Here is a 60948-nt window from a genome sequence, read left to right on the forward strand (position 1 = left end):
GCCCTGCTACCCTCACACCCACACTTCTGATGCAGGCTGTGAAAGGAAATGAATATTTGTTTAATGAGACCTCGGCTATCTGGTGTACTTAGTCAGGAGAGAGAAGAAACCCAATATCACCTCATAGGCTATTCTTCCAAAAAAGCAGCAAATGATCTTTTATAGGCATTTTCCCTATAGACAGGACATTACATATCAAAGCCACTGATATACCAGTCATGGAGTACTGCAGGGACAGGGGGGGGGGGGGGGGAAATCTGCTCCCATATTTTCGAAGCAATCGTAGCCTACGAAATCGTAAAACCGTCTAAGTTATGACGTCACAATGGCATGTGCTGTATAGTGGTGTCACAACCTACCTACACATGTACAATGGTTTTACAATTTCGTCGCACTAAGATAGCTTCGAAAATCCCAAGGCTGGAGTCCATCTAGGATGATCCATCTTATGACGTATCACACCTCAGTCAAACACCACTAGAGCACATGGATTTATCAATCATCGGCTAATGGTTTAACTTTTGACACATAATGTTAGAAAAAACCTGCTCCATTTTTTCATTGGCAGAAAGGGATCTTTTATATGCACTTTCCCCCACAGACAGGACAGCACATACCACAGCCTTTGAAATACCAGTCATGGGGCACTGGATGGGACAGAAAAAAGCCCAATCAGAGAATGGGTCTACTGAAGTGATTTGATGCTTCATAGGTCTACCACATGCTATATGTTATATGCATGGTTGAAATACAATTTTAATTAGTATGTGGTGGCTAGATACACTCATTGCCTAAACCACCAATTCTGAAACTAGCCAAATCATTAAAAATTAAATATAAAATAAAGCTTTACAGAGACAATCCCGAAGGAATTTACAGTTACAGAGGTGATTCGATCCTATGATGCACGCACCTCAGGGAAGTGCCCTACTGACTGAGCTAGACCCGGCATGTAGTAGGCAGGATGCACTTCAACTATTGCTCTTATCTTTTCGCCTGTGGCGATGTTAATTGTTTTAGAGGGCCATGTGCAGCTTGGTTACGTAATACCCCCGCGCGACAGTGGTAGTCGTGCAGTCCCAATATGCACTTAGACCAGGTGTGGAGGCCATGTGGCCAGTAGTTACGTAAAAACTCCGGTAGTGCGGTTTATGACCGGGGGATTTCTGGCGAACTCGCGACAGTAAGTCTGACCATTTAAGAAAATATACCGACTCTGGGAGTTGTGGGAATATCACATGATAGGTGAGGTACCGCGTTGTGCCCCCAGGCGATATTCGCTGTCTCTGAGATTTTGAATAAATAGATAGGATTTTAGAGATATCGGGAGAAACATTGGAAGGCCTCCGGGGAACGTTTGTCCGTTTGGACTGGTTGTATAAACTTGATGTGATTGATGTGACTTTAAATATGTTAATTCTGTATTATACCAATATTATTTAGACAGTGTTTCCGGTAATCTGACGAAGTAAATTGTAGGCTTCACTGTCTAATATTTCATACGAGTATTTGGTAATATAAAGCTTAGCCGGTCATCCTAGAGAACCTAGGTAAACTGTAGGTTATTGTCTTTATTGTGATAGGTATCAGTATTAATTCTGTATTACAAGGTTACTGTATGAGTAGTTAAAGGTTAATTAAAAATTAACCAGTTAGGAATAGAGTTGTAATTCCTTTATTAATTAAGTTCCCCTGGCAGCGTTTCTCAATTATCACACGTGTGTGTGTTGTATCACGGTGAAGTGATTAGAATATTGTGTAAACTAGACACCTAGTGATTAACTAATTAAGTGATTAGCTCTGGGTTATTATTATTTGTTGTTGTTAATTAACTACTGCGGCAAGTACATTTGTCAGCGTAGTGTTAATACAGATTCAAAAGTGTATTGTGTTTTGTTGTGTTTTCTAGTGAACTAAACGTGCTATATATTATATATTTATATAAGATCGTATCTCTGATTACACATAGAGACGAGCCACTCGGGTATTATACTGCCCTATACAGAGAGATCTAATAGATATACAGTTAGAAGAGATATTTGGATAATCGTGTTTTATTCAGTTACGGGTATTATAGGATCCCCGTGACAACCCCTAAGGAATTTACAGTTAGTTAATAAAATTGTGAGAAGCAATCTTTAGATGAGGATTCTGTTAACTGAGAAAGTTGCATATTTCTTTGTTGTAACAATTTTGCTGATTTGAAAAACATTGATCAATTGTCTGATGGTCAACTTGCTATAAAATCAAGTTGCTTGACCAAACATTTGGTTGTTGTGAATAATGTGATGGCTGATGTACAATGTACAAATGGACTATTTAGACTTTAAATGAGATTACTGAGGTACCAAACAAGACTGGGATGGTTTATTCTGGCTGTAGGGTCCGATGGTTCTGGTAAACTACCTGACAGTTTCAACCAGCACTGCGATGAGATTCTCGATGCTGTAAAGCTGGTTCACAGTGGCGGGGCGGCGGTATCCCCAGGAATAGCGGTCAATACTCATACAGTTCTCCCATTTCCGAGGCTGCAGTTTGCCTGAAAAACTAAATTAGGACTTTCTGTTTAGTAAAGCAAACAATGGGTACTTACAAAATTACAATTTTATAATAATAATAATTTGTAATTTAAAAAAAAAAAATTTTTTTAATGTGCCCGATGTAAATTTTGCATCATAAAAATTATTTATACTTCAACTATAGCTTATATCTTTTGGCAGATGCTTTAAATTAACTCTTTTCTGTTTTTTGTTAATAAAAGCAAAATTGTCCCGAAAAAAAGTAAATATTCTTCTGTTCCAAGTCCAACCACTGGCCATGCCAGAGATTAGGCTTGGAACGGAAGTGCCTGAACCTTAATTGGATAAACATGTAGGCACATACATACAGTTTAAACAAGCAAAAGTTAGTTTGTTTAGTTTAACAACACCGCTAGCACACATTGATTTATTAACCATCAGCTAGTGGATGTCAAACATTTGGTAATTCTGACATATAGTTTAGATAGTTTATATGGACTTTCTCACCAACAGCACAGCACATACCATGACCTTTGAAAACCAGTTGTGGTGCACTGGTTGAGGAAAATGGGTTCACTGAGGTGATTCGATCTTATCATGCAAGCACTTAGAACAGGACCATCACTGGCCTTCGTGGTGTGGAGGTCAAGCCATCAGCATCAAGGCTTGCAGGTACTTGGTTCACACACCAGTACTAATTTCCATCCAGAGCAAGTTTAAAGGACTCAGTAAGGTCATTACACACACTGAACACTAACACATAAACCATTAAACACTGTCCTGGACAATCAGTCCATGCTGAAGTGTGTGCCCAGGGGAGTATGCTTGAACTTTATTTCGAAATAAGCATAAAATTAAATTAAAATGAGTGAATAAATGAACAGGAATTTCACTTTAGTAGATATGGAACAATTAATCAATTTATGTCTAAAACAAAATTAATCAAAAGTTAAAGTTTGTTTTGTTTAACGACACCACTAGAGCACATCAATTAATTAATCATCGGCTATTGGATGTCAAACATTTCGTCATTCTGACTCGTAGTCATCAGAAGAAACTCGCTGCATGTTTCTAATTAGTAGCAAGGCATCTTTTATATACACTATCCCACACAAGATAGCACATATCATGGCCTTTGATATACCAGTTGAGGTGTACTGATTGGAACAAGAAATAGCCCAATGGGCCCACCGACAGGAGATTGATCCCACACTGATCGAGCATCAAGCGAACACTTTACCACTGGGATACGTCCTGCCTCTCATATTTTATATTTTGAGAAATATTGCTCCAAATATTTATAGAGACACATCCCTTCAGATAAGCCAAAAGTACTAACTCTTGACAAATGCTTTGAAGGAAGGAAGGAAATGTTTCATTTAACGACGCACTCAACACATTTTATTCTGTTACATGGCATCGGAAATATGGTTATGAACCACACAGATATTGAGAAAGGAAACCCACTATCGCCACTTTATGGCCTACTCTTTTCGATTAGCAGCAAGGTATCTTTAATATGCACCATCCCACAGACAGGATAGTACATACCACGGTCTTTGTTACACCAGTCGTGGTGCACTGGCTGGAGCAAGAACTAGCCTAATGATCCCACCGACGGGAATCGATCCTAAATCGATTGCACATCAGGTGAGCACTACCACTGGGCTACGTCCAGCTCCCCCCCCCCCCCCCCCCCCCCCCCCCACCCCCCCCCCCCCCCCCCCCTCCGCCCGCCTCAAATGCTTTGAATGTCTATGAAAAACCTATACGAGATGTTACTAAGCACTGGTAATCAAAGACCTCGCTGTTTCAGAGAGCTATCACTCTCGCTCTCCATCATTCTCCTGAGACTCCGGCAGGATTAAGCTCATTTTGTTGAGTGTTCGCTCGCAGTGCTTGCGTCGTAAGATCGAACTATCGTTGTGGATCCATTCAACTGATTGGGATGTTTCTCTTTCCAACCAGTGCATCACAACTGGTCAAAGGCCAAGGTATGTGCTTTCCTGTCTGTGGGGAATGTGCATATAAAATATCCCTTGCTGCATTAGAAATTGATTACCATATTATCATGATACTGACTAGCTAGATATTGTTCATCATGATATTGATCATCATGATATTGATCATCATGATATTGATTACCATGATATTGATTACCATGATATTGACTACCATGATTACCATACTGACTACCCAGAAATTGATTACCATATTATCATGATATTGACTACCAAGAAATTGATTACCATGATATTGACTACCATGGTCCACCATTTCAATTTCCATGATCCATGATCTTGTTTATTTCCACTCTTAAAGTTACTAACTGGAAATTATTTAGTTTTAACTTATGTTTGAAATTCAAATATTATCGAGAACAATTACTGGAAAGTGACAGTATAAGCAAAGATCCACCCAATGTTAGCTGAATAAGATCAATTATTTCTCTGTATAGTACTTTAAAAAAACAAGCATTTTCAGGGCCCAACAACTATTCTTATCTCCTACTACATGTATATATATAAGCTCAAAGGCCATAACTCTGAAAAATTAGCAAATCACCATGAAAGTCAAACTTGATCTGTAACAATTCATAATAAAACTATATGTGGAACAGACAGACAAACGGACGGACGACAGATAGACAGACAGACAAAAGGACGGTGAAGAAACCTATAGTCTCCTCTGGTTGGACCGATAAGAGGCTAAAAATAAAGCCTTGAAAGTATATATGTAGGCCTACATGTATTTTGTATATACCTTACCATAACAAAGTCATTCGTCTGAAATTTATTAGCTTGGTCCTCTTCAAACAGTGGGTTGTACCACTCAAACAAAGAATGATACAAACCAAAGTGAATGTTGGTTCGGTTTCGAATTGCAGAAGCCAGTGCACCTGTGGACAAACATGGAAGAAATTCAAGAAATTAAAAAATATATCTTCAGTAAATATAAAAGCCACCTTCTGAATATAAAATAAAATACTTGGTTTGCATCTCCCTCCAATCACCCCCCTCCCACACACATACACACACACCCCAAAAAACATCACAAAAAAACAAACCCAACACCACCCCAAAATATGGATGTTGAAATGCTTTGACTGTGTTTTCCCACATAGCCAAGTGGTAAAGCACTTGCTTGATGCACAGTCAGTCTAGGATCGATCCTTGTCAGTGGGCCCATTGGGCTATTTCTCATTTCAGCCAGTGCACCACCACTGGTATATCAAAGGCTGTGGTAAGTGCTATCCTGTTTGTGGGATGGTACATATAACAGATCCTTTGCTATTAATGGAAAAATGTAGCGGCTTTCCTCTCTAAGACTATATATCAAAAGTACAAAATATTTGACATCCAATAGCTGATGATTAAAAATCAATGTGCTCTAGTGATGTCGTTAAACTAAATCAAACTTGATTTTTTAAAAATCCTTTTAAGATAACTTCCCTACTTGTGTCTTAACATTCATTCTGGTGTTTACATATTCACCAAAATTCTCAATTTTTAATGAATAAAAGGAAAGCTTATTTAATTTATAGCATATTTGACTTACTTTGACATTTTGTCTAAATAATGAGCAATGAAAGCCATGTACAGGAAATAATAAAAATGATGTGTCAGATAAAGAAAATTATTAAAGTTAACAATATATTCGAACTTATTAAATTTAAAATATGCACTTCATACTGCAGTTTTGATCTTTTCTTTTAATTTTACTACTTTTTCATGTTTAGCTACTTTTCTAGCTCAGTCAGTAAAGTGCTTGCCTGAAGTGCTTGGGTCAAAGGATCAAATCCCTTCAGTGGACCCATTCTTTGACTAGGTTTTATTAAAGGTCTTGCTATGTATTGTCTTGTATGGGAGGAAGGGGGGGGGGGGGGGTGCATACCGGTATACAAGATCATTTGCTTCTGAAGGAAAAATGTAGCGGGTTTCTTCAGAAGACTACCAGTCAGAATTACCAAATGTTTGACATGCAATAGTCGATGATTAATTAATCAATCTGCTCTAGTCATCAAACAAAACATACTTTAAATTTGTATATGTATATGTACTTCGTATTAAAACAAAAAGGAAGTGTCATAGTTTAACTATTTTACTTTTTGGCAAATGCAAATGACTGTAAAATATAGATATACTGGACATGTTTGTCTTCCTTTTCTAAACGTAAATTAACACTGCATTTATACCAGGAAACAAATATTGTAAAATACTATAAAATATATGATACTTTACTCCGAACCTACGAGATCCCGTTTAGGGTGTATACTACCAAATCAAATCCCATAGACGACAATAGTAACATATGTGGCTAAAACTCCTACCTGCAACGTATCAACCGACATAAACGCCACGGATATAAATACTACCACCCCTTACACTTAAAGTGAATCAGAAAGAAATCGGGGTCAAGCTGCTTGTTTCTGAGATAACGGGTAACGACTATGACTACCCTAGTTTCGCACAAAATTCGAGTACTTTTTTTTACAGGTACCCCATACATGTTTCAAGCACAAGGCTAATTGACACATTGGTACTAGATGAAATAAAATTGCACCTTTTTTTTACCCAGATGAAACTATTATTTTTTACAACCAACACACTCACATTTATAACCAATCACAGGACTTGTGGTGTTCACTTCTCTATCAAAAGTTGGGTGCACCTCGAACTTTGACCCAGCCGGAAGTTATTTGGTTTAGTACTACCTATACTGATAACATAAATTTTTCAAAACGTGTCCAGCTATGTTTCTTTATGACAACCAGGATCTGGTGTATTCTGACATAAACTGACAACCTCACTGAAACTGTTGTTTCTACAGTGCAACCTAATATAATGTACACCTAAAAAAGCATATATATTGCATATAGTTTTGTACAAATGCAATATGTCACATTAAACAACAAAATGTTTTAAAATAAAACTCCTGAAGATATTTACTTTCATTTGGGTGTGTGTACTCAGGTATATATGTAGAGACAACAAAGATAGTCAGAGTACCTCTACCCCTTTAAAGAATTCCATTAAAACACATGCACTTGATTGACCCCTAGATTATGAAGACCTTAACAGGCACATCAAAGAAATATCAGTATTAAAAAAATACACTGTCTGAGGAAGGAAACACAAACATGACTGTACCTGTATGAAGTAATGACTTAATGTCCTGAACATTAGTGTTGGGAGGAAATCCTGTATGCTGGGTGTGGGTGTCTTCAAGTTACCAGGTGTGGGAATTTCAAATCCATCAGCCATGCTGATTTTCATAATGAACCATCAAAACCATTGGCAGCCACCAATATTCCTGAGTATATTTTATTTATAGCCTACTGTAGTTGGAGGTTTTAATAGTTGTGATATCTGGAATAATCATGCAGCTTTAACACATTTATTTTTGATTAATTACTGAAAAAAACTATTTTTAAATGACAAAATTACCCGAACATCTATTTTCTTGCATTATTTTCTAATCCGGATGAATGCAATATGTACATTAGATGTATTCATACAATCTGTAATCCAGCATTTTATTTAGCTAGTAACATTAGGTAAAACAGCTTTAACAATAAAATAAATTATCAACTTAATCCAAGGCAGATAATCAAATCTGAAAAAATTGGTTCTGAATCTAGTATAAACTCAAAATGCTTTTCATGAGAGCTAACTAAGTGATTATTAAGAGAAAAAAAATGATCTGGAGATCGAAGTATATGTTTAGCAACCTTATTGTTATGTACAAATAAGAACAGAAGGCACAATAGTGACAACAAATTTAATTATGTTTTTGGTAAAGTTTTTCTTCAAATTTACTTTAAATTTTGCGTAAAACTACAAATTTGTCTAAAATATAACTTAGCACCCTATAAATATGTCAAAATTACAACAAATATCACCTTCTTTACAAATTTGAGTTTTCAGAATTTCATACATAAAAAATTAACAATGTTAATGGAAACTAAAGACATTAACCCACTATTGGCACATGCTATTTTTGATATAAAAATAAATTGCTATTAAAACCTTAGTCCAGGTTGCCTATATATAATACCATATTTAAGAGCAGTTGTATATGGCAAGTCAAATACCATGTAAAAAGAAATTATTGAAATCTTTACAGTATGAATTATAGGCCAAAACCAACTTTTCTTCAGTGCTAACTTTGATTCAAACTCCATTCAGAGCCATGTACAGAGATTATTGTCACGGTCAAGGTCATTGTGAACTTGCATGATCCAGTGATGGCTAATTAATCAACCAGTATAGTTTAATTAAATAAAATGACAAAATCATAATATTTTTCATTATGCACTGACTATGTGCTATAGGGTGTATACTACCAAATCCAATCCCATAGACGACAATAGTAACATATGTGGCTAAAACTCCTACCTGCAACGTATCAACCGACATAAACGCCACGGATATAAATACTACCACCCCTTACACTTAAAGTGAATCAGAAAGAAATGGGGGTCAAGCTGCTTGTTTCTGAGATAACGGGTAACGACTATGACTACCCTAGTTTCGCACAAAATTCGAGTACTTTTTTTTACAGGTACCCCATACATGTTTCAAGCACAAGGCTAATTGACACATTGGTACTAGATGAAATAAAATTGCACCTTTTTTTTACCCAGATGAAACTATTATTTTTTACAACCAACACACTCACATTTATAACCAATCACAGGACTTGTGGTGTTCACTTCTCTATCAAACGTTGGGTGCACCTCGAACTTTGACCAAGCCGAAAGTTATTTGGTTTAGTACTACCTTTAGGGCCCACATCCATAGCATTCCAGTTAAATGAATATTTGGATGGCCAACTTGTGAAACCTTCATGGTGTTTGGTCATGTGAACCACATACCTGCAAAACAAAACAAAACAAAAAACAAATGTCAATAGAATACATTCTGATTAATATATGGTTTTCAAAAACTGTGGCTCTATGGATGAGATTTATGAAATGGTGTGGGGCGTTAGGCCTGGTTTTATCCAGGATGAGATTTATGAAGTGGTGTGGCTCTAAGGATGAGATTTATGAAGTGGTGTTGAGCGTAAGGATGAGATTTATGAAGTGGTGTGGGGTGTAAGGCCTGGTTTTATCCAGGATGAGATTTATGAAGTGGTGTGGGGTGTAAGGCCTGGTTTTATCCAGGATGAGATTTATGAAGTGGTGTGGGGTGTAAGGCCTGGTTTTATCCAGGATGAGATTTATGAAGTGGTGTAGAGCATAAGGATGAGATTTATGAAATGGTATGGGGCGTAAGGATGAGATTTATGAAGTGGTGTATGGCGTAAGGATGAGATTTATGAAGTGGTGTTTAGCGAAAGGCTTGGTTTTTATCCAGGATATTTCACCTGGATCCCATGTCCGATGGCAATGGGAAAATTAGCACAAGTAAATCATACTTGGGATATGTTTTCAGCATGCAGTACACTAAGTACTGTTAAATTCACTTATTAGAACAGACATAATTAAATATAATGATATATATATTGAGAATTTTCACTGATATCTTCTTTGGTGGGGGGGGGATGGGGGGGTGGACAGTGTGATATCTTTTTTGGGAAATGGGTGGGATTTAGCTCAGTCGGTAGAGAGCTCGCTTGAGGTGCTTGCGTCGTAGAATCGAATCACCTCTGAGAACCTATTCAACTGATTAGGATTTAAATTTTTCTCGTTCCAACCAGTGCACCACAACTGTCTGAAAGCCATGGTATGTGCTTTCCTGTTTGTGGGAGAGTGCATGATATAAAAGATCCCTTGCTACTAATGGAAAAATGTAGCGGGTTTCCTCTCTAAGACTCTTATGTTAGAGTTACCATATGTTTAACATCCAATAGCCAATGATTAATTAATCAATGTGCTCTAGTGGTGTCATAAAACAAAACAAACAATCTTTTTGAAAGGGGCCTATGTTCACATGGATAAATCCTTGTAAGGTCAAGAGAAAACTTTCAAATGTCCTTATCTTCCATTAAGGGGCGGGGCGTAACCCAGTGTTAAATCGCCTCCTTGATGCGTGGTCCGCCTGGGATTAATCCCCGTCGGTGGGCTCATTGGGCTATTTCTCATTCCTGCCAGTGCAGCACGACTGGTATATCAAAAGGCATGGTACCGGTATGTGCTATCCTGTCTGGATGGTGCATATAAAAAATCCCTTGTTACTAATGAAAACATGTAGCAGGTATCCTCTCTAAGACTATATGTCAAAATTACCATATGTTTTACATCCAGTATCTGATCATTAATAAATCAATGACAATGTGCTTTAGTGGTGTGTTAAACATAACAAACTTTAAACTTTATTTTTTATTAACAATAAAATATAAATTTAAAAACTGAGGTTTAAGATGTTTTCTTTGTGTGTCTGGGTTTGTTTTGCGGGGTTTTTTAATATTATAATTATTTATTTATTTTGTTTTAGTGCTTGTAGGGGTGTTGTCAACAAAAAGAGAGAGAGAGAGAGAGAGAGAGAGAGAGAGAGAGAGAGAGAGAGAGAGAGAGAGAGAGAGAGAGAGAGAGAGAGAGAGAGAGAGAGAGAGAGAGAGAGAGAGAGAGACCTTTGATATGCCAGTCGTGGTGCACTGGTTGGAACGAGAAATAGCCCAATGGGCCCACCGACGAGGATCGATCCCAGACCGACCGCGCATCGAGCGAACGGTTTACCACTGGGCTACGTCCCGCCCAGAGAGAGAGAGAGAGAGAGAGAGAGAGAGAGAGAGAGAGAGAGAGAGAGGAGAGAGAGAGAGAGAGAGAGAGAGAGACAGACAGACAGACAGACAGACAGACAGACAGACAGACATACAGACAGACAGAGAGGGAGAGAGACAGAGAGGGAGACAAAGAGAGATAGCGAGGGAGACAGAGAGGTGGGGCGCATGGAGGGATAGGGGGTGGTACAAGGGGTCATTATTTTAGGCAAAAAATTATTATGCGGCCATCTGTATTTAGAAATTTCAAAATCAAGAACATTACGTGACGTTATGGTAGCGTACATTTTTTCGTTCATATGTTTTGGGTCTCGATTTGGGACACAGTCTGTCTGTCTGTCTGTCTGTCTGTATGTATGTCTCTGTCTCTGTCTCTGTTCTCTGTCTGTCTGTCTGTCTGTCTGTCTGTCTGTGGTAACCGGTATGACGTTTATTTCACAGAGAAAGACTCTCCCCGAGCTGTATCAACTGGTCAATCAGGATCATATGTGGTAACCGGTATGATGTTTATTTCACAGAGAAAGACTCTTCCCGAGCTGTATGAACGTGTCAGTCAGTATCATATGTGGTAACCGGTGTGATGTTTATTTCACAGAGAAAGACTCTTCCCGAGCTGTATGAACGTGTCAGTCAGTATCATATGTGGTAACCGGTGTGATGTTTATTTCACAGAGAAAGACTCTCCCCGAGCTGTATGAACTTGTCAATCAGTACCATATGTGGTAACCGGTATGATGTTTATTTCACAGAGAAAGACTCTCCCCGAGCTGTATGAACTTGTCAATCAGTATCATATGTGATAACCGGTATGATGTTTATTTCACAGAGAAAGACTCTCCCCGAGCTGTATGAACTGGTCAATCAGTATCATATGTGGTAACCGGTATGATGTTTATTTCACAGAGAAAGACTCTCCCCGAGCTGTATGAACTGGTCAATCAGTATCATATGTGATAACCGGTATGATGTTTATTTCACAGAGAAAGATTCTCCCCGAGCTCTATGAACTTGTCAATCAGTATCATATGTGGTAACCGGTATGATGTTTATTTCACAGAGAAAGACTCTCCCCGAGCTGTATGAACTGGTCAATCAGTATCATATGTGATAACCGGTATGATGTTTATTTCACAGAGAAAGATTCTCCCCGAGCTCTATGAACTTGTCAATCAGTATCATATGTGGTAACCGGTATGATATTTATTTCACACAGAAAGACTCTTCCCAGGCTGTATGAACTTGTCAATCAGTATGATATTTGGTAACCGGAATGATGTTTATTTCACAGAGAAAGATTCTCCCCGAGCTGAATGAACTGGTAAACAAGTACGAGCCTGATCTTCTTGGCCTGGCTCTGTAATGTAAACAAGTACGAGTCTGATCTGTTGTGGTCTGATGGGGACTGGGTGGGCCCAGACTGGTATTGGAACTCTACAATCTTCTTGGCCTGGCTCTATAATGAAAGATGATTTTCTTGCTGCTTCAGAGGAAGTTCACACAATTTGTATTCTTTTCACTTCGGTCTAAACTGTGATTTACAACTAGCTGACAAAGTATTGAAATATAGAGGTAAAATAAAAAGAATTGATTCATTATTATCTACATTGCCAGAAACATACTTATGATACACTGGGTTGAGGGGGAGGGAGAAGAGGTTATTGCCAGCATACACATTAAAAAACAAGCGAACAATATCCTTTACAAAAACATTATTGATGTATACTTTTAGGAGGGCGAGGGTAGTAGAAAAAAAAGAGCATTGTGACGGTACATGCTCTTCGCGACCGTACACACTTAGCCAGGTGCGGAGGCCATGTGGCGAGTAGTTACGTAATACCTCTGCGAGTGCGGTTTTTACAACCGTGATTTGGCGACGATGGAGTCAGTAAGTCTGGCGATCAAAGAGAAAAATGCGTCTCTGGGAGTTGGGGATATATCACTTGATAGGGGGGGGGGACCGCCTTGTACCCCCAGGCGATATTCTGATTTTATAATAAATAGCTAGTGTTTTAGATATATCGAGGAGAACTAGGAAGGCTCCAGGGGATCACGGACGTCGTCCACTGAACGATCTATATTAGTTCAGACGGGACTTTGGTAAATATATATTTTCTGCTCTGTGTATAACCTTGATGTGATTGATGTGACTTTAAATATTTTAATACTGTATTATACCAATATTCTTTAGACAGTGTCTTCGGTCATCTGACGAAGTAAATCGTAGACTTTTTTGTTCTAAATTTATACGAGTATTTGGTAATATAAAGCTTAGCCAGTCATCCTAGAAGACCTAGGTAAACTGTAGGTTATTGTCTTTATTGTGATAGGTACCAGTATTAATTTTGTGTTACAAGGTTACTGAATGAGTAGTTAAGGGTTAATTAAAAATTAACCAGTTAGGAATAGTGTTGTAATTTCTTTATTAATTAAGTTCTCCTGGCAGCGTTTCTCAATTATCACACGTTATTGAACGAGTAGTTAGGGTTAATTAAAAATTAACCAGTTAGGAATAGAGCTGTAATTCCTTTATTAATTAAGTTCCCCTGGAAGCGTTTCTCAATTATTACACGTGTGGGTGTTGTGTCACGGTGAAGTGATTAGCATATTGTGTAAACTAGACACCTAGAGATTAACTAATTAAGTGATCAGTTCTGGGTTGTTATTATTGTTGTTATTAATTAACTACTGCGGCTGTACATTTGTCAGCGTAGGTTAATACAGATTCCAAAGTGTATTGTGTTTTTGTTGTGTTTTCTAGTGAACTAAACGTGCTATAATAATATATACTTTATATAAGATCTTATCTCTGATCATACCTAGACGAGCCAAAGCGGTTTTGAACTGCCCGTTACAGAGAGATCTAATAGATATACAGTTAGGAGAGAGATTTGGATAATCGTGTTTTATTCAGTTACGGGTATTATAGAATCCCCGTGACAGCAGAGAGAAAAATTGGGGTGCTCGTCTCGGATCTGAAACGGGACATGCATATTTTAAAAAAGTATTGTTTGTAAATGGGGGCTTTATAAATTATTTTTACAAATTTAGTAGAAGTAGCAACGTTGTTCACTAGAAAATTAATTAATAATAAGTGCGTCATATCTAAACATGGATAAGAATTTGCTGGATAGGCCTACGCTCAGTGTAGTGGAGATTAAGCGAGCACGTAAGGCCGAGTTAGTTGAAATCGCGGGTGAGCGAGAAATTGATTTAACATCAGCTAAAACCTTAGGTGATATAAAGACAATTATTATCCAGGAAGTTTTTGGTGATAGTCCTGTTATGGAAGACAGTGAGATTGTTCCAGAGATAGAGATAAATGAGTTAAGTGTGGAACAACAATTAGCTTTTAAAAAGCTTGAATACGAAAGAGAAGAACGTGCGTTAGATAGAGAGAGAGAAGAGAGAGATAGAGAGAGAGAGATAGAGAGAGAGAAAAAGAAGAGAGGGATACAGAGAAAGAAGATAGAGATAGAGAAGATAGAGATAGAGAAGATAGAGAGAGGGAGAGAGAAGAGAGAGAGAGAGACAGAGAGAGGGATAGAGAGAGGGATAGAGAGAGAGAGAGAGAGAGAGAGAGAGAGAGAGAGAGAGAGAGAGAGAGAGAGAGAGAGAGAGAGAGAAGAGAGGGATAGAGAAGATAGAGATAGAGATAGAGAATTCCAGTTAGCAAAATTAAAGGTGGAACATGAGTTAAAGTTGAATACTGAATAAGTCAGACGAGAAGCCGGAAATGGTTTTAACATGTCGGAGGCTTATAGATCAGTGCCTGTATTTGATGACCAGGAGGTAGATATGTTCTTCCAACTTTTTGAACGGGCCGCTAAGCAGCTAAATTGGCCGCAGTCTAAGTGGACATTGTTAGCCGTGTCTAAGTTTAAGGGGAAGGCTAGTGTAGCTTATAATTCAATGAGTGATGAGCGAGCAAGTCAGTACGACCTAGTTAAGGCGGCAGTGTTGAGGGCGTATGAATTACGACCTGAGGATTATCGTTTACGGTATAGCGAGTTGACAAAAACGCAGGGTCAGTCTTATAGTGAGTTTGTGGCTAAGAAGGCAGGGATGTTTGATAAATGGGTTGTTTCTCATCAGGTAGAGTCATATACCGAGTTACGGGAGTTGTTGATCTTACAGGACATTAAAAATGGATTACCAGTTAGCTTACGTATTCATTTAGAGGATCGTGATGTCAAAAGGATAGAGGAGGCAGGCATAGTGGCAGATGATTACGTGTTAATACACAAAGCTCAGGCAGTACAGGGTAGCTCTTTACAACAGGGTGATAAGAAGAAATTTCAGCCAGGTTTTTCCCGGGAAAGTAGCTATCGGGGAGAGTCATCTAGTTGGTCAGCTAGTCAGGCAAGGAATGCACCTGGTGGGCAAAGTAAGGATAGGCCTGCATTATCAGCCAATGCACGAACTTTTCGTCCACATTGCAGTTACTGTAAAAAGGATAACCATCTTGTCGGGGACTGTTTTAAAAGGAAACGCGATAATGCGCACGTGGTCGGTTTAGTGAGGTCAGCTCCGTTAGCGAGAGAGTTAATGGTTAGTCTCATGGCAGAGAAGGTAAACCCGTATGTGTCCACTGGTATGGTTTGTGATGTGAAACAAGAATTGAATCCTAAGGCTATATCAATCTATAGAGATACCGGGTGTAGTCAGAGTTTGATCACGCAAGAGTGTTTAGCTGGTATAGATAATTCAGATACAGGACGTAGTTTGGCTATAACCTCGGTTACTGGAGAAAAAATTGTTGTTCGGTTACATAACGTTTTCTTGTGTTCGAAGTTTGTGACGGGACCAGTCATTATGGGTGTTGTGAAGGACTTGCCTGTTGAAAACATAGGAGTTTTGTTGGGTAATGATTTGACTAGTCAGTGTTGTCAGCCAAAATGTGACCAATTGTTAATTAAAGACAGCCCTTTACCAATAGAAGAGTGTGAGGTTGATGAGATTAAATATCCTGCGTGTGTAAAGACTAGGGCTATGGCCAGTAGGTTAGCACGGGACCTAGAGGATATTTGTGATTTGTCTGATACGTGTGTGAGCCATGAAATTGGAGTGGATGAGTAAAATGGTAGATAAGTCAACTGAGGAATTAAATGTGGTGGTACCTGTTGATCTCCCGCAGAGGGGAATTGAACCAGTTGTGTTTGATAGAGGGGATTTACCTTGTAATAGACAAGAGTTAATTCTAGAGCAGGGGGCTGATCCAAAATTGTTGGCAGCTCGCACTACCTTGTTAACTGTGGACAAGGGAGTATTAATGAATAAGAGAGATAGAGATAGAAAGGATAGGAAGCAACTGAGCTATGCTCAGAGCAAAATAAAATCAGTCTTTGATAGGAAGGCTAAGAGTCGGGAATTTAAACCAGGGGATAAAGTGCTGCTGTACCTTCCCACTAAACAGGGTTCTGTGCAGAACAGGTATTTCGGGCCCTATGTTGTGCACAAACGGGTTAATGAGACAGGGTATGTGATAAACACTCCTGATAGGGTTAGGAAAAGTAGGTATTGTCACATCAATTTGCTAAAAGGTTATTTTGACAGACTGCCGATAGTTCCAGAGTTACCGGTCCAAACTGAGAGTCACTCAATTTCCTGTGATGGCGTCAAGACTGCAGAGGTCAAGTTGGCCAACAGCCAGATTCTAGCAGACTTGAGCCCCCAGCGAGCCAAGTTGACTACGTCGAAACAAGACAATATTTCCATTTGTCAGAACATTCCAACGGTTACTAATACCTTAAGCCAGGATGTGCGCCTGGAACCCAACGCTACACCGATTCGACAGCATGCCTATCGGAGAAAACCTGGAAAACGTGCGACACTGAAAAAGAAAGAAACGAAGTTCCAGTGGTCAGGTGAATGCGAGAAGTCATTCAACCGTCTCAAGCAGATGCGCTACTCGTCTCCCGTGATGGCAGCACCAGACTACCGAATGCCGTTCTAGCTAGCTGTGGATGCCAGTGACGTGGGAGCTGGATCAGTGCTGTTCCAGGAAGACGAAGACGGACTGGACCATCCTAATGAAAGCCTCCAATCAGAGAGTTTTGAGATGGAGTCTTCTTCTACAAGAATACCCAATTACCATTGAACATATCAAGGGCACATCCAATGTAATCGCTGATGCCCTGTCCCGAAGTTGAACGTTATGATAATGTGTTGACATTCTTGATTTCTGTTTTGTTCTGATATATTTTATTTGTATACCAGGGACTCAGAGACTCAGTGTCATTACTGGTAGTCACCTTATTATTACATGTGTTATAATGCCCGGATGCGTCGGTTAACGCACTTTTGTTTTAATGTAGTATATTTCCCTATTCCTAAAGTAGAGGAAATATCCCTTTTGAGGTGGGGGTGTGTGACGGTACATGCTCGTAATTATCTTTTCGCCTGTGGCGATGTTAATTGTTTTAGAGGGTCGTGTGCACTTGGTTACGTAATACCTCCGCGCGACCGTACACACTTAGCCAGGTGCGGAGGCCATGTGGCGAGTATTTACGTAATACCTCTGCGAGTGCGGTTTTTACAACCGTGATTTGGCGACGATGGCGTCAGTAAGTCTGGCGATCAAAGAGAAAAATGCGTCTCTGGGAGTTGGGGATATATCACTTGATAGGGGGGGGGGGCCGCCTTGTACCCCCAGGCGATATTCTGATTTTATAATAAATAGCTAGTGTTTTAGATATATCGAGGAGAACTAGGAAGGCTCCAGGGGATCACGGACGTCGTCCACTGAACGATCTATATTAGTTCAGACGGGACTTTGGTAAATATATATTTTCTGCTCTGTGTATAACCTTGATGTGATTGATGTGACTTTAAATATTTTAATACTGTATTATACCAATATTCTTTAGACAGTGTCTTCGGTCATCTGACGAAGTAAATCGTAGACTTTTTTGTTCTAAATTTATACGAGTATTTGGTAATATAAAGCTTAGCCAGTCATCCTAGAAGACCTAGGTAAACTGTAGGTTATTGTCTTTATTGTGATAGGTACCAGTATTAATTTTGTGTTACAAGGTTACTGAATGAGTAGTTAAGGGTTAATTAAAAATTAACCAGTTAGGAATAGTGTTGTAATTTCTTTATTAATTAAGTTCTCCTGGCAGCGTTTCTCAATTATCACACGTTATTGAACGAGTAGTTAGGGTTAATTAAAAATTAACCAGTTAGGAATAGAGCTGTAATTCCTTTATTAATTAAGTTCCCCTGGAAGCGTTTCTCAATTATTACACGTGTGGGTGTTGTGTCACGGTGAAGTGATTAGCATATTGTGTAAACTAGACACCTAGAGATTAACTAATTAAGTGATCAGTTCTGGGTTGTTATTATTGTTGTTATTAATTAACTACTGCGGCTGTACATTTGTCAGCGTAGGTTAATACAGATTCCAAAGTGTATTGTGTTTTTGTTGTGTTTTCTAGTGAACTAAACGTGCTATAATAATATATACTTTATATAAGATCTTATCTCTGATCATACCTAGACGAGCCAAAGCGGTTTTGAACTGCCCGTTACAGAGAGATCTAATAGATATACAGTTAGGAGAGAGATTTGGATAATCGTGTTTTATTCAGTTACGGGTATTATAGAATCCCCGTGACAAGCATTCTTTGTACAGTTTTGAAAATGTTTATAACCTATATCAATTAATTTAGGATTGCTTTTGGTTACCATGTTTGACTAATCAGTCTGTTTTTAATTCGACAGCACAGTAAAGAACAAAATTATTGTAAATGATCGGTGGGGATACAATACACGCTGCCAACATGGTGGTTTTTGGGACTGTGCTGATAAGTTCAATCCTCGTTAGTGCATCATTTATTTGTATTACTGTTTACAGGTCCTTAGGAATGATATGTGAAGTGGGGGGTGGGTGCTATAGTGTACATGTATGTGGTTTATATATAGTAGGTAAAAAAGTAAATGATTAAGGAATCAAGTGGAGGGTGCAGAGACACCCTGGTCCTCTCTTCCTGGTTCTTACAGTCTGTCTGTATATGGTTCAGTAGTTTCATCTTTAGGAATGTACAGTGTTGGCCTACATATATATTGGGTAGAGAAGAATATGGACACCAAACCAACCCCTCGCCCGCTACCAACCCTGGTCAGACTGCTTGTGCGTCCTTCCATATACCAGCGTGGGCGGTCCCCTCTCCCACCCGCCCCAAACCTTTTCTTGGCCTGGACGGAGGAGCCGGCGAAAGTCGACACCTGCGCCCATGACAGGCGTGTGCTACAACGGCTTGTTATGAATGTGCACGTTAAAACCTATGACCTGACCTGACCGGACCTGTCAGATCATGGGGAGAAACAGAGGTTAATAAAACAAACCTCTGTCTAAAGTTGCATAATGGGTGTTTCCCACCAAAAGTAATTACTTTTATTTTGAAATAATATAAAGAAAATATCTTCAAGTAAATGCTCTTAAAGATTACAACCATACAATTACATTTCCTGGGGGGAAAAAACAACAGCAGCAAGGGATCTTTTATATGCACTATCCCACGGACAGTATAGTACATACCACGGCCTTTGTTACACCAGTTGTGGAGCACTGGCTGGAACGAGAATTAGCCCAATGGGCCCACCGACAGGAATCGATCCTCGATCGATCGCGTATCAGGCGAGCGCTCTACCATTGAGCTACGTCTCGCCCCTGATTCTTGACGAAGCTACAGTTTATACAGCAGCACATTACAATTTTTATATTCTTGAGTTAATTATACAAAGATTATGTGTAGAATAAATTAATGTGTATATACTTGTAAGAAATAAGGGTAAATATATAGTAACTATGAGTAAATGCACCTCAAGATATAGGATTTTAATATTTAATGTTAAAATGTTGGTCAAACTTTTAAAAATATGCATACCAAACTTCCTTTACTTTCTTTTAAGCAGACTAACTGTAGACTTTTGAAATTTTATAATTTGATATCAAAATGTTGGTCAAACTTCAAAAACGTTTCACGTACCACACTTCTTTTACTTTTTTAAAGCAGTCTAGGTGTAAGCCAACATTCTTTATAATTGCACACCACCATTATTATTAATATCCACTAACAGGCCTCGGGCTTAATTCACTAACTTCTTGCAGCATTGTAATCTTGCAGTACAATGCAAAATGACTTGCAATCATGATGTATTGTTGCTTAAAACAGTTGCAAGAGCTCCGATTTTCTTGTTCAGGCAAACTGATGCCTCATAAATGGGAGGATTGTATGGCTATTGATAAATCTTCCTGGGGATACAGACGCATTGCAACTGTGGATGAACTTTATTCAATAAAGGAACTCATCGCCTTGCTTATTGAAGTTGTCAGGTAGTAATCATTTTACATTATCAGGGAATGAAAAAATTATTAACAATTTGGTGAACTTGTTAAGAAATTTTAATAAGCTAAATGAAGTACATCATAATTAATGCTCTATAAAGAATTGTATTTCTGATTTTCAAATGAGTTTTCTTGCAATTTAATAATGATATATATTTGTAAAATTCAGCTTTAATTAAAGGGACTGTCCTGAGTTTGCAGCCATTGTAAGATGTTTGCAATAACAGAGCCTTGTTGGCGACTACTATTTCATACTAAATAAATGTTTTTGTTTAGAATACCAGTGTCTGTATATCGAATGTGTTTGCAGTCGTATACTACTGTTTGTAGCACTCAGTTTCTACTTTAATTCGCGATATATTTTTTTTCGTACGTACGAAATTATTGGGAGGTAAAATCCGTTTTGTGCTACTACAAGCATTAGGACAACAATAAACACCTTGTAAATACAGACACTGATATTTTAAATAAGAAAATGTATTTAATTTGTATGTTACGTCATTGAAAAGGCTCTATTGGTCGGACACATTTTACAATGGTTGTAAACTCAGGACTGTCCCTTTAATGTTTGTTTAATGATATCCCAGCACATACATGAACCTGTAGTTATCTGTGGACAGTAGCTGTGTGACATGTTGTGAGCCTGGCACTTTGTGACATCATTTATTGTTAGTCTTGGTGAACAGCAGAAAACGTATGCTTGGCACATCCTACATGGGCTGGAACTCTACTAGACTGGTATTCAAATGTTAAGTAAGCCTTTGCCTCAACTCTACTAGACCAGTGTTCAAGGTGTTTATAGAGGATGGACATTGGCCTTGGTGTTGTTGTTAAGCCATCGGACATAAGGCTGGTAGGTACAGGGTTCGCATCCCCGTATCGGCTACCACCCAGAGCGAGTTTTAACAACTCAGTGGGTAGGTGTAAGGCCACTACACCCTCTTCTCTCTCACTAACCACTAACAATTAACAACTAACCCACTGTCCTGGACAGATAACCAGATAGCTCAGGTGTGTGCCCAGGACAGGGTGCTTGAACCTTAATTGGATATAAGCAAGAAAATAAGCTGAAATGAATGAATGAAAGTCACTTTACATATGAAAAATATTAAGGATTATTCCAAATATTATGATTTTTATTTTCAGTGAATTCCATAGGTCTGATAAGTATAAAAAGATAATTCTGTACAACAATAAACGGCATAAAACAGTAAATATTATAAAAACTAAAATAATACAAATGTAAACCTGTAGACAGTTAACAAAGATTCACACAAAGTAGTTATAAAAGTCGTTTCATTAATTATCAGTAAAAATATTATGTGGACAAGTACAGAATGCAAGAGCAAGGAAACACTGAGGAGTAATGATATACATGTGTATTTACATATCATAATCTATAAGTCGTTACTCTAAAATACAGTATGATAATGTTAACTCTGCTTAATGCTTTAAAAATACCATAAAAGAACACTTTTACTTGCAGCTACACTTATTGTACCAACAAATGGTAAACTGGTTACGCTCAGCTCAACTGCTGCAGACAACTTTAATCTACGCGTGCACTAAAGGGGTCCTCACATATCACTAATCGCAGGAGTCGTCGGGGGAGTTAGAGCCCGTGGATGAATCGGGCGAATTTCATGTCTGCCACGTGTGCCCTCACATATTAGACGGGGCCCGGGCGGTGCCTTTTGAACAATGGATCGCAGTGAAGACCGAGGGCGGGCGGTCGGGACCAGCGGGGCACCCGGCCGATGTTGTACAAATCGCCCGGGATTTGTGAGGGGGCTGTGAGGCTATCGTAGGGGGCCCGTGAGGGGCCCGTGAAAATCCCACGGCGCCCGGCGGATTTTTTTCCCAATAATTTTCGTCAAAATCTTCGCCAGATCACCGGTCGGTTTCAAGCAGACCGCCGGGCGGGGCCCTAGCGACGTATCTACGGGATTGCCACGACCTAAAATCGCGCTTGAAAATTGCAGATTTGGGAGTCAGGTTTTCACGCCCGCGGGGTTCGGGCGACCCCTAAAAATCGCAGCGGAGCCCGTAGAAATCGGGCAGCGTCCGAGTGGACGCCTCGCAAAAATGCCCTTTTTGGCCTGTTTTAGGAGTCGTGCGGGCACCGCGACCGATATGTGAGGGCCGCTTTAGGAGATAACCATATGGAGTTTTTAGATTTGTTGGTGTTATTGTCTATTTGCTCACAAATATAATTTTTTACCGAAGCCGTTAGTCTGAGGTCAAAAATGAAACATTTGCGGACATCAAATAGATAATAACACCCGCAAATCTAAAACCTCCATATGGTTATGTCCATTGTAAAGTGAATCGTTTTTCTACGGAACTAAGTGTATATTTGGTATTTCCTGAAAACAACAATCTTGCTATAGACCCTTAAATCGTCAACTTAGCCTGTTCCTTTCTAATGACGTCATTAGCTTTCCGGGTGGGTTTTTTTTGTTTTCATTTGACCCCGGAAAAAGAATGAAATTAACCAATCATAATACAGAACACACTCGCCATCTATTTACAATTAACAGTCAAGTTGCAGTGTCTGCAGAATTGAAACTTATAACTATTGACAACCAATATCTAATTGGCGATCATTTGTCATATCCAATTAAAACAAAAATTTCACAAAATTAAAATATCTTGCCAACAATAAACTGATTTGAAGATGATTATAGATGAAACTATATGGATATTTATTCCGATACATGTTAAACATTTTAAAATGTACTAAATTGAATTTTAAAATTTATATATATATAAAAATAATTTGTGATGTAAAATTCACGATTAATCTAGTACAATGTATAAAAATGTTTAACTAATTGAGATGAACATCCACAAGTACATACAACTACAAACCAAGTTTAACGTAACATTGAACTAATATAAAAAGTTGAGACAAGATAAAAGATAACGAGGAACACAATAATTAGAAGAATCCTGCAGATCTATTTGCTATTTATGATATAACCTGGCTACCAAAGCACATTTTTATGATGTGGACCACAACCCTTGAAATTGCTCACAGCAATCGGCAATGCCGTTGAGATTGCTTTGCATTTTTTAATTCTCTACAGCTCTTTTTGCCTTGGGACTAAATTCAGTTGGGGGGTTTTCAATGGCATGTTTGTTTGGGGTTTTTTTGTTCTTTGCCGTGGACATTTTCTTAATTGCAGGAGTTGGGACCATAACACCATGACCTCGTGGTATAAAGTAGTAGTGGGTGAAATGGCAAAAATGTGTCAATGATAACCATGTTGATATAACATCACCAGTAAGGACTGTTCGTGTAAGATATACAAGATAAACTGCATGCTATAAATAACAGAACTTTGAGATATCCGATAACCGGCCTCGGTGGCGCAGTGGTTAAGCCATCGGACTACAGGCTGGTAGTAAAGGGTCCGCAGCCCGGTACCGGCTTCAATCCAGAGTGAGTTCTTAAAGGTCCATAATCATGGCACATTATTAATACACAGTATATATATATATATATATATATATATATATATATATATATATATATATATATATAAACCATAAAGATTACATTATTAAACGTAAAAAAACAAAAATACCACCCCAAGTATTAATAAAGCGACTTTTTGCAAAACGCTTGGGGAAAAAACACTGATCCTGTCGATTTAATCCGCATTTGACTTGTGACGTAGCATCAGGTGAATTCCACTCATTCATTAATAGGTTAGCATGGCGACAACATGTAATGATTCTTCGGAAAATAGCTCATTCTTATTGGACGTTAGTTTGGACATTTCGGACTTTTGTCTATTTATTCTAATGCTACCTCGATTGTTGAGAAAGAAGGAGAAAATCTGTTAGGGGTACTTCCCTATCAGTTTGAACCGGAGTACACCGACGATGAACCGGCGAGCCAAATGCGGTCAGCCTATTTGCAGCCCAGAGCCCGAACGTCGCCCGAAGACAAAAACAAAGCCCGAATGTTAATGCCGAGGTGTACATTGTTCATATTTGGCACAACATATATAAATGCATCGTGTTGAGGTGTATCTTTGTGCCAGATATGAACAATGTACACCTCGGCATTAACATTCGGGCTTTGTTTTTGTCTCCGGGCTGCAAATAGGCTGAACAGGGGGGATACAGGCTTGGAACAGACAAGTTCTTTAACAAAAGTTTTGGTGCCATTCCCATCGACAATCTTAGATAATTGTCGTAATCCCCAGGTGTGAAGTGGTTACTGCAAATCGTATCCCATCTTGATGGTCCTTTCCAATACGCACGTGTTCGGTTTAAGAACCGCTTCCATGCAAACAATGTCGGTTGTCTTTCGGAAAAATATGCAAACTTCTTTTGCCTTTAACTGCAGCTTTTGTACATCCATACACCGAACAATGGTTCACCATGTTTCACATTTGAAAGATATCTTCAAAATAATATTCCACACATACAATTCAATTCAATAGAATGACATTTTCGCATTTTAAAAATGCACGTGTTCCACTTCCATGTAAAATGGCTGAAAGGCTGCGAATCACGGTTTCATGTTATGCCGGTTAGCGCGTCACGGGGTCACGTGACTTAACTCTTGGAGTTCAGAGGCTTTTTGGCAAGCGATGGGGAAAACGCGACTTTTTATTGCGAATATATTAAAAACGGGTAAATTTTTGAAAATGTATTTTATTGATACTTTATATATATTGTATACGTAGATACCAAACAATAGTGAATTACGTTTTTGATAAATGTAGACCTTTAAGGGCTCAATGGGTAGGTGTAAGGACACTACACCCTCTTCTCTCTTACTAACCACTAACAATTAACAACTAACCCACTGTCCTGGGCATGCAGACAGCCAGACAGCTGAGGTGTGTGCCCAGGGCAGCGTGCTTGAACCTAAATTGGATATAAGCATGAAAATAAGTTGAAATGAATAACTGATAACTGTCATGGTTTGACACTGTATGTCTATTACTCTGTGTTAAGTTTTAATTACATGCTGTAGGCCTACTACCATACTAATCTATTTCTATAAAGTACACTATCGTTTTGACACAACAAATTACTTGGTGTCTCCAGCAGCTGAATTATGACTGTCTGCACAAACATATAGTCAGCTAGTCTGTCATAATGTAATACGTCTTATGGTGTTAAATTATAAAATACATTATATAATTTTTTTAAATAGTCAGCTAGTCTGTCATAATGTAATACGTCTTATGGTGTTAAATTATAAAATACATTATATAATTTTTAAAAATAGTCAGCTAGTCTGTCATAATGTAATACGTCTTATGGTGTTAAATTATAAAATACATTATATAATTTTTAAAAATAGTCAGCTAGTCTGTCATAATGTAATACGTCTTATGGTGTTAAATTATAAAATACATTATATAATTTTTAAAAATAGTCAGCTAGTCTATCATAATGTAATACGTCTTATAGTTGCACTACTTCACGAAAGCCAGGAAATCAAAAAAGAGTAAAATTATAGCAAAATGTCTGAAACAGGCCTAAGCACATTTTTAAAAAACATTTTGTTAAATGTTCATTACTTTGTAAAAAAAAAAAAAAGTAGATTATAAAATTTAGAAAAAAAGAAAGAAAGACTACTCTATTTTTAGTCAAATGAATGTATGAAAAAAAAAGGAGAAAAGAAGAAATAGCAGTCACTCAAAAGAGCTTAAAATTTCTAAAACGATCTACTGAGTAAATCTGTTCTTGATTATTATTATTTTTATCAACTGATATGGAGTTAAATTTTGATTACTTTATAAAAATTAGATTATAAAACTTTATAAAATAATTTGACTATTCATTTTAAAAAAACCGAGTGCATCGATCTACGACTTAAGTTTCATAAGTACCAGGCCAGTTAATTACATCAAACAAAACCAGGGTGGAGGACCATATGAAGATGTTAGAAACTGTAAAAAGAACCCAATCACACACACACACGCACACACGCAGAGAGAGAGAGAGAGAGAGAGAGAGAGAGAGAGAGAGAGAGAGAGAGAGAGAGAGAGAGAGAGAGACAAACGTATACACACACAAACACACACACAGACACTCACTCACACACAGACACACACACACAGACTCACACACATACACTCACTCACACACAGACACACACACACAAACACACACACAAACACATACACACACACATACACACACACATACACACACATACATCCACACATCACACCCACACAGACACACCCACACATACACACACACACATACACACATACATACATACATACATACATACATGTAGGCCTATACACACATGTATATAGGGGCCTACACACTGTCACACACACACACACACACACACACACAGGTTAACGTAGGCCTAAGTTAAAAAACATTTCGCATGAAACAAAATTTGTTTTTATTTCAATTATTATTATTAATACCATCCAGTTATAACTGGATCGGACCAAATACCTTCACTTTGTCGATTTTAGTTTTGCGGGAACATATCGATCGGTTGGAGACACGTGATATATCACATGATGTGATATCACATGATGCGATCATATTACCGAATGTTAGTTTCATTTTGAGACGAACATGTACTACCAAATACTTGTGTTTTTCCTTACATGCTCATTATGCCAGTCAGTTCATTATGAACCAAACTGGAAATCTATTGATTCGAGGCCGCTGCCATCTTGGTACGACGAGGCAAAGATAGGAATCTTTCTCCACTGGGGGGTGTTTTCCGTTCCGAGTGTCACCAGCGAGTGGTTTTGGAAACAATGGATGGACGGTTCGGCCGCAGCCGTCAAGTTTATGAAACAGAACTACAGACCCGATTTCACGTATGCAGACTTCGCACCCATGTTCCAGGCAGAGTTCTTTGATCCCAATAAGTGGGCAGATATTTTCCAGGCTGCCGGAGCACGGTTTGTAACTTTTTATTTCCTGGTTACAAAAATGTTGTTTGTTGTTGGTTGTTTTTTGTTTTGTTTTTTAAAGTCATTCTAAGGGACCGATCAAAATTTATAATACGCGACACCCGAGTACCGCAGTTCTAATACTAGTAATAGCGACTAAAAGCATAATAAACATCAATTTGAATACTGTATATTATATGATTATGGTTTATGAAAACCTTGACACCTTTATTGAAATTAATAAATGTGATTACATTGGCAAGATCAAACAAAAATGCCTATAAAGAATTAAATTATTTTCTTGCACATATGACATGGGGAGATTTGTGGTATCACATACTTGACAATATCCCACACCTGGAAGTTTATTCAAAGATATCCGACCAGATGCTTAATGATGATGGCTTAGATGCCAAAGCCACCCCATCCAATGGAATTAACACTGTTAAAACTGCTTGCCCGATAATGTATGTAAGTTCACACTGCAAGTGCCACAAATATATGTTTCATTTGGAAAAGATATTTCAGTTTCTTTTAGACGTACTGTTTGAAGATGTATGTGTAAGAAGTACTTTGTATCCCGAGAAGGAGGTGCTATAATAATTATATATATTGCAGGCCTTAAAATCAAATTATTTGGTCTTCTCAAAAACATTTGTGTGTTTTAACAATCTTATACATACCGGAATACCTTTTACAGTTGTTGATGCTTGCGTTTTGTTTTTGTTTTGCAGGTATGTTGTTCAAGTCACCAAACATCATGAAGGTTTCACAAGCTGGCCATCGAAATATTCATTCAACTGGAATGCTATGGATGTGGGCCCAAAACGGGATCTTGTAGGTTAGAAATTGAATTTCTACTGTCTTACAATAATATTTGATTCGTACAGTATTCAGTTATTTGTCGAAGGATTCTGCAGTACCAAACATAGCCCCCTTCTCAAATGACACTGGAACTGAAAATTCCCAAACTTAGTGTCCACTTCCATGGGTTGAAACTAGGGTTCACCAGACATAAGGCTGATAGTTACTTGGCCCAAGTACTCTGCTGTTTAAGAGCTAGATGGATAATTATATAATTTCTCTGCATGCCATCGGAAATAACTCTATAAATTAACACATGAGATTTTTGCATTCCACTGAGTAGGCTTGGTAGGCAAAGATTCCCACTTTAATACAACAATAATCCTAGGTTTGACATTTAATACATATATACAATGTTGATGATTTTCAAGTTTACCGATAAGAAATATCTCGCATATTAATCACCAGAACCCTGTTTCAACAATGGTTTGGTTAAATATATAGGTCTTGACAGATTTTGTCCTGTAGTGTTACTATTTGTTATTGGAAAAATTGAAAATGATCCATGTAAAGGTATTTATAATGTCAAACACAAGATTATTGTTTTTTAGAGTGGGAATCTTTGCCTACTCAGTGGCAGACGAAATCCTGTATTTACTTTAAAGTTATCTCTGATAGCAGAGGGAGATTATAACTGTCCAGATGTCTGTGTATAGCTCCCGAGTGGCAGAGTAGGTACTGGGGCCTCCACAAGTCCAAAATATTGGATTCGAGTACTTAAGGGTCAAACTCAACCTGGACCCGAGTATACCCAACACTGGATAATAATAAGACTATGGAATACAGTAAACTAGCATTATGCATCTTAATTCCAGCGCTGAACATGGATGCTAAATCATGCCATTGATACAATGGCTCATTATATTGCATTCCACACTGTCACATTCAGCTTTTCTTTTCCATCATGTCTCATAGCTCTATAATGTAAATTGCGGCAAGCATAATACGGCAGAATGATGTCAAATAAATATCATTAAATGAGAGTGCTCTTCCTTGCACGGGTACTCAAGTCCTGCAAACACACTCAAGTAGTGCTAGACCAGGGGCCCTATTTTCGAAGCAATCTTAGCGCTACGAAATCGTAAAACCGTCGTAGGTTGTGACGTCACTACAGCGCACGCCATAGTGACGTCATAGCTTACGATGATTTTACGATTTCGTAGGCTAAGATAGCTTCGAAAATATGGGCCCTGGCCTGTGCCCGAGTACTCGTGGAGACCCTAGTAGGTACTGGGTTCACATCCCTTTTCCCCGCTTCCACCCAGAGTGAATTTGAATAGTGGGAGGTGTAAGACTGCTGCTTCAATGATTCTCTCACTAACAACTTAGTACTAACACTCTGTTATGTACAAACAGCCCAGATAGCTGAGGTTCATGTCCAGGACAGCGTGTGTTAGGTTTTCTCAAGTCTCACTGTACTTGTTTTACATGCCTACATCTATTGAAGGTTCAGGCATGTTTCCCTCAGGTCCTAATCCTGGCAAGCTAGGCCACCAGTTTGATCAGTGTTCAATGTTGTTCTGTAAAAGAGAGTACAGCTGTGACATGTCATTCACAGAAAATTCAATACTCGAAATTGACAGAGCGAGAGGCAGTTGTCACATAGAATACACAATCAGTGCAACTGTTAATAATTTTCGGTATTATATAATTAATTTCACATTTCTTTACAGCTGAATTATCTTCTGCAATTCGAAACCGGACCAAAATTCACTACGGTGTCTATCATTCCATGTTTGAGTGGTTTAACCCATTGTGGCTGCAGGATCAGACAAACAAATTTACAACAAATGACTTTGTTATGGTAAGGTACTATTTCTTACTTTTCATAAATCAATTGTACATATATACTATTGTGTAACCGTACATGGGACTTACATTTTGTTAAAAAGTACAGGAGTGATACATTGTAAAAAATAGTGGTACAGCTCGAGGTTGCCAGACTCCTTTCAAACTACCTGTGAAGGACATTTTCACAGATACAACAAATATAACCCAGAAACCGTCTGCACTGCCACTGAAGTAGAAGGAAGAATGCAGCTTAATCTGCTAACCACTATTGGATTGCTTTTTTGTATTTGAAAATCTTTAATGGAACAGATATATATAATCAAAATGATTAAAGGGACGTTCTTGAGTTTGTGCAATTTTTAAGATGTTATCGAGTAACAGACTTTTTAACGATTGTAATTATATATCAAATATATTTTTCTGATCGTTCTAATATTTGTAATAAGTTAAATTTCATTTTATTTGCTAAAATATTTCTTTTCGTACATACAAAATTATTTGAAGACCAAATTCAGTTTGGGCTTCTTACAAATATTAAAATGACCAGAAACACACTGAATATACAGACATCGATATTCTAAACAAGAAAATATAGTTAATATATATGTTTAATCGTATAAATATTTTTATTATTCGGAGACATCTTACAATGCCGCAAACTCAGGAATGTCCCTTTAACATGGCTGATTTACGATTTAAGTAAAACAACACCTAATGATACATGTTGTATTTAATGGGTGGGGGGGGGGGGGGCACATTATGTAATAATGTTTTAATTAATTTTTTGCTTTTCAAAATTATATTCGGGCAGTCTGGCTTCAAGACTGAAAGTAATAAATCAGACATATATTACTATTTAATAATTGTGGAAAAAACAAATTCGAACCTGTGCTAAAACAAAACCATTTTTAGTGATGATCATAAACAGTGGAATAATCGATATCATGGAAATTAATATCATAAGATATGGTAATTAGCAATAAACAACACAATAATAAATATCGTGCCGGAGATGTTTATCTTGATGAACTATATTTTGCCTCATTTTTTTCATTCTTTTTCTTTAGGGCCCTATATCTTTATTTTATTCATTAATTCATTAATTTATCATTCATTCATTTGTTACATTGAATATTAAAAATCTACATTTTATTTGTTCATCATTCATTCATTTATTACTTTGAATATTAAAAATCTACATTTTATTCTTTTATCGTCCATTTATTTATTACTTTGAATATTAGAAATCTACCAGTATCAGTGTCTCGCATAAAGTAGCAAACACAGTTACATTCTTGAAAGTACACTTAAAAGTTAAAGTTTGTTTTGGTTAACGACACCACTAGAGCACATTGATTTATTAATCATCAGCTATTGGATGTCACACATTTGGTTATTTTGACATTGTCTTAGAGAGGAAACCCGCTACATGTTTTCATTAGTAGCAAGGGATCTTTTCTATGTTCTGTCCGACGGACAGGATATACCAGTCTTGATGCACTGGCTGGAACAAGGAATAGCCCAGTGGGCTCACCGACAGGGATCAATTCTAGACTGATCGCACATTAGGAGAATGCTATACCACTGGGCTAAGTCCTGTCCCCTGTACATTTAAGTGGTTAATAATGAGTAGTCTGTTTCTTTCTGTGACAGAGGAAGGCTCTGCCCGAGCTGTATGAACTTGTTAGCAAGTACAAGCCTGAGGTCGTGTGGTCCGATGGAAGCTGGCTGGCCCCAGACTGGTACTGGAACTCTACAGTCTTCCTGGCCTGGCTGTATAACGAAAGGTGAGTTTCACACACATACTCGGGGTTTCTGCCAGAGGGTATAGATGGTAAAATTATGTAACCTAAAATCTTGGAAGTGTCTGGGTCTATAATGAAAGGTGAGTTTCACACACATACTCGGGGTTTCTGCCAGAGGGTACAGATGGTAAAATTATGTAACCTAAAATCTTGGAAATGCCTGGCTCTATAACGAAAGGTGAGTTTTACACACTTACTCATGGTTTCTGCCTGAAGGTACGAAGGGTAAAATTATGTAACCTAAAATGTTGGAAATGTGTGGATCTAAAATGAAAGGAGTTTCACACACTTGCTCAGGGTTTCTGTCAGAGGGTATGGATGGTAACATTATGTACCCTAAAATCTAGGCAATGTTTGGCTCTATGATGGAAGGTGAGTTTCACACACTCGCGGTTTCTGCCGGAGGGTATGAACGGTAAAATTACGTATCCTAACATCTTAGAAATTAATGGAAATATTTTTATAATTTCTAGAAAGATTATAGTAAAAGAACTGCTGTTTAAAATTTGTCAAAGTACAAGAAATGCAGTCTTAATTTCAAGTGATTTCAAGTCTATATCTACCTAGAAGGGGTAGTTATACGTGTATGTAGTATGTTTTATTTTTATTACATACCCTCAAGTTTCATAGCTGAAATAATATATTTTTTATGAATAATTTTTACATTATGCAACATGCATATACAACATACATTTAGTAGAAAATTGCAGTTATGTGTATTGATTCTAACTAACTGTATTGTTGTCTGCTATCCTTTTGGTTTAAACACATATATATATATGTATATATAACAATTGTAATGTGTTCAATTAATCATCAAAAAAACAATCGCACAAAAGTAGGTTTTTTTAATAGTCTGTTGTATGTCTCTTTAAATTTAGCATCATGAAATATTAGCATCTTGTATGGCCTCATAGTAGCTAATTTATGATTTACAGTACAGTTATCTCCACTTATTTGCATATCGGTTTATAGCACAATCCGGTTAATCGACTATTTTCACCTAACATGGAACCATTTGCCCGTATAACCCTACAAAACATCCGGTTAATTACAAACTACAAACTGAATATCGGTTATTTGCACATAAAAATAATGAACTTTTTTGGGGGGTGCTAAATTAACGTCACAAATTACTGAGAAAGTCTATCAAACTTTGGCAAAAAAGCTCAAATAAATGCCAATTAATCTGTTTTGTTTGTGCTCACTGTGTGGTAAGCCGACTGTAATATAATTGTGAAGAGCACATACCATGCATGTATGATCAGTCACAATTTGAATATTCCTTATTTTTCTACAAGGGGATATATAAAATAAGGTTGCATGGGCATTGTATAAAATCTCTTATTTAATCATGTTAAATAGGTTTTTGAAATATTATGATTTTGTGATAGGATCTGTGTGTGTACTTGTGTGTGTGTGTGTATTTGTGTGTGTAAACATGTAGTTAATATAGTTATTAGCATCACATGTATGTTTTTGTTAAAGAGACATATCCTAGTTTCAACCCGTGAAAATTAGCACTAAGTTTAGTTAAACAACAAACCTGTAACACATCTGGATAAAGTTACAATTGAGAGAAACATGAGTCTGTGAAATGGTGAAATACCCTCTAAAAATAGACTAAAACTTGACTCCATAACTGTTACTTCTCAGACACACGTGTTTTTAAAAATATGACAAATATATAATTATTATTTTGTGATATTAAAAACACCAGGATGACCAAAAACACTTCGAACGTACAGAAATGGATATTTTAAACAATACAATCTAAGTGAAATATGATTTCAGTTATCAAAAATGGCTCCAACAGTGAAAAATATGTCTTAGTGTTTAAAAACTAGGGTATGTTCCTTTAATATGTTTACACATACACAATGTCATGTAGTTTGTCTGTGTTATATTAACAGCCCAGTGAAAGACACAGTTGTTGTAAATGACCGGTGGGGATCCAACACGCCATGCAAGCACGGAGGCTTCTGGAACTGTCAAGATAAATTCCGTCCAGGTTAGTCCATCTTATGTAGTGTGTTTATCCATAGGTGTTTGGCACCCATTTTTATAGGGGATAGGCTGGTTGTTGCCCGAATTAAACAAAAATACACAAATCTGAATAACAACTTTTATTCATATTGGCATTACTACCAAACACCTATATAGGGTTACAAACAAATCACTACGCATTTATACATGGATTACAACTAATTTTGAGGGTAGAATTATGGAAATACATGGTTAAAAGGTCTCAGGTTAGCACATTTTGCCTGAATATTTCTATAATTTCTGCCCGAATTTGAGGTTTTGCCCCTGCCGTCTTGTCTATTATTAGATTATTTCAGGTTTAATATATTCAACAAAGTTAATTTGGGGTCAGTACATGTTAGATACCATTGAACTCATTGTTTATAAACATATACCACTTGCATTTGCTGATTAAATTTCCAAACAACTTGTAACATAAATGGTATCCAATATCCACTAATGTAGTATTCTCAATTTATCCTATAACTTACCCATATCCATGTCATAAACCAATGTGATAACTTAGTGTATTAACCTCGTTAATAATGTTATGCAAATTTGCAAGGTCTCTAGGTAATGTGTTGCTGTGGATGGGTCATTTGCTTACAACACAAGCCAACAAGACCTATATACCTGAGCGTAAAGTTTTCAAGTATGTAGTTAAAATGCGTGACGTCAAACTAATCGTGATGATGTCATATTACCGATGGTGGCAACTTTAGTACTGTGATATACTAAATTAAAATGTTATTTTAGAAGTGTTATAGGATAAATAGAATTCGCTACTCGTGATATTTAATATGTACACTATATATATCAACCTCGTCAATGGCGTAGGAATGTGCCAAAACGTGGGGGGTGGTGGGGGGCACGTTTATATTTACACACTTTTACACTATTATAAAGCAAATATAAAGCAATATACCCCCCGCTTCCTATGCTAGTCTAGTTGATCGGTATTTGTCTTGGCAGAGACTCGACAAATACTGATTAACATAAACTTGGTTGATATTTTCCATATTAAAAAACACTTGTGATGAATCCTCTATGTATGCACTAAGAATTGTCAGCTGTTTAACATTTATACTGAGTTTTGATTACACATGTATTGTGCTTTCATAGATTAACACCCAACAGCCAATCATATTTTTGTGCTGGGGTGTCGTTAAACATTAATTTTTTCATAGATTTTTTCATTATTTTTATTAAATTGTGTCCATGTTTACTGAACTAATAGTCCTGCTTTTGTTTTTTCAGGCAAACTAATGCAGCATAAGTGGGAGAACTGTATGAGTATTGATCCATATTCTTGGGGATACCGCCGCCCCGCCACTGTGGACCAGCTTTACAGCATAGAGAATCTCATTGCACTGCTGGTTGAAACCGTCAGGTAGTTTACCAGGGCCATCGGACCCTACAGCCAGAATAAACCATCCCAGTCTTGTTTTGTACCTCAGTGGTCTGCAGTCGCTGCGATAAAAAGTTAAAAGTTTGTTTTGTTTAACAACACCACTAGAGAACATATATTGATTTATTAATCATTGGCTATTGGATGTCACACATTTGGTTATTTGTTACATATAGTCTAAGTAGTCTTAGAGAGGAAACCTGCTACCATTTCCCATTGATAGCAAGGGATCTTTTATATGCACCATCTCACAGACAGGATAGCACATACCATAGCCTTTGATATACCAGTTGTGGTGCACTGGCTGGAATGAGAAATAGCCCAATTAATGGATCCACCAACGGGCATTAATCTTTTATATGCACCATCCCACAGACAGGATAGCACATGCCACGACATTTGATATACCAGTTGTGTTGCACTAGCTGGAGCAAGAAATAGCCCAATTAATGGATCCACCAACTGGTATCAATCTTTTATATGCACCATCCCACAGACAGGATAGCACATGCCACGACATTTGATATACCAGTTGTGTTGCACTGGCTGGAGCGAGAAATATCCCAATGGGTCCATCATCGGGGATTGATCCTTGACTGACCACTCATCAGGCAAATGCTTTACAACTGGGCTATGTCTCACTCCTGTTGTTTTGTACCTTAGTAGCCTGCAGTCATATCGCTCCATCATTTAACATTGTTTACTAAAAAAATTTTTACTACAGCAAAAAACACAAAGCCAGCTACAGTTTTAATAAACTCATAGGTGTTTCATATTAGGGGATATAATCAGCTGCTTTGTTTCAGGGTCGATGCAGCAAATATTGTCAACTCCTTTATTTTTATCAGGGCTAGCTCTGGGTGTGCAAAACATTTCACAAAATTAAGTGCAAAAATGCAAAATTGTTATTTTTCAGCAAATATCAATTATTGTATGATTATTTTTTTTGCCAAATTAAAGTAAAATTCGCCAATTGTTCCTAAAGTTCACAATTGGTGAATTTGGCGAGTGGCAGAGCTAACTCTGTTTATGTGCTTAAATTTTCATGGTTTTGCTAAAAGAAAAAACCACAAAACACACAGGACTTAAATTTGTGGATTGAAAAGGTAGTATCAAAATAGTGTATTAGATATATATATATATACATAAATTATTAGTCCCCTACCAGTCCAATAAAAGGGGATTATAGGTTTTGTTCATCTGTCCCACGTATATTATTCCAGACTTTAATTTTGCAATACTTCAAGATATTGACATGAAATTTTGTGAATAGCTTTATCATGTACTGTTACAAATCAATTTTGACTTTCATGGCAATTTATCCATTTTCCATAGAGGTATATCCTTTGAACTTGTTTTGGACCGGGTAGACCACCACAAACAAAAAAGATTTCACAGTACTGGGTTTTTTTATATGACCCAGATCAGAAATTATAGCTGGCAGAAACCATAAAGTGGCACATCCCCTAAAAAACTTTTAACTGTTCTAAATATTTAAGTTTAAGTACTTAAGAAAGAACTAAGCAATGCAGTAAATACTGGTAAATATTACCCCGATTTGAACAACAGAATTCTGGAAATTGTTTTCTTTTTAAGGCAGAATTTGCCAATACATGGATTTCAAACACTGATTATTTTGTCAAGACTTCTATTAAGTTTTATATTTGCTAATAATGTATAGAATTTTTATATTTTATTTAAAACTTGTAGGTTCTGGATAAAACATTATATAATGTAGTCTGTGGTAGTTAGACTAGATATTATTTAAAAAATGATTCCATTCCTTTCATTATTTAAGGCATAATTTCCTGATTGACAAACTTTGTTTTGTAGTTATGGCGGGAACCTTCTGGTGAATGTAGGTCCCACCTCCTACGGAACAATTGCACCAATCTACGAGGAGCGACTCAGACAAATGGGATCATGGCTGGGTGTGAACGGTGATGCTATATACGCCTCCAAGCCTTGGAAATATCAAAACGACTCTATCACACCTGGAGTGTGGTAAGTACAGAGATACTTAATAGCCTGAATAAGCTAAGTTCATTCTGTGTTATCTACCTTAGATCTGTCACATGTGATAGTACTAAACCAAATAACATCCAGCTAGGTCAAAGTTCGAAGTGCACCTTTTGATAGAGGAGATAATACCACAAATCCTGCCTTTGATTGATAAATGTGACCGTGTTTGTTGTAAAAAAATCTTGTTTCATCTGGGCAATAAATGTGTGCAATCTAGTACCACTGTATCAAGTTACCTTGTGCTTGAAACATGTATGGGGTACTTGTAAAACCAAATACTACAATTTTGTGCGAAACTAGGGGGTGTTGTAAAAACATCCTGTTATACAATAAATGAGCCATGAAAGGTTCCACTTTCTGCAGTTAATACTTTGGGGGGGGGGGGGGGGGGGTGCAGTACCAGGTCATATTTTGGTTGATATATTGCATATAGGATGTGTATTTAACCACGTATGTTAACATTGTTGCCAATGGGATTTTATTTGGTATAGTGCAACCATCTGTGGTATGGTAAGTACAAAGATACTCAAAAGCCTGAGTAACATTCTGCAGTTGTCCACCTTTAGATTACAATTAAGTATAGTCAAACTTTTTTATCTCAATGTTGAAGGACAAAACAAACAATCTGGAGATATCTTTGTTTCAAGATAGCAGTATCAGTTGTTGATGTGGTTTATGTCACTGGACAATTTCTTGACCTCTGACTATCCTGGTTTCATGAGATAACACAGATAGATAACGATGTCTGGCTGTATAATTTCTTTTCATCCTTGACCTATGGCATTTTCCTTACCATAGATCAGAGGTCAGATTTAGTTGTCATGTAAAGAGATGTTATTACCAGAGTGTTTTTCGGTATCGTCAATATCATATATTAGGAATAAAAATTGTATTATGTGAACCTCTGGCGAGCATAATACATTATTTTTATTCCTAATATATGATACTGACGATACCGAAATACACGAGGGTAATAATCTCTTTATCATATAATCTCAAGCTTAATACAATGTGTTTTTGTAAACTGTACACGCAACTGTAATTCCAGTCCGCCATTACTAGATATTCAAATGACGTAAGAATATGTGGCACGGTGTATTTTTGAATGGAAATGACGTCAAACTCAAAAGACGTCATTTTGGATGTCCTTACATCAAAACAAACTAGGGCGTAACATTTTTTTGTTTTCTGAATGCTGGGCAGCTTTCAGTGTCAAATTGCCATTGAAATGTTTTTATTCGATGACTGTGAATGCATACGTCGATTATGGAGTGTCACACAAGTACGTTTGCTTAAATGTCAATAAACCTAGTGCCGTGACCTCGATTAATTTACATCTAATTTGCAAAGTTATCAAATTCTTAAAGTATGTGATCTTAAAAATATCACATACTTTGATTGCACTGAAAATGTAAGATATTATATGATAAAGAGAAAATATCCAAGTCGTCTACATTTCTTTTCATTCTTAACTTGATAGTGAGGGAAATAGACATATAAGAAACCAATATGATGTCTAACCCAGACATGGTCTCGGACGAGATAATACTAATAATGCTGCGTTCATTAGAAGCCGTTCATTAGAAGCCGTGAATGTCGTATGTCCCAACTCACAAGTTGTGAAGAGTGTTCATTTGGCGAAATAACTTGTGAACTGGGGTAGGATTTGGTTTTGTCTCAATCTTCACAACTTGTGGAAATAATGGAGGAACAAACACAAATCATTCAGGATTGGAGTGACAGAGCAGATTGTCTATAAACTGCCTGAACACTGTCCACTTGGTGAAGTCGTGTTAACAATTATGAGTTGGGGTGTGTGAGATTAGAGTGACAGTGCAGATTGTCTGTAAACTGCTTGAACGCTGTCCACTTGGTGAAGTCGTGTTAACAATGTGGAACTTATGAATTCACGATATTCACAAGCACCAAATGAATTCAGCATAACCAGGGATATATTAAGTGATCCAAGCTCCAGATCCTGGAGGGGCGCTATTTCTAGTTGGACCTGACACGGCGAGCTGCAGAAGCTTTCTCATTATTTGTACACATCCCCTGAATGAAACTAGGGTTGGGGTACTAAAATCAAAAAAGGGGAACTTCATTATTTTGGAGGGGATATTTGTGATGGTCCACATAACGATGGAATAATCCTGTATGCATGCCTGTATTCACTAAATTACTATGTATAAAGGGCAAGGTAACCAAGACAGCCATACAATGTTCTAAGAACATTCATACCAGTAATATACATGGAGCAATATTTTAATGCATCGTTTGTCACCTGTCCTGCCTTTTAATCAGATAGAAATGGAATGTAAAAGAAATGACAATTCTGTGTGGGGTTTTTTTATGAAAATCATTTATTTGAGACTTATTAAATCTGTGAAATTTCACTCACATTGATTCGTAACCATAGTAGCAAATGCTTTTAATTTGTTCACGAAAGTTCCTGTATTATTATTAGGTAATCTGTACTTGCATAAGAAATACAAAGAAACAGCACTAAACTTTATTTGTTACATATTTTGGGCTAGTTAGCCATAACAGTCAGTTTGCAGTCCTTCAGGTGAAATTTTCCTATGACTAATTATTTAAGAATTGACCGCAATTATTTTTTGGTTCATTCAAGTATGAACCGAAAAAACGATGTGCACACGGTATGACTCTGCGTAGAGGGTCATACAAAAGTGTGCACATCGCATGAACCAAAAAATTATTGCGGTCAAATCTTATAATTAAATTTATATGCATACTTTAACAATACATAACTGAATTTATTTTGTTTAGCTTTAAATATGTCTGTAGTATTGTTTGTGTAAACTTCATTGATACTTACATGTATGTCACGTAAGAATGCAAACGTTCATTCACTATTATTTGAATCAGGTGATTTTTTGTAAACGTAATGTTGATAAGTGATGCCATTTCATCTAGCTGTTGTGCATTTTTACGGATCATTTCATTATATTGGAAGGAATTGTCCTGTTCGTGTTTAGTTTATATTTTATGAAAGTGAATGAAGGGAACATGTCTAACATTTATGCTGTCGGTAGAACCATTTAATTTTCGCCAACAGCTGTAGAACATTGCTTAAAAGTAAGTTACAGGTATGAAGTTTCCTACATGATTTCTTTAGTCACCGACCGAGTCTCATGTCATGATTAGCGAAGAGGTTTTTTTTGGTTGGGGTGTTTTTTGGGGTGGTTTTGTTTTTTTAAATCAATGCGTATAGATCTACATGTCTACTCTGCTATAGCATTTTCCATCAATTTATCATACACATTTTTTCTATTGCTTTCATAACTTTCACGTGTATTTTCTTCAAAATATGTAAATATGGTTGCCTGAATAATCTGGCTTGTTGCACAAAAGTAGTGCGAGTCAGTGGAGTGGGGGGGGGGGGGGGGGGGTGGTAGTAGGCGTGGCTTAAATTTTTTCAGTTCATCAAGATATGAACGGAAAAAATAAGCACCTCTGGACCAATCAGATTGCTGTAAAGTGTATAGATGCAAATGAAATTTAATCATATAAAAATAATGCATTTCAAAACTAGTCGTGATTTCTTTGTAATGTGTTTATAAAATACTGCCAATATTTGTTTTTCATGAATGTACCATCTATCTTATGTTTTTCCTTAACCGGAACCCACAATCAAATCATAATTTAATTGATGATTATAAGGCAGAGATCCCCTAATGCAAGGCTTGGACTACCAACTTTCACGATGAAGTTGGCTAACTCGCCGATCTCACGACTTTACAACTGTCTAGTTGCTAGTCTGAGTGCTTTTACAACTCTATTCTTATCCTGTACAAGTCAGCACTTTTACAACTCTATTCTCATCCTGTACAACTCAGCACTTTTACAACTCTATTCTCATCCTGTACAAGTCAGCACTTTTACAACTCTATTATTCTCATCCTGTACAACTCCTATGACCAATTAGTTGTTAATCTGACTCTTGAGCACACAAGTCAGGAGTGGGGGAAATTACAATGCAACTGTCGAGTTGGCCAACTCCATTATGACAGTTGACAGTTTTGAACCTAGCATTACATAATGAGAAGTCAGGGGTTGTTTTAATGTGCACTTTTTATTTTTAAAAATTTGCATTAAAATTGTTTCTCAGTGGGCGTTATATTATTAGTATTATTGGATTCGATTGTATTTGATAAATTGATGTTCTTTATTACAGGTACACCAGTAAGCCAGGGACGTCTGGAACTGAAGTCTATGCCATCACTGTAAAATGGCCATCGCCAGTCCTTATGTTAGGAGATCCACAGGTTTCCATGGATACAACAGTCAGTCTCCTTGGATACTCAGGAAGTCTGAAATATAAGCCGGGAGTGACCGGTGGAATTGAGATTTACGTACCTGATTTAACGATTGAGGAAACTCCTTGTCAATGGGCATGGACATTTAAATTGGTTGGCCTGAAAAATGCATAATTACTTGCTCAAGAATCGTGACTCTTTTTTTTTTTATTTTAATCAGATTAATTAGTGAGATAAAAACTGTTCAAAATAAGTAGAAAATATTCAAACAATACCCCGGTATACCCCACTTCAGGTCTCATCGTGGTTTCATTTATCAAATGTGTGTGGGTATTGACAAGTATTTGAATTCATACTTACTTTGAACATTTAAAAGAAAATATTCTTGATTATCATTTGTTAGTTTTTATTGACTCATTTGGTTGTTTACAAGATGAACCCAAAATATAGTTTTCAAAGGAATTACTGGTAGTATGGTGTTAAATTATATAGAACAAAACGTAATTGTAAGATCGTTTATGGACAGTTGAATTCCTTGAGATTTGAATTGGTTTCTCTTTGAAAACTGAGGTACAATATAACATTGACTATAAAATATATATAGTAATGTGAAATTATATGGAACAAAAAGGATTTTTATGATTATTTTATGGACAACTGAATTCCTTCTTAGTATCGGTTTTCTCTTTGAAAACTGAGATATGATATATAACATTGACTTTATAATGTATACAGTACTACTGGTACAAAAAATTGAATTTATTTTTGTTATCATAATAATTTTAGTTAATAAAAATGTTAATAATAAAAAAATTCTTATCATCTACAAACTTTGTCTAAGTTTTGTAAAATAGTTTTTTGTTCCCTTTAGAGAACCATTCACCTTGTTCTCAAAATATACAATCAGAAGATAGTATTATAAAGTTGAGTGCCATTTGTTATTTTTGTGCTGGGGGTGTCGTTAAATATTCTAATAAATGTGCAATAATTAAAAAGACAGAAAAAAATATACCGAATTGTCTGTTATATATTGGAAATACATGTACATGTATTTGGTATGCAAAATATAAATTACATTTTGTAACCATTTGATGAAATGGGAAAATAACCATGTTGGTGTAGTTTTAATATTTTCAATATCAGCAATTTATCTTTATGTACATTCCAATGTTCTAATATACTCATAATAACCATGATAATATACATTGTTACATACTAATTGTATGGTGTGGTTTTGTTGTTGATTTTTTATGTCCAGATATCATACAATTGTATTCATAGGCGTACAAGTCCCATTTTTAAGGGGGCCAGGCTGGCCTTTGACCTAATTAAATGAAAGTGCCGAAATCTGGATAACAACAGCACAGTTTGCTCGAATATCTTTATATTTTTGCCCGAATTTGAGGTTTTGCTCCAGCACTAGGGGGGCAGTTGCCCCCACTGCCCCCCCTGTCTCCTACGCTTATGATTGTATTTTTAATGTATTGTTTGTAAACAGTCTGCAGGTGACATTTATACATGACACAATATTACAATATTTGTATTCATTTATTAATAGTGTGCTTTTAAAAAGTTAGAATAAAATATTTTTTTACCGGCTTATTTAAAGCAATTTTTGTTAACCATCTCCAACCTCGGGTGAGTGCGCATCTCATGCAATGCATTGAATGGACAGCCCAGAGATATGAAATGTATGCCCAGTAGAACATGCTTGAACCTTAAATGTGTATGAGCCCAACAAACTTGAAAACAAAGCAAGCATGTAAATAAATGAGGTGGGAATAGCCTCGGATCAGCTGTTTTCCTCTCATGGAACATTGTGTTTCCTCACATTTTAATCGTCCTTTCCTCCAAAATGTTTAACATTTTAACCTAGGATTTCAAGAATTTCTGGGACCCCTCTAGATTTCCTCTGTTTTTACAGTTCACAAATTCCCATCCCTGAAATAGATAATATTTCCAAGTGACCGTTAGATACCATTTATCTTACAAGTTGTTTTAAAAATGTATCTAACCAGCGAAAGCCAGTTGAATCCGTTTTTTAACAAGTTGTAAAATAAATGGTATCTAGCGGACACGAATGTACTATTCTATTTCTTACACATCTTCAAAAATAAATGTAATAATCTTTTTCTGACTAATACGTATTTATGGCCACAGCACTTGTTATTAACTTGGGGCAGGATGTAGCCCAGTGGTAAAGCGCTTGCTTGATGCACGATTGGTTTGGGATCGATCCCCGTTGGGTGGCCCATTGGGTTATTTCTTGTTCCAGCCAGTCCAACGTGACTGGTATATCAACGGCCGTGGTATGTGCTATCCTGATGTGGTGTATATAAAATATCTCTTGCTACTATTGGAAAAAATGCAGCGGGTTTCCTTTCTGTGACTGTCAAAATGACCATATGTTTGACATCCAATAGCCGATTATTAATAAATCAATGTGCTCTAGTAGTGTCGTTAAACAAAACAAACTTCATTTTGTTATTAACTTACGCATCACAATGTAATCAGTTTTGGGTTAACTGAAATGTCTGAGAGTAGTCGATTGTGCTTTTTTCATTGGATGATATGGCAATAGCGACCTGGTCATCACCTAGGAGCAGCCAGTCGTATGTCTTTTTAAGGATTGTCTGTTATTTCTTTTACGTATGAAAATAAAAAATCATCTGCAAACTGTGAATCGACAAAGCCATTCTCGCATAAATTTGCAGATGATTTTATAATTAAATTTGAAATATATTTACTAATAATAGTACTACTAGTTCATATTTTATTTTGAATTATTTTTTGGTTCTTAACAATAATGTTTATTAAGACAAACTACCAATATAAAGTGACGTCATCGGATATGATGATGATGATGATAACTAGTTTAACGTGCCCATATACCACTAGGGTTTCGAACACGCCCATCCCGGGTCCGACCTCCGATAAGATCGGTGGCCTGACTCGGGATGGAGGGGTGGGGGGGGGGGGGTGAAAATTGGCAGAATTTTGAAAAGAGCAATTAGTAAAAAAGTTAATAGAATAAATAAAAATAAAAAAATGGTTACACGCCAAAAATAAAAAGAATTGACTGCTCGGCCGAATATTTACATAATTTGGAGCATTTTAGAAGGATAGTCCAAAACTAAAGAAGAGAGGATCGGACTATTTAATAATATTTTTTTTAAAAAGAAGTAATTTCGACATAAAAACGGATATGGTGTTCCCTAATGTTATTTTTACATTCATAGAGAAATGAACAAACTCGCATGGCTATGGCTGGACAAATGGAAATGAATGTAATGGAAATTTAATTATAAATTGTTATCACATGTGTTTGTGTTAACAATAATAATATTATGTGTTATCAAAAATAATGAATGGGTGTAAAAAAAAAAAAGGCCATATCATGACTGTTAACGGAGTCCAGGTTAACCACGTTTCACATAGCATTGTGCTAAAGGGACATATCCTAGTTTTTAAACACTAAGGCATATTTTTGACTATTGTAGCCATTTTTGATAACTGAAATCCTACTTTACTTAGATTTTATGCTTTAGATTATCAATTTCCATACATTCGAAGTATTTTTGGTCATCCTGGTGTTTTAATATCACAAAATGCATTTCTCATATTTTTAAAAACACACGTGCGTCTGAGAAGTAACAGTTATGGAGTCGAGTGTTAGTCTATTTTCAGAGGGTATTTCACCATTTTAAAGTCACAGACTCATGTTTCACTCAATTGTAGCTTTATACAGATGTGTTACAGGTTTGTAGATTAACTAAACTTAGTGTTAATTTTCACAGGTTGAAACTAGGGTCTGTCCTTGTAAATTCAAGGGCAAAAGTGTCTTGTCAATAAACAATGATTTTTCAATAAAATCTATATATTTTTGTTAAACAAAGGTTTCGTTTATATATGTTACAAACTAGTTTTCAATTAATAAACTACATGTTTTCCACTGATTATTCTGTAATGGCTTTTGTAGATTAACTAAACTTAGTGTTAATTTTCACAGGTTGAAACTAGGGTCTGTCCTTGTAAATTCAAGGGCAAAAGTGTCTTGTCAATAAACAATGATTTTTCAATAAAATCTATATATTTTTGTTAAACAAAGGTTTCGTTTATATATGTTACAAACTAGTTTTCAATTAATAAACATGTTTTCCAGTGATTATTCTGTAATGGCTTTTGTAGATTAACTAAACTTAGTGTTAATTTTCACAGGTTGAAACTAGGGTCTGTCCTTGTAAATTCAAGGGCAAAAGTGTCTTGTCAATAAACAATGATTTTTCAATAAAATCTATATATTTTTGTTAAACAAAGGTTTCGTTTATATATGTTACAAACTAGTTTTCAATTAATAAACTACATGTTTTCCACTGATTATTCTGTAATGGTTTTTACATTATTTTATTTTTGTCAACTTTTTCAATTAATTAGTTATATAATTGTTGATGTAAATTTATTCTTTGTTAAACTACATTTTTTGTATGAATACTATATATAATTTTTTGTGTGAAGAAATGTTTTTTTATGTGATTTTGATTTATGTATACCATAACATTTTATTAGTAAATAAATCATGTGATCACAAAGTTATTACATATATAATTACGTGTTTTTAGAATGTAAATTAAATTACCACTAAGTTAGATGTTTACCAGTTGATAAACCACACACCCGAGGCATATTTATGACTGCAAGCTATCAGGGGCAGGGCATAAACCCAGTGGTACAGTGCTCGCTCGATGCGTGGTCGGTCTGGGATCGATCCCCATCGGTGGGCCAATTGGACTATTTCTCGTTCCATCCAGTGCACCACGACTGGTATATCAAAGACCTTGGTATATACTACCCTGTCTGTGAGATGGTGCATATAAAAGATCCCTTGCTGCTAATCGAAAAGAGTAGCCCATGAAGTGGTGACAGAGGGTTTCCTCTCTCAATATCTGTGTGGTCCGTAACCATATGTCTGATGCCATATAACCGTAAATAAAATGTGTTGAGTGCATCGTTAAATAAAAAGGTTTCTTTTCTTTTTGTTCTTTTTTTTTTTGTTCTGAATGTTACATGAAGGTGGTTATTCACCATTGTTTGACCTACTGACCATGTCATAGGTGTTCTTGATCTTTTTTCTTACATTCAAGTTAATTATGAATGGAATACAAACTGTTTGTCTTGGACAGGAATACCTCATACGTGGGCTCATTGGGTTATTTCTTGTTCCAGCCAGTGCACCATGACTGGTATTTCAAAGGTTGTGGTGTGTGTTATCCTGTCTGTGGGATGGTGCATAGAAAAGATCCCTTGCTACTGATGTAAAAAGGTAGCAGGTGTCCTCTCTAAGACTATTATGTCAAAATTACCACGTTAGACATCCAGTGATTAATAAATCCATGTACTCTAGTGGTGGTGTTAAATGAAACAAACTTTATTAGACAGGTAAATTTAGTAGGGATATTGTGCAGGGGGGGGGGAGGGGTAGACTGGTGAGCAATGTGTTTAGGGGGCGATTCGGGTCACGCTGTCATGGAAAATATATTTTTTTTAAAAAACAAACAGAAAATGTGCTTGGAGCAGGTCCGTTTTTCTTGGTCAAAACTTCCGCATCTTGGGCATTCCACAGGAGATTCATGCTTTTAGACCTTTTCTCTCACGACCAGCCTCGGTGGCATCGTGGCAGGCCATCGGTCTACAGGCTGGTAGGTACTGGGTTCGGATCCCAGTTGAGGCATGGGATTTTTAATCCAGATACCGACTCCAAACCCTGAGTGAGTGCTCCGCAAGGCTCAATGGGTAGGTGTAAACCACTTGCACCGACCAGTGATCCATAACTGGTTTAACAAAGGCCATGGTTTGTGCTATCCTGCCTGTGGGAAGTGCAAATTAAAAGATCCCTTGCTGCTAATCAGAAGAGTAGCCCATGTAGTGGCGACAGCAGGTTTCCTCTCAAAATCTGTGTGGTCCTTAACCATATGTTTGACGCCATATAACCGTAAATAAAATGTGTTGAGTGCGTCGTTAAATAAAACATTTCTTTCTTATTTCTCTCACTCGCATAAATTCAGCCCTGTACAAAAGCGAATTCCTTGAAAAGAATTGGGGCCCTGCCCGCTACTGATTCCGGTCAGGTTGCTAGTGATCCTTGTACTTGCCAGCGTGGGCGGACCCCTCCCCCACCCACCACAACCCTTTTTCTGGCCTGGACGGAGGAGTTAACTCAGAGAAGGCGTGTGCTACGACAGCTTGTTCTGAATGTGCACTAAAACCCTATGACCTGGGGCCTAATTCACAAAGGTCTCTTAGGCTGTGCTAGACAACAAAGCATCCTCTTTGCAAGTCTTTTTAGCATTGCACTGCGAGATGACAAAGTTGCGAGAGTTTAGTGAATTAGGCCTCTGACCTACAGAAATATACTTTCCCAATCTCCTGTAAAACCTGACTAAACTTCCAGGGCCCAATTTATGAAGTGAGATTAGGACTAAAATCGCCTTAATAAGTCACTATGTTCCATAGTAGAAGACCCATGTGGAAGTTGTCATCTCAACAGCAACGTTGAAGTAGATCGAAGACCCATATGGCTCAACAGCAAAGGTCAGGTAAAAAATAAATATCTATAAATCTTGAATGATAAAACCAATACAAGACAAAGTTGAAAGAGTATTTTTAGCAAACTCGTGATTGCTACCATGAATCACTATTGGGTGCCTTGAGGAAAGGACTGACACTCCAAATCTTTTGCAGGACGTTACATCCATGTTTACACTTCCTGTAGGAGGACTGCCACTCAATGGTTTAATAAATCAAAGCTTGAACAGGACAGAGTTTTGTGAAATTACAAAGGCACAGTAACGATCACGAGGATCATTTACACATTGTATGACAAAATGAAAATTTTGGCAAATCAAAGATACACAATTAATGAATTTCTAACCACTTTTATTATAGCCTGAATGGACATGACATTCAAATACACACGAATGGACGGATATATGACCATACAGTTTTTAGAATGGTTTTATTTATTTATTTATTTTTGTTTTAAAATCAGGTTTTTTTCTTTTAGTGTTTTACAAATAAAATTATCTCCGATTTATTGAGGGATGTCGTTTATTAAGCTTTAAATCGTTTACCTAGTTGAGACGTAAGTGAACAAAGACCATTCCATATATTATTTGTGGTTTCTATCTGATGGTAGCAAATTACCGATACGTCCATCAGGCAAAGACAATTTAGACTTATTCTAATCTGGGTGTCATTAGGACGGCTACATACACTTCATTTCCACAAATAACTGTTCCACGTGGAGTGAAGCCAGCACCCTCTGGAATTGTTCGACACTTAAAATATCACAGTATTATGATGTATTGACATGATGTAATCATATATATATATATATATATATATATATATATATATATATATATATTTATTTATAACATAAAACATGCTAAACCAGCCATCTCTATTAAGCAGTCACTTGTGGTAGAAGATCATTTTAATAGTTCTGCCAAATCATGTACGATTGAAAACTTCTCGTCCGAACAAGGAAGGAACCGTATGCATGATTATGCCAGTCCAAATGGTGCATGGCCAGTGACGTATGCATCTCGCAAGAAAGAATTCAAAACACCCCGACGAATGTCCTGATTATGATGAAGATTTCAGGAAAGGTTGCTGTGCCACCAGGACAGTGCACCTGCTTACATATTGGTGCTCGTTACGGCTCCAAGTTGCATGACTGTAACTTCCGATTTATAATCCGTATTCCCCATGTGTAGCACTGTCTGACTTCCATTTGTTTCCTAACCTGGAACCCGAGTTAGCTGGCAGGCATTAAATAACTGATAATAATGTCAGTTATGTTGTTGAGATGGGGGTTTTAATGCCTGTAAGAAGAATCCTTCTTCATCGGAGGGATCCAGTCATTGCAGCACCTGACTATAGTGAATAGATCTCCAAAGGATTTATCTTGACAAGTAACAAGTAGATTGGACATGTAACTCCGTATTATTTAAGCCGATAACGTTTCAGTCACCCCTTATACTAAATGACCTGTATTAAACAGGCACAGTTTGGTTGAAAAGTAACCTTGAATAGTAACAGGTAGGTGTACCAATAGGACAACTCTGTCGTAGTTAGGCCAAGAACTTTTCAGTCACCCCACGTATTAAACAGGCACCTGTATTAATGTTCGCCCTTTAATAGTCTCTCGTGTGGCTGCTTAACAGAGCTTTTAATAAAGTTCTACTTTTCGGAAGCAACACTTGGTTCCGAATGCACACCATCATCATCATCATTCTCATCATCATCATCTTCAAAGTCAGCACCAAGACCCGTGTCTGTGATGCTCCTGCGATGGCGAAAAATACTGAGCTGTTCAAAGCACGAGCTCCGTCTTCGGTTGCTGGACGGTTTAGGAGAGCTACTCCTCGAGGATCCTTCACCTTTGCCTTCCAGCTCCTGCGCACTACACTCTGGAGTATCCACGGGAAACGTATCGTTAAAGTATTCGTAGTCAACAATATGTCGCTCCTGGCTGTCTGTTGTCACGTCGAGGGGCGAAAGACGGTGACCCCATTTTATTTCATATGGGTGATAGGATTTTCGCGCCTGAAAAGTCTTACCCAGCGTAGAAGCCACGCCTTCCAGAATCACCACCAATTCAAAGTTTTCGTGTTCTATGTCGTCTTTCGAAAACATGTACAGAGGCGACTGGTCGTTTATCACGTGGATGATGTAAGTAGGCCACGGTAGAAAGAGTATGTTCCCTCCACCCTCAGACTGAAAGTCCACGCTGAAATACTGTACTGGAATCGGTTCACCTCTTTTGGAAAACGCCTTACGGATGAGAAAACCTCTTGCATGAGCTCCAATGACGTCAGACTTTCGTATGTCACCAACCCTTATCACCAGCCTCAAATTCAGGTCTTCTTTCGTTACGCAGGCATATTGACTAAATATCACTGTAATAGACCGTTTCTTTGCCCTTCTTATTTTGGCAACAACCAGACCAGCAAGTGCGAACTGAAGGGCGGCGCCTATCACTGACTGTACCAAAACTCCGATGTACGCGCCGGGGCAAGATTCAGTGACGTAACGATATCCGTAGCCAATCGTTGACATTGTTTCAATGGAAAACAAGACAGCAGCGGAAAATGATTGGACGTTTTCCGCACAGGGGGTCCAATCGGATTTTACAGTCTCATTCAAATCCCCATGCAAATAACAAAGAAGAAAGAAATAGACGGCAAACACCAGCCACGTGAGAACGAATCCACTGAAAAATATTAACAAATTCCAGCGCCATTCAATGTCTATTAGAGTTGTGAATATGTCGATCAGGTATTTGATGAACCGGTCTGGAATGTCGGTGTTTTCTATGTTGATTAGTCCATCATCATTGAACAGTGTGTCGTGGCGTTTTCGACGAAGAAACTCCAGTTTATTCATTTTGCAGTCTGAAAAAAAAATAAAAAAAATATGAAGCAGTTGAACATGGCAAATGTTAAAAAATGACTCCCTTATTAACATAACTACGTGAAACGGGAAAAAAGAATATTCCATATTTGATGCTGGTTATACACTTTGAACTGAGTGTTTTGTCGTTTGTTGCAGAATTGTTTTGTTGTGTTTAAATATTACTTTTTCTGTAGCTAGTTTAAAGTAATAAGGGATACAGTCATGTAAAAATACATGTGATGGATTTGAGACTACTCATTATTGAAAATAAGGTTAATTCATAATTTTGATATATTTTCATGGATTTTAAAGAAAAACGTTTTAGCATTTGTTTAGTCTGATACGTCAGTACACAATAGATAGTCAGTCTATAATGAGTATAAATCGTGTTCATCAATTGATGGTAAAACTACTAAACGTTTCAAAAATTTGCAGAGGATGTAGACCTTAGTAACTAATAAAGATATAAGGGACTGTGATAGTAATGAATACAACATATTATATACAACATACACTAGTGTAGAAAAAGTCTTAAAACATATATGGGAACATTACACTATTTAACAAATATCTCAGGTCTAAAGGTTATTTCGACTGAGTGTGGACTGTCTAATATAAACACAACCGCATGTTATATTCGTACTATATTTATATATACACCTGATGACTCTATAAGGTTGATCTGTCGTGACCTTTTGACCAGAATCCCAGGTGCACGTGTTACCATTATTTTAATTGTCCAGGAAGTTCATTGCTAGAAAGTATTCTTTGTGTTGACATTCTTATACATTTTGAACAAAAATATAAAAAGTATGCTCCTCACAAAAAAAGTTAAGCAAGGACCAATAAAGTTTGAAAATGAAGTATTATTTGACAATATTCTTTAAATGATTTGATGTAGGCCTATTATTGAACTTTCATTTTCCGGTAAACACACCCAAGCATAACACTGGCCGTGCTATGAGTTGTGTTAAAGTTATCTACTCTTGAATAAATGGGACATTCCTGAGTTTGCTGCACTTTTTAAGATGTTATCGACTAACTAAGACATTTTAACGATTGTAATTACATATCAAATGTATTTTTCTGCATAAAATATTAGTGGCTGTATAGTAAACGTGTTTCTGGTCATTCTAATATTTGTACTAGGTTAAATTTCATTCTATTTCCAAAAATAAAAAAAATTACGAAATTATTTGAAGACAAAATCCAGTTTGGGCTTCTTACAAATATTAAGACGACCAGAAACACATTGAATATACAGACACTGATATTCTAAACCAGAAAATATATTTAATATGTAAGTTTAATCGTAGAAATATTTTATTAGTCGGAAACATGTTACAATGCAGCAAACTCAGGAATTGGATTTTGGCTTCATTTAATATCGTACGTACGAAAAAAACATATTTTAGGAAATAAAATGAAATTTAACCTAGTACAAATATTCGAACGATCAGAACCACGTTTAATATACAGCCAACTAATATTTTATGCAGAATAATATATTTGATATGTAATTACAATCGTTAAAAAGTCTCTGTTAGTCAATAACATCTTTAAAATTTCAGCAAACTCAGGAATGTCTCTTTAAAGTTTACACAGGATAACTCGTCCCCATGTTCATACTACATTTGTTTTTGCTTATCTTTTGTGTGAGGAGTATAGTATCGGTAGATACATAACTGGATTTTTTTTAATGAGTGTATCGTTCCTCGGTCGTTCTTTGTATTCATTATTTCATTCATTCAACGGAGGCTTGATAAAGCTCATTGACCGAGCAGCCACCTGAAGAACAAGCTAGGGATCAAGGGATCGATATTTTCCGGAATATCTGTTGGATTTACCTTGACTGCTATATTAAAAGCCGTACGTGGCATCTGCCGTATTTTATTTGTGTGTGTGTATGACTGTGTGTATGCGTGTCTGTCTGTCTGTCTGTCTGTATGTGTCTGTCTGTGTCTGTCTCTGTGTGTATGTGTGTGTGTGTGTGTGTCTGTGTGTGTCTTTGGCTGTGGATATGTGTCTGTGTCTGTGTGTGTGTGTGTGTGTGTGTGTGTGTGGCTGTGGCTGTGGCTGTGTGTGTCTGTGTCTGTCTTTGTGAGCGTGTGTGTGTGTCTTTGTGCGCGTGTATGTGTGTGTGTCTCTGCGTGTGTGTGTGTGTGTGTGTGTGTGTGTGTGTGTGGCTATGTGTGTGTGTGTGTGGCTGTATAATAATAATATTAATAATAATATTCATCATCATCATTAATTAATTAATTATAAATAAATAAATAAATATAAATAAATAAATAAATAAATAAACATATTAGTATTATTATTATTATTATTATTATTATTATTATTATTATTATTATTCCAATGTAATTAGATGATGTAATATACCGATTGTCTGTGACCTTGACGACATATATTTTTTCATGGATTTGCCGCAGACGCACAATAGCGCAATTATATTACACCATTAAAACCAAAAATAGCCCATAATTGTCAGTTATTACCCTACGTGTGACACATTAAGTGCTGAGCATTTAATTTTGTAATAATTCTGGACAATGACAAATTACATTTTGCCGTTTGGTAACTGGGTTTTTTTATTTGTTTATTACTGTTAACATTTCTGCACCGATTACGTGGTGAATAAGTCCCTTACAACTGTATTTATGAGGGGGTTTATTTATTTATTTATTTATTTATTTAAATCGATGTGCTCTAGAGGTGTCGTTAAATAAAACAAACTTTATTTATTTATTTATTTGTTTATTAATTGTTCATTTGTTTGTTTGTTTATTTCTGCGTTTTTATTGTTGATTTATTGATTTATTGATTGATTTGTTTGTTTGTTTGTTTGGTTTGGTTTGTTTTTGTTTTTGTTATTGTTGGAGAGGGCGGTTGGGATGTCTTATTTATTCCCTTTTTCGCTTTCTTTCGAAAATACAATCTAATTCACACACACACACACACACACACACACACACACAACACAACAAACACACACACACACACACACACACACACAAATACACACACACATAAACACAAATACACACACACACACAAACAAACGATCCATACCAAAACTGTTGTTGTTATTATTATTATTATTATTATTATTATTACACACACACACACACACACACACACCACACACACACACACACACACACACACACACACACACACACACAAACAAACAAACAAACAAAAGACTTTTACCAAAACTACTTTTATTGAAGAAACAAAACATTAACCATTGCATGACAAACATTGGTAACTGTAAAACGTAGTTTACAAAGAAGACTTGCTACATTTTTCCTTTAGAAGGGATATTTTGTAATCACTTCTTTGAAGGTAGGACATCACACACCACGACCGTATGGTTATGATGATTTTCTCAAACTTATAACATAGGCAGCAATTATGATATGGATTAGATTGGTTACCCAAAACGCAGAGAGATCACACTCAAATGGCAATCGTATGTTGTCATATTAAATATCGATTTGGGGCATACAGTAAAAACAACAACAACAACAACAACAAAAATTTAGAGACGTGCAAGAAACTGAAAGCGTCATCATGTTTATATTAAATATAAGTCACACAATATCACAAAATGTCAGTAGAAAAACATGCATGTTTAAGTATTTATGTTTTTGTATAGCTTTAGACAAAAAAAAAGTATATTGTTATATTGTATATATGTATTAGTTTGGTTTGGTTTTGTTCATAATGTTTGTACTGGGCCCAGAATTGTATTCCAATGCACTACGTATGGATTGTGCTGAGTTACTTTGGGATGTAATGAACTAATTTCGGGTCGGATGGATTGAGCTGTGTTATGATGGGATGGCATCGGTCTACAGGCTGGTAGGTACTGGGTTCGGATCCCAGTCGAAGCATGTTTTTTTTTAATCCAGATACCGACTCCAAACCCCGAGTGAGTGCTCCGCAAGGCTCAATGGGTAGGTGTAAACCACTTGCACCGACCAGTGATCCATAACTGGTTCAACAAAGGCCATGGTTTGTGCTATCCTGCCTGTGGGAAGCACAAATAAAAGATCCCTTGCTGCCTGTCGTAAAAGAGTAGCCTATGTGGCGACAGCGGGTTTCCTCTCCAAATCTGTGTGGTCCTTAACCATATGTCTGACGCCATATAACCGTAAATAAAATGTGTTGAGTGCGTCGTTAAATAAAAAAACATTTCTTTCTTTGATGGGATGGGTTGGGTTCGGTTATATTGTGTTCGGTAACGTTTGGGTTCAATGGAATGGGATGGATTGAGTTGGGTTATATTGGGTTGGGTTGGGTTAGGTTGGGTTGAGTAACGTTTGGGTGCAATGGAATGGGATGGTTTGAGTTGGGTTATATTGGGTTGGGTTGGATTAGGTTGGATTGAGTAACGTTTGGGTGCAATGGAATGGGATGGGTTGAGTTGTGTTATATTGGGTTGGGTTGGATTAGGTTGGATTGAGTACGTTTGGGCGCAATGGAATGGGATAAGTCAAGTTGTGTTATGTCGAAATGGGTTGGGTTGAGTAACGTTGGGATGCAATAAAATGGGATGGGTAGAGTTGTGTTCGTTGGGTTGTGTTTGGTAACGTTTGGGTACAACATAATGAGATGGGTCAGGTTGCATTATGTTGGGTTTAGTAGGGTTAAGTAACGTTGGGATGCAATAAAATGGGATGGGTCGAATTGTGTTATGTTGGGTTGGATTTGGTAACGTTTGGTTACAACATAATGAGATGGGTTAAACTGCGTTATGTTGGGTTTAGTAGGGTTGAGTAACGTTAGGATGTAATAAAATGGGATGGGTCGAATTGAGCCATGTTTGGGTTGTGTTCGGTAACGTTTGGGTGAAACAGAATGTGATTGGTTGAGTTGTGTTCTGTTCTGTTGGGTTGTTTTGAATCACGTAGGAATGCAATAGAATGGGATGGGTCGACTTGTGTTATGTTGGGTTGGGTTTGGCAACGTTTGGGTGCAACAAAATGGGATAGGTCGAATTGTGTTATGTTTGGTTGTGTTCGGTAACGTTCGGATGGAATATGATGGGTTGATTGTATTATGATGGATTGGGTTGGGTTGGGTTGAATAACGTTGCGATGCAATAAAAGGCAATGGGTCGAGTTGTGTTATATGTTATGTTATGTTATGTTATGTTATGTTATGTTATGTTGGGTTGAATAACATTTGGGTGCAATAGAATGGGATCGGTTGAGTTGGGTTGAATAATGCTTCATATGCATTATAGTTTTTTGTTTCTTTTTATATCTGGGTTATTATTATTCTTGTTGTTGTTGATGATGACGATGTTGTTGTTGCTCTTGTTTGTTGTTGTTGTTGCAGTAGATTGTTGATTGTTGACAAACATAAAAACGTGCTTGTGTATATGTTTATGCGGAGCGTGCTTATTGTAGCTATATATATAGTACTAATCTCACAAACACAGAATTGTATTATTATCTTTGTTACAACGACCACGTTGTTGCAATCTTAAGGATCGCACCCGGACATTGAAGCGGCAATAAATTTAAAGAGACAGCGATTATTTTTCCGCGAAAGAGGACCATTGAAGTAGATTGGTGATTCGCATGTACGGGTTTAGCAAAACATGTTTACTGACGTCTAAGTTAACGTGTTGGATGTTTTGATGACAAATACAAATTTTGCAAGTCACAATAATAATAGTGTAGAACGAATGTAGAATTTATTACAGTACAAAGAGTATGATATTGTGCGCTGTGTCATGCTAGGTCATGTGGCATACAATCCTGTGCTGTTCTGTGCTGTGCTATGCTGTATGCTATGGCTATATGCAATGCCATGCTATGCTATGTTACACTACGTTACGCCATGCTACGCCATGCAATGCCATAATGCCATGCTATATGCTATGCTATACTATGCAATGCTATGCTGTGCTATATGTTATATGCTATGTGCTATGCTATATGCTATGCTATATGATATGCTACATGCTATGCTACATGCTATGCTACATGCTATGCTACATGTTATGCTATATGTTATGATACATGTATATGCTATATGCTATGTTACAGGCTATGCTACATGTATATCCTATGCTATATGTTATGCTATATGCTATGCCATGTTATGCTATACCATGCTATGGTATGCTTCGCTAAAATAATTATATTACATGTACATTATTGTCATGGTTACTGATATTCTTTCAAAAATACTATTTATGACTGTGCTAAATATATCATATCATATCATATATCATATCATATCATATCATATCATATATCATATCATATCATATCATATCATATCATATCATATCATATATCAATATCATATCATATCATATCATATCATATGTCATATATATCAGGTTTAAATGTCCATTTAACCTTTTATACAAACAGATGTAATGCACTAACAAAGAAAGACAAACACAAACGTCTGGTGATTATTAAAGTATTCCACTTTTCAAAATTGGATGGCAGAACATGTATACAATGCAGAACATTGACATTTTGCACAAAAACAAACAACAGTTATTAGGTTTGTGTATTTCTTGTAAAATGGTGCGTACTACATTAATGTACACAATGCTATATGACTCAACATCTAGGACCGAATCTATAACGCCTGTTTATGTCTTACACGCGTGTGATTACATACATTAACACCTTAAACACCTGCGTTCAAGAAAAGCAGACTTCGTAAATTCGGCCTTTACTAATGTGTGTAATGCTTGTATATAAAATGGTCGACTGGCGCAAAGTCTTCTTGTAAAACACTCAAACTGGGATTTTTTTTCTTCTAGGATAACACCCCTTACCCCTCTTTTTTTCACTGTCTGTCTGTCTGTCTCTCTCTGTCTGTCTGTCTGTCTCTGTCTGTCTGTCTGTCTGTCTCTGTCTGTCTGTGTGTGTGTGTGTGTGTCTCTCTCTCTCTCTCTCTCTCTCTCTCTCTCTCTCTCTCTCTCTCTCTCTCTCTCTCTCTCTCTCTCTCTCTCTCTGTTTCGCACGTACAAATGTTTGAAAATTATTTTGTGTAATTATTTGTCTTCGTTATTAGTCATATGGGGGCGAGATCTAACTTAGTCGGTACAGCGCTTGCCTGAAGTGCTTGTGTCGTAGGATCGAACCACCTCAGTGGATCCATTCTCTGATTGGGCCTTTCCCGTTCCAGCCAATGCACCACGACTAGTATATTAAAGGCTGTGGTATGGGCTATCCTGTCAGTGATAAAGTGCATATAAAAGAGCCCTTGCTGCCAATGTAGCGGATGTCCTCTAAGATTGTAAGTCAAAAATTACCAAACATATTACATTCAATAGCCGATTATTTATAAATTAATTTCTCTAATGGTTTCGTTAAACAATTAACTTTCACTTTCACGTTATTAATCGTATGTAAATAACTGACTGATAATGCAATACTTTATTACAGGATTTAAAAAAATAAAAATGTTGTTAAAAGATAAATATTGGAAACAAAACAAAACACATTCATTCAACTACCATGTTACGGTCATGGAAATATAGGAAGGAAGGAAATGTTTTATTTAACGACGCACTCAACACATTTTATTTACGATTATATGGCGTCAGACATTTGATTAAGGACCATACAGATATTGAGGGAGGAAACCCGCTGTCGCCACTTCATGGGCTACTCTTTTCGATTAGCAGCAAGGGATATTTTATATGCACCATTCCATAGACAGGCTAGCACATACCACGGCCTTTTGGTGTACCAGTCGTGGTGCACTGGTTGGAGCGAGTGGAAATATAGTTACATACGTATGTTTTTAAAATAGTTTTCCTAAACCATTATCCATGTTTATGACACACATGCGTATGTACATGTACACGTACACGCATTGGGGTCTATAAAAGACCAGGTTGCTTAAAAGGACATTCCCGAGTTTGCTGCGTTGTAAGATGTTTCCGACTAATAAAATATTTCTACAATTAAATTTACATATTAAATATATTTTATTGTTTAGAATATCAGTGTCTGTATATTCAATGTGTTTCTAATCGTCTTAATATTTGTAAGAAGCCCAAACTGGATTTTGTCTTCTAATAATTTCGTACGTACGAAAAAAACATATTTTAGGAAATAAAATGAAATTTACGCTAGTACAAATATTAGAACGATCAGAAACACGTTTAATATACAGCTACTGATATGTTATGCAGGAAAATATATTTGATATGTAATTACAATCGTTAAAAAGTCTCTGTTAGTCGATAACATCTTAACAATTGCAGCAAACTTAGGAATGTCCCTTTAAATTTATAGATTCATTCGAACCTGTTGCATATATACATGTGGCTACAAGTAAACTATTGATAGCATAATCAATACGTTTAACACATACCATCGATTGCTTTCTCGCATCAAACTGCCAATTTCTTCGCCGTCCTAAAATAACGAGTTCGTTATTGTTGTATTGTAGATCTCAAAACGTTTTCGTCTTCCACAAACATTGGAATCTCCGAGGTGACTGGACTGTCATAATTCACCGTCGCTGTAAAACCTAATGAGCACACTTGCCTTGACAGGTAAGGCGAGTTATAGTGTTTTCTCTACATCGTGTCACCACTGTAGCAGGACAATTAATGTGTGTGTGTGTGTGTATACCTTCCGGGCGCATGTTTACACTGTGTTTTCACAATGCCTGGAATTCAAACACATATGTAAGCACACATAAACATATGTAGATACACACATACATACATACATACATACACACACACACACACACGCACACACACACACACACATGTATACACACGCGCACACACACATATACACACATGCACACTTACGCACAGATACGCATACATACATAAATACATAGACACGCGCATACACACATGCATACATACATACGCACACACATACATACATAATATATATATGTACATACATACATACACATATACATACATACACACACACACACACAAATGCACACAACACACACACACATACAACACACACACACACACACACACATACACACACAAACAAAAGACACAACACACATACACACACAAACAAAAGACACAACACACACACACACACACACATACACACACAAACAAAAGACACAACACACATACACCAACCCACCCACCTAAAATATATAAAAAACGATGTATTCACAGACAAAATTCAAATAGTTTAGTGACTCATGAATGAATCTATCAGCACGTTGTTATTCACAGACAAAATTCAAATAGTTTAGTGACTCATGAATGAAACTATCAGCACGTTGTTATTCACAGACAAAATTCAAATAGTTTAGTGACTCATGAATGAAACTATCAGCACGTTGTTATTCACAGACAAAATTCAAATAGTTTAGTGACTCATGAATGAAACTATCAGCACGTTGTTATTCACAGACAAAATTCAAATAGTTTAGTGACTCATGAATGAAACTATCAGCACGTTGTTATTTAATTTTCCTTGAGGAAATTTAAAGTTTTTAAACTAAACGTTAGGATTTTAAGATAGGTTTTTAAAAATTATTATTTAATATATTTTATACTATTTTATAGACTGTGTCTCAGTATTTTCATACTATTTACTTAGTATCTAGACTGTGTCTCATCTATCTTAGTATCTAGTTCAATAGCTATCTATACTTAGTAGTATCTAGTTCAATAGCTATCTATACTTAGTATCTAGTTCAATAGCTATCTATACTTAGTATCTAGTTCAATAGCTATCTATACTTAGTATCTAGTTCAATAGCTATCTATACTTAGTATCTAGTTCAATAGCTATCTATACTTAGTATCT

The 60948-nt window shown here is 36.8% G+C and overlaps 3 protein-coding genes across 3 annotated transcripts in view; 1 reads left to right on the plus strand and 2 right to left on the minus strand.

Annotated features, from left to right (window-relative positions):
* Positions 1–4359, minus strand: part of LOC121379711 (alpha-L-fucosidase-like) — an 8345-nt gene extending 3986 nt beyond the window's left edge. Inside the window, exons 1-2 of the mRNA XM_041508361.1 lie at positions 4323–4359; positions 2407–2539 (exon numbers count right to left, since the gene is read on the minus strand). Of these exons, the coding sequence (XP_041364295.1) occupies positions 2407–2539; positions 4323–4359 (170 nt within the window). The remainder of the gene's footprint in view (positions 1–2406; positions 2540–4322) is intronic.
* A 22779-nt stretch (positions 4360–27138) lies between these two features.
* LOC121378967 (alpha-L-fucosidase-like) lies at positions 27139–42913 on the plus strand. The gene is made up of 8 exons (XM_041507377.1): positions 27139–27506; positions 28232–28338; positions 30035–30165; positions 31806–31939; positions 33871–33968; positions 35240–35372; positions 37224–37394; positions 41608–42913. Exons 1-8 carry the CDS (start codon positions 27172–27174, stop codon positions 41861–41863), a joined length of 1365 nt encoding a protein of 454 aa, XP_041363311.1. The 5' UTR covers positions 27139–27171; the 3' UTR covers positions 41864–42913.
* Positions 42914–48605: 5692 nt separating this feature from the next.
* LOC121378983 (ATP-sensitive inward rectifier potassium channel 12-like) lies at positions 48606–59698 on the minus strand. The gene is made up of 2 exons (XM_041507410.1): positions 59516–59698; positions 48606–51144 (listed from the first exon to the last, which is right to left on the minus strand). The coding sequence occupies exon 2, from the start codon at positions 51134–51136 to the stop codon at positions 49931–49933; it is 1206 nt and encodes a 401-aa protein (XP_041363344.1). The 5' UTR covers positions 51137–51144; positions 59516–59698; the 3' UTR covers positions 48606–49930.
* Positions 59699–60948: the final 1250 nt, after the last annotated feature.

Source organism: Gigantopelta aegis, chromosome 8 (assembly GCF_016097555.1).
Source record: "Gigantopelta aegis isolate Gae_Host chromosome 8, Gae_host_genome, whole genome shotgun sequence".
Lineage (NCBI taxonomy): Eukaryota > Metazoa > Mollusca > Gastropoda > Neomphalida > Peltospiridae > Gigantopelta > Gigantopelta aegis.

What these genes read in the sequence shown, in the direction of transcription:
- LOC121378967 (XM_041507377.1), top strand. Translation starts at nt 27,172, where the DNA reads ATGTACTACCAAATACTTGTGTTTTTCCTTACATGCTCATTATGCCAG. An exon ending in GCCTGGCTGTATAACGAAAG is followed by an intron (nt 31,940 to 33,870) that starts GTGAGTTTCACA and finishes TTATATTAACAG; the next exon opens with CCCAGTGAAAGACACAGTTG. An exon ending in CTGCTGGTTGAAACCGTCAG is followed by an intron (nt 35,373 to 37,223) that starts GTAGTTTACCAG and finishes TTTGTTTTGTAG; the next exon opens with TTATGGCGGGAACCTTCTGG.
- LOC121378983 (XM_041507410.1), bottom strand. Translation starts at nt 51,136, where the DNA reads ATGAATAAACTGGAGTTTCTTCGTCGAAAACGCCACGACACACTGTTC.